Raw genomic sequence first — 72089 nt, 5'->3', positions numbered from 1 at the left:
GTAAAGTTCACTAAAATTCTTCTCAATTCCTTTGACTGAAAAATTAACCGCTTAATGACCACATTGTGCAGTGCAGAGATTTAAAGCTTGTTGAAGACATAGACCAACATGCATTAAAATTACCAGCATGGTTAAATCCCTGGTGGTACCAGGGAGTTCCATGAATAATTGGATACAAGAGGGTCCCCTCTGTCAGCTGGTAGTGGCCACGGATTGACAGATGAGCTATGTACATTGCTTAAAATCAGTGCTGCACCTAGTCCTTTAAATCACCACTGCTGGTGTCACAAAGAGTAATCCTTCCTGATTCATGCTTAGCAACCGTGCGTGATGGCGTCACACGAAACGGACATGACGCCTGACGTCACCACGCCCACTCCCACGAATCAGGAAGCCAATGGAGATTCAGGGATGCTGGCTAGATGCAGGAGGATTCTGCACAGCTGATTTTAATTTACTTCTTATAATAGGGGGCGGCACAGATATGATTGTAAGCATTGCAAGTTGTATATATGTTTGTATGTACCCTATTTTCACTTAAGGACATTAGCATTGATATAGGGCTATTGCCCGAAACGTTTGTTTTACTTCGTCTTTCTGAAATTAAAGGTGTAGCACCAGGGGGTGCACTGCAAATTCAAGTTGCGCAAGACTCCTATCTTCTTTTCCTGTTTAGCTATTACACACTGTTGGAACTACAGTGTGGGGATATTGCTGCACTGTGGAGACTTTTTCTATCCATATTGAAATTTGTGTAGGCAGACAGTTTGCCTCTACCTCATCTATTCATAGTGTCCTCAGCCTTGGTGGTTTTGAGTCTGCTGCCAGGTTGAGGAAGAACTGGTAGGGTCTGAAAATATCCTTGTGAGGTCTACCTGCGTGCCACTCTACGCAGTAGACATCATCATCAGTGGGTTTTGCTGCATGAGAGGTAGATCTACCTCATGCTGCAATCACACAGTTCAGTGCACTCGGTATTACGTGAGCTAGAAAATCCCTCTGCTGGTGTCAGTACTGATGTCAGCAAAGGGAATCCGTCTGAGGTACGATTAGAAGATAGAATATGGGGGTGGAATTTGAGACAGAATTAGGGACAGAATTAGGAGTTGGATTATGGGTAGGAATAAGGGTATGATTTTGGTTTGGATTTGGGGTTGGGTTAGAGATAGGATTATGAGTAGGACTATAAATTAGATTAAGTATTTCATTATGGGTTGGATAAGGGTTTTTGAGGATTACGGGAAAATATATACAAGTGTGGTATCATTATACTAAAGAACTGTAGAAGTATACAAATATGGCATCTCTTCAGATGTGAGACCAAATGCTTGGTCTGTTAATTTACAGAAATAAAACATGTGTGTAAAAAGCACAGCAAACGAAATATAATTAGCAGATTTCACATTTGCGATGAAATGGTTAAATTAAAAGTTTCAAAATAACCCTGAGGGTGTACTTGCTACAAATATTTACAAAGAAATCTCAGCATGCCAAATATTGCATAGTTGTAGCTTTAATACCTGAATTGCTATATTTATTGTACAAGTTCTAAAAATGTATTGAAATTAACTGAGATCCTAGACATATTGGGCATTTTAACTTTTATGACTAAAAAGTGAATTTATTTTGAGCTAATTTTCTTTACTTGCACTTGTTGTGTGGAAATTATTAAATGTAAAACATATATCAGAAAAGCCTTGGTCCTTAAGGGGTAAATTTAGGCAACATAAATGCAGACCAGTCAAGTGATCACAGTGAGCAATCAGTTAAATGCATTGAGAACACAGCAGCTGAGTGATCATGCTCAGACACAGCGCTTCTCTGTGTGTAGCTCTTTTGTGGGAGACCCTCAGGGACTGAACATACCCTAACACAGTCTCCCTACATGCCTACACGCTATTTTGATTGGTGATGGGCTTTGGCAGTTGGGACCAAGCAACTTTCACAGTATAATTGCAAACTGCAGGCATTTCAGCATGACGGATATACACCTGTCATTCTGAAAACAGCCAATAGATGGTGGCAACATACCACTCTCTACTCTTCTACTAATATCAGTACTGCTATTAACAGAGGGAAACCCTTGGAATTAGGACTAGGATACATTAAGGTTTAGGGTGAGGCATTATTATTAGGTTTAAGAATGGGGTTAGAATTAGGATTAGGGTTCAGATTAGAGATCAGATTAGGAATATACAGTTGTGCTCAAAAGTTTGCATACCCTGGCAGAAATTGTAAAATGTTGGCATTGATTTTGAAAATATGACTGATCATGCAAAAATTATTTCTTGTATTGAGAGATAGTGATCATATGAAGCCATTTATTATCACATAGTTGTTTGGCTCCTTTTTAAATCATAATGATAACAGAAATAACCCAAATAGCCCTGATCAAATGTTTGCATACCCTCGAATGTTTGGCCTTGTTTCAGACACACAAGGTGACACACCCAGGTTAACATGGCAATTATAGGTTAATTTCCCACACCTGTGGCTTTTTCAATTGTAATTAGTATCTGTGTATAAATAGTCAATGAGTTTTTTTTTTTTTGTATAATACTTTTTATTGAATTTTCAAGTATATAATACAGTCTATACAACTGAACATTGACAATGCATGTGATACATTCCTTTCAACATTTTAGGATATTATTTCACATATATTTGAAACTTAAACATAGAGAAATTTGTGTACGTAAATTAGTAATGGGTTTCACGGAGGAGAACATCACAGTTCTAAAGTAGCTTACATCGTCGACATACTAATGAAGTTATTCAGTACATTATCTAAATATCGAGCTACTTTAACCCCTTAAGGACACATGACATGTGTGGCATGTCATGATTCCATTTTATTCCAGAAGTTTGGTCCTTAAGGGGTTAATGCTTAGCTGCTTACTGTCAGAATGTCAGACTCTTGCAGCTACTCCATTAATGGGTTAGGTTCAGTTAGCATATGTTATTAATTTTAACCAACTGGTGGGGAAGGGGAAGGGTAGAGGGTTGAGGGGGAGGGGGGGAGGGAAGGGAATTGAAGACCGGACTTTGTTAGGGAATCAACTTTACTCGGGGTTCCCTGAGTGTACATTCTATTGGGCTGGTTTTCTCCAAATATCCCACTTTTCCCATGCTATTTGCCAGAATGGGTTTCCTGTTTTCATCTGCCGTGCGGCTATTTCATATGACTTAGTAGTCTCTACCAAGTCCAGACACTTATCAATGTCCGGGGAGCTTGCTGTAAGCCACAATCTACCTATGGACATGAGAGCAGCAATAATGACATGGTACATGAGATATAGATCTATTTTCTTTAAGCCCTGAGGCAATGCTAATAACAGGTAAGTTTCTGGTGTGAATGGTATATTCTTGCCAGTGAGACCTTCAATGGCTCTCGAAGTATTCTCCCAGAAAGGCTTCAGATTGGGGCATGTCCACCATATGTGGAGCATCGTGCCCAGCTCATTGAGGCACCTCCAGCAGAGTTTTGACTTCCCCCTGTCATATTTGTGTAGTGTAGTCGGTACTACGTACCAGCGATATAACACTTTTCTGCTTGTTTCTACGTGGGATGCGTTCAATGTTAGCTGTTTGTGAGCTAATATAATTCTTGACCAATCTTCGTTTGATATATCCGCCTGTAACTCTTGTTCCCAAGCACGTACAAATTGTAGAGTCTTAGGTGGTGTACTAGTACTAAGCATTTTGTACAGAAGAGACAATAGTTTTTGTGGTTGTTTATTAGTGACACATACGTTCTCTAATAATGATATGGTATCACCTTGGCTGCGTGTCTTATCTACAGTGACATGTTTCTGCACCCACGAGTGTAGTTGTAAATAAGCGTAGTATGCTTTATGGGGCAAGTTAAACGTTTTGGAAAGTGAATCATATGTAAGCAAGTGGCCTCCCGACATTAATTGGGATAGGCATTTAACCCCTTAAAAGACCAAACTTCTGAAATAAAAGGGAATCATGACATGTCACACATGTCATGTGTCCTTAAGGGGTTAATCCCATGGCTTTGCCATAGTCCATGGTCAAATCCCGGTATAAGAATGTGTAATGCTTGGATTTGTAGTGCTGGAGAGAAATAGGCAGCTGGATAGTGTTTTGTAATATATTTGTCCCAGACGGCCAATGTAGCCGTTGTGGTTGGGCTGGCATTCCTATATTTTGGCCTTTTGTCTTTGGGAATCCAGGCCAGTGTGGACATCGCTATGCCGCCCACCTGTGCCATTTCGATCTGGTGCCATGGTGGTGTCGTTACGTGGTGGAAGTTCGCTACGAGCGTACTCGTGAGAGCTGCCGTGTAGTATCTCCTAATCTCTGGTGCCCCCATCTCCCCTTCTTTGAAGGGTTTGTACATAGTAGTTGCAGCCACTCTAGAGCGCTTTCCTCCCCAGATATAGCTATTTAGTAAGCGTTGGGTGTCAATAAAAAAGTTATTTGGTATATGGATTTGAAGCGTCCTGAATAAGTATTGCAGCTTGGGTAAGATCATCATCTTTATTGCTGCTATCCTACCCATCCAGGAGACATATTTGCCCTTCCAGCTGCATAGCTGTTGCTTAATATTATTGAATAATGGTAGGTAGTTCGCTTTATATAACTGCCCTGTCGAGGGTGTGAGATGAATTCCTAAGAACGTCAAGTGGTCTCGTCTCCAGTCAAATGTGTGTCTTTTTTGTAGGCTAGCAATTTGGGTAGCTGAGAGATTAAGTCCCATAGCTTGGGTTTTGCTAACGTTAAGTTTATAATAGGAGCAGTTCCCAAACTTTGTTAGTATATTTTGTAATTGTGGCAGTGACTTATCTGGATGTGATACGGTCAACATTACATCGTCGGCAAACAGGGTGATCTTGTGCATTTTCCCCCTTATGGTTATCCCTTCAATGTCGGTGGAGTCTCTTATATGCTGAGCTAGCGGTTCCAATGCCAGGATATATAACAGTGGGGACCGTGGGCATCCTTGCCTAGATCCATTTGATACCTGAAATGTTTTGGAAGTAAAACCCCCATTAGCTATTTTTGCTGATGGGTTATCATATAGCGCCGATATTAGCCTAATTAAACTCTCTGGGAAAGCGAATTTCTGTAGTACTGCCGTCAGGTATCCCCAGTGTAGCCTGTCAAACGCTTTCTCAGCATCTAATGACAGCGCCACACTAGGTACCCCGGACAACTGGATACTGTGGAGGATGTTGACCAGTTTCCTGGTTCCATCTGAGCCTAATCGGCCCCGTACAAACCCCACTTGGTCGTCTTGGATTAGCTTGGGTAGAAGTGTCCCTAATCTATTGGCGTATATTTTGGCTAATATTTTTAGATCCGTGTTTAGGAGCGATATAGGTCTTAGGTTTTGGCTTTTGTGTGGTGGTTTCCCAGGTTTAGGGAGAGTAGTGATATGCGCCAACAACATTTCTTGCGGTATTTTACCCGTCTGGATGATCGTGTTGTAAAGTTTCTCTAGTATAGGGGTTAGTGCGTGAGAGAAGCTTTTGTAATAGGCGTTAGTAAACCCATCTGGGCCTGGGGATTTCCCTTTCGGGAGTGCATTAATTGTAGTTGCTATTTCATTTTGGGTAATGGGTTCTTCTAATAGAGATCTATCTTTTTGTGTGAGTTGTGGTGTGTGTACACCTTCCAGGAAGGAGTCAATGTCCGAGGCAGTTGGCTGGTGCGTATGTTCATCTTTTTTTAGGTTATATAATGTATCGTAATAATCGGCTAGTAGGTTATTAATATCACAGGGGTTGTATACTCTATTTCCTTGTTGATTAAGTAAAAACGGTATTTTGGAATTTTGTCTTTTTTGCCGCAAGAGAGTTGCTAAAGCCTTCCCCGCCCTATTTCCCTGTGTATATGTTCGGAGCTGAAGTTTGTTGGTAATAGTGGCTGATGTGTGGAGGTGGATTTCATTCAATTGCTTTTTAATTTGGTCTATATTTTGTTGGGTAGCCGTGGACGGGTTCGACGTCTGTGTAAGTGTTTCGTTTCTAAGCTGTCTCACAAGGGAGACATAACTTGCCTTTGCTTGTTTATGTAGGTAGGACGCCTGGCTAATCAGGAGGCCACGGATGAATGCTTTGTGCGTTAACCACGCCGTAGCCGAGGAGACGTCTGGTGTGTCATTTATAGCAAAAAATGCGTTAATCTCCTCTGTGAGTTTAGCTGTGAAATTAGGGTCTTGCAGGAGGGCTTCATTCATACGCCACTGGGATGTTGCACGTGATTGAAATTTATCTAGTAGTGTTAGCGTGATAGGGGCGTGATCAGACCAAACTATATTACCTACGTCACTTTGTAAGGCCGTCGGTAGTAGGTCCCCTGATACGAATATAAAATCAATTCTAGTGTACGTTTTATGTACTGAGGAGTAATAGGTAAACTCCCGATCATTCGGATGGTGTGTTCTCCACACATCATATAAGTTATATTCCATAAGGAGTTTTGCTAAGGCCGTAGCTTGTTTGCATAGTGATTTACATCGTAATGGACCCGCTGTCTGTGTGGAGTCCAGTTTAGGCTGTAGAATGTGGTTTAAATCACCACATAAAATTGTGGAGAATGGGTATGTAGTGGGGATTTTGTGTAAAACTTTCTGGAGGAAATTCCTCTGATCAGTGTTTGGGCCATATATCCCAACCAAAGTATGTAAAGCATTGTTAATACTACAGTGCAGTATTAGGTATCGGCCTTGCGTGTCTTTTTTGAGGATCAAAAGTTCAAATGTGACCGAAGCATGGATAAGGAAGGATACCCCCCTAGATTTTGAGGAATAGGTGGAGTGGTATTGTATTGGGTACTCTTTGCCTGCAAATGCAGGAACCTTATTATGTACAAAATGAGTCTCCTGTATGCACAGTATATCAGTTTTAGTGTGCTTTGCCTCATCTATAAGGAGTCTCCTTTTATGTGGCGTATTCAGACCTCGTGTGTTAATAGACATTATTTTCACCATTTATGAATAAATAGTAAGCTCTGCTGCATAAGGGTCTAATATTAGGATACCTCTACCTCCATGTGGAGGGGAGGTCTGTTGCACCTCGTGTAACGACCTTTTAGGCAGATAATATTGAAGTACTTGGCAAGTAGCACTGCAAGCTTGGGGTGGTAATGAGAGAGATTGGGTGTGAGATTCGGCCCTGTATGGGTTTGTTGCCGGTCTATGGCATCTTGGGGTGGGGTGGATAAACTGGGGGAAGAACTTAGAACTATGTACAGGATGTCTCGCGCGGAGACAGTAAGTGGTGTTACCACTAACGAGGGATGGAAGAAATAGTTTTCTACCATAAACGTGGCTATTGGGCGCCTATGGGTACCTTGATAGGTGCATCCACTGTATGTGGGGTGTACCGTGTGATTTGGCTTATTCACCTCACGGTTTACTGGGTTTTGGGGACTTCCGTCCGAGTTAGGGCCTACCCTTCGCCCCTTTCCAGAGGCCTGTGACTAGTTAACTGCCCCCGGTCACCTGAGGAGACTAATTATTGGTGATATGGGGATGATTCGCCATAGTGTGGGGTTACCTTGTCATGCATTACACCCTCTTAACCTAACACATGAGTGAGCTGCTAGTTTACATAACACAACATAACCGACTATCGCTCCTGTCGCTAGCATCCCCCCTATTCTTCAAACGCCCTACATAACAGATCCCAATACATCTTCGGGGAGCCTGGATTGCAGGTCCCCGTTACCTCGGGGTCACTCGCGACCCAAGTGAGCCCCAACAGTTGGGTTATGTCCTTTAACAGTTGTCTCAGGCTCAGTCTGTTTGGCGGGCCGCTCACTCTGCAGGTTGCATGCTCCCAGCACCCGAGCAAGTGTGGGTTCAGGCCTCTCGCCCTCCGAAGGTTTGTGCTCTTTAAAGGCAGTGTCGGGTCAGAACGAGGGTATTCCTCCACTACAGGCAGAAGGCCAGACCCGGCTCCCCCGCAATTGCCCACTGCTCTGCGTACGCTTCGTCACAGGGACGGCGGGAGAACCTGGTCCAGCCTCCCCCGGCCGCCAAGACCCCCTTGAGGAATCCCGCGCCCGGGATGATCTAAGCTTGTCGCTGGAAGCCAAAGAATATCTAAAAAAGTCACATTGTCTATATGAAGTTGTTTAGTCCTTGTTGGGAGGCAATAAACGTTCGTAGACCAGGCCGTCAACTGGTGTCAGATTAGCGCTTAGGTTTGTCCCAGTCCCGTTTTAGTGTACCTGCTTGACTCGTAGAGTTGGTTGCTGGTTCCATCGGTATATTCCATGCTAGTAGTTGCCTTGTGCCTTCGGTAGGGGTGTTCATCACCGTCGTGCTGCCATCTTTAGTAACAATCAGTTTAGTGGGAAAACCCCAGCGGTATCGGATGCCTCGCGACCGCAATGTGTTAGTGACTTGGGAGAACTCCCTCCGTTTTTTGAGGGTAGCAGCTGACAAGTCTGCATAGATTTTGACATCGGGGTAATCGGTTGGGGGTTTTTCCCGCGGTCTGCTGCTTCTGAGTACATGTTCCTTAATGTGGAAATAGTGTGCCCGGAGTAGTATGTCTCTGGGTGTCGCCTGTGGGAGATGCCGGGGTTTCGGAATACGATGCACTCTGTCTACCAGTAGCATGTCTGCCGGTATTTCTGGAACGTAAGCGTGCAGTAGATTCCTCACGTAGGCCTGCAGTTCGTCGGTGGCAACATCTTCGGGGACTCCCCTTAATCGGAGGTTATTCCGGCGTGACCTATCCTCTAGGTCTGCTATCTTATCCTCCAATTTGGTAATTTCTGTCGCCATGCGTTCCACATTCGTGGCCAAATCATTGTGCGCGGTAGCGAACTCGTCACACTTGTCTTCCATGTGCGACGTCCGCTTGCCGAGTTCTTGTATGTCCTTGCGCATGGAGTCCGCCGTGTGCTGCCATGTGGTGATGAGCTTAGTGGAGAGTATCTCCAGGGCTGCCGTTAGGTCTGCTTTCGTTATTGGTGACTTATCTGGTGACTGTAACGGGTTAGTGACCTGATCGCCATCCTCCATTTCAGGATCCGTGGGGTCCGTCGAGGCCTGTGCCGCCAGAGACACATGAGCGCTTTTCTGGCTAAAAAAATTGAGCTTGTCCGGTTTTGCCGAGCTCCTCTTACTCTTGTGATGCGACATCATTGATTAATTTCAGTGGATGCTGCTTATTTCGTTAGGATTGCATTGGATTAGGCGCCCTGTTGTTGGAGCAAAGGGTTCATGCGACCATCTTGCTCCGTGGTTAGCCACGCCCCCCGTCAATGAGTTTTTTAGCTCTCACGTGGATGCACTGAGCAGGCTTGATACTGAGCCATGGAAAAGGATATAAAAAGATATCTAAAGCCTTGAAAATGCCAGTCATTACTGTTAAATGACTTGTAAAGAAGTGGAAAAGGTGGGGATCTCTTGATACCAATCCAAGATCAGGTAGACCAAGAAAGATTTCAGCCACAACTGCCAGAAGAATTGTTTGGGATACAAAGAAAAATCCACAGGTAACCTCAGGAAAAATACTGGTTGCTCTGGAAAAAGATTGTGTGGTTGATTCAAAGAGCACAATACGACAATACTTGATCAAAAATTAGCTGCATGGTCAAGTTGCCAGAAAGAAGCCTTAACTGCGCCAATATGCCAGACAACATCTTGACACACCTCACAGCTTCTGGCACACTGTTATTTGAAGTGACGAGACCAAAATAGAGCATTATGGTCACAACCATAAGCGCTATACTTGGAGAGGGGTCAGCAAGGCCTATAGTAAAAAGAATACCATACCCACTGTGAAGCATTGTGGTGGCACACTGGTGTTTTTGGGGTGTCTGAGCTCTAAAGGCACAGGGAATCTTATGAAAATTGATGGCAAGATGAATGCAGCATGTTATCAGAAAATACTGGCAGACAATTTGCATTCTTCTGCACAAAGACTGCTCTTCTGCACAAAGACTGCGCATGGGACGCTCTTGGACTTTCCATCATGACAATGACCCTAAGCACAAGGTCAAGTTTACCCTCCAGTGGTTACAGCAGAAAAATGTGAAAGTTTTGGAGTGGCCATCACAGTCTCCTGACCTTAATATCATCGAGCCACTCTGGGGAGACCTCAAACATGCGGTCCATGCAAGACGACCAAAGACTTTGCATGACCTGGAGGCAGTGGCGTGCACACAATCCATGGAGCCCTGGTGCAAAACTGGTCTGTGGACCCTCCCCCTTCATCCCCCCACTCCCTCCCCGACAGACACACACACACACACATAAATACAGACACACATACACACATAGAGACACACACACACACATACACATACAGATGGATACACACACATACAAACAGACAGGCACACACACATACACACACACATGCACACACACATACATACAGACACACAGACACATACATACAGACCGACACACACAGACACACACAGACAGGCACACACACATGCAAACAGACAGGCACACATACATACATACAGACACACAGACAGACACACATACATACAAGGACACATACATACATACAAACATAGGCACACATACATACATACACACACACATACATACAAACTGACAGACACACACAGACACATACATACAGACCGACACACACAGATAGGCACACACACATACAGACACACACACATATACAAAGACACATACATACAGACAGGCACACATACATACATACATACATACAGACAGACACACAGACACATACATACAGACACACACACACACACATACAGACAGACAGGAAGACACACATACATACAGACAAACACACACACAATGTTTAAGTCACCCTCCTGTTTCCTACCTTTTGGGTGCAGGAGGATGACTTTCCCTAGGGTCCAGTGGTGGCTCAGGTTGATGTGAGTCAGAGTTCCCACCTTGACCCCCTCCTCTCTTCCTCCCGCGCGGGCTCTGTGTGTTAGCTGGGAGGAGGGACATGCAGTCACTTCCTCCCAGCTTGTGATCTCATCACAGAGGGCCCGGTCGTGCTGTTAAAACATCCAGCGCTGACCGGGCCCCCTGACAATCCATCGTGGGCCCTAACAGGTTTGACGGGCCTGGTCACAGCTGCGACCCCTGTGACCGCGGTATGTACGCCAGTGCCTGGAGGCATTTTTCCAAGACAAATGGGCAGCTATACCATCTGCAAGAATTAGTGGCCTCATAGACAACAACTACAAAAGACTGCACACTGTCATTTATGCTAAAGGGGGCAATACACAGTATTAGGAACTGAGGGTATGCAGGAGTCATTTTCTTTTTTTTTTCTTTGTTGCCATGTTTTGTTTTATGATTGTGCCATTAGGTTATAACCTACAGTTGAATATGAATCACATAAGAAAGCACAGTATGAGCACAACTGTAATTTGGATTAGAGCCAGCAACTGAATCCCTCTGTTGAAATCAGCAAGGGAATTTCTCTGCGGACATCAACTGAGGGAATCTTTCTAACATTGCTAGGGTTATTATTAAGATTAGGAATATGATTAAAGTTAGGATTATATATATATGGGGTATTGTACTCAGGAGATGTTGCTGAGTACATTTAAGGTAATTTTCTTACAGTGGCATACATGAGATTTAAAAAAAACTGCAAAATAAAAATAATAATAAAAAAAAAAAATCATAAACTTTGGAAAACAAAATGGTAAAAAAAAGGGCACAATATCTAGCTCACAATAAATAATGTGTGACTCAACATGGTGTCCACATTCTCAAATGGTACACTTTTATAGAGTAATTGAAATATGTAATCTCATAAAACTTCCCAAAATCCACCACAGACCCAGTTTCAATTTGCAATTCTTTTAAAAAACGATACTAGGTAGTTTATAAGATCAGCCCTGTATTTTCACAAAAACCCAGGGGTATGTGAAGGGGAACATTCTGTGCTCAGGAGATAAAACTGAGCATCAAGTTTACAAAAATGAACCTCTAAACTGCAATGGGCATGTAAAAAAAGTGAACCAATAACATCATAAACTTTAAACTCAATTGCTAATAGGAACTACTGATAAAGTCTGCTTCGAGTGATCTATTGTTTCTGTGTATTTTGTATGGAGTACCAGAAAACCTAAAGTAATACATTTGGAGCTTTTTTTAAGTTTTAGATGTCTTTACCTGCTCTGTACTTGTGAGTGCATTGACAGATTTATTTATTCCTATAATTGTTTACTTTGGTTTTATACTATGTATGTTTCTTTTTTTTTTCTCTTTTTTTTCTTTGCAATTTTATGGAGACAACTATTAATGTAAGGGCTTAATCACAAAGAGTTGTGTTGGCCATATTAGCACAAAGCACTTTATTGACACAAGGGTGTTTAAATAACTTATTATTGTTTTAAATAAGTCACATATATGTAAGTTACTTAGCACAGTGCACCTTATAGGGTCAATCGATACTTATATCTATCTAAAATTATTGATAGTTTGTTCCATTAGATTGATCTGCTTAATTTATCTGCCAGACTATTGCAAATTTCCAAGTACAGTTTGTACCATTATTGTATTGTCCTTAATGGTTTTTTTTCTGTGCTGTTAATTTTAATATTTTAATATTTTAGCATAATTGCATTATTTTAGTGCAGTCTTCTGCATAAAGAGTAATACATACTTTTCAATATGTTTTTAATAACCTTTCATGGTCTGAGGTTAGACACATATTGCTTTGCAATGTGCTAGTCATATCTCTAGCACTCAAAGCATTAAGCAAACTAAGATTTTATGAAACATTTTGGACAGCCATTTTTAAATTTCAAATGGAGTGAGGGGTTCACAGAGAGCTGAGTCAAAGTACATGGATGGAGCCTACACCATCTTAAAACGGCGCCAGCTGCCACTGCTGCATATATGATGGGAATCCTACATTTTATTTTTGCTGAACAGTCTCATGTGTATAGAGGACTCAGCACAATTAATGTGATGTATGAGGGAAGGAAATCCCTCCTTAACTATTTTTTTCCAAAATTTTCAGAATAACAGATTTATGCTGATTTGGTTGCTTTTAGTACAAAACTGACATTATTCTATAGTTCATAATTTTTCTGTGTTTTCCCATAACCATTAATCATCTTTTTTTCCCCACTAATCACCTCTCTTTTTGATGCCATGGGCAGAATTACCAATCAGGGATCAAAACAAACATACTCGTCAATTTGGCAATTTGTTTGGTTTCTGATTCGGCTACATTTCTGCTCAGAGTTTTGGAATTTGTACGTTTGCCGGATGGGTCCAAATTCAGATGAATTGCAGTTTGTAACAAAATGAATCTCTAAGTCTACAAATCATAGGCATTGCGCTGTGGAGGTGGGGCTGTTGCAACAGAAACTGACTTTTCACTTTGCTTCCTTGAGCTTCTGGCAAAAAAGAGCACCGGTAACTTTTTTGTTTGGCTTTTACTGTATGTATTGGGGCTGATGTGTACTGTGGTCATTGCTGCTGCCCAAGAAAATTGAAAAAACTGTCTGGTCACGAAGGGGTTAATGTATCTGTATTTCTAAATCACACCAATGACAAAATAGCTCAAGCATCATATATGTATTCAGTAAATAAACAAGGCAGACCATGCATGAGATCCTGTAATACACCTCAATGAAAGAGTAACAGAAAAAAGCATAGCCCTCAAAGTGGTGGATTTTTTGTTACATATTAAACTGAATATATTAGATATTTCCTGATTTCAGCTGCAGGTTATTTATATTGTAATGTCTGCAATTTGTTTTATGCTTTTATCCATATAATTTGACTTGATTATGAGCTTTTTTTCACATGTCAAGTACCTAGTAATTGAATCGTTTCTGAAGAAAGGCAAACAAAGTAAATTTTAGCAAAATGCCTCCCAATAAACCTGCTATTTCACTTTATCAATTCATAATTGAGTCATTTCTGAAAATAAAACTTAAAATGTCTTTCTAAGGGAAAAAAGTAAAATGCAGCAATTTTCACTGTTATTGCAGGAGGTATTATGAGAATGGCAACTGCTTATTCGCAAATTGTCCAGCATGTAACATTACCAGTTAGAACGCTCCCACTTAGGAATAGCTCTCCAGCATCAATAGTAGCAGTGGATCCAACATTGCCCAGTGGATCCCAGTTATGAAGTCAAACCTTTCAAAAACTATTTGACTACTTACAATGTGGGGCACAAGGGCACTCATGGAACCATAAGTACTTCAACAAGCTATATTGGAGTATTTAAAATATTATTCTCTTCACTTTGGTATGACATGACATTATATTTACTTATATATGTACTTAATTTCCTCTGGATGGTAAAACTATGGAAATAATGTAAAATAAAGAAATGTCATCTTTTATTGAGCCAGGATATTGACTGCTGATTTCACTGTACACTTAGGTCACTAGAGAAGAAATTGTCAGGATTACTAGTTGATCCAGCACGTAGAATTGTGTCACACAGATGACTAATAGGTAACGTATTACCGGGCCTTAGAATGGCTGGACTTAACGTACCAAAGAGTAGTCAGGATACTTACCAAGGTGAGGGGATACAGAAAGAGACACAACTATAAGGGAAAGCCAGAAGTCAGGGATACCAGAATACAGGGAAGTCAAAATCAAAGCCAAAAACCAGAAGAAACTGGAAATTGGAACACGCTCTCAGACAACCACGACAGGGCACTGACCAGGAAGAGAACTGGGCCTAAATAACCCTCCTCTGGATCTGATAGGCTGTAATCGGCCTTTGACCCCAAAGGCAGTTACCAGGTTTCCATTTGCATAATTGCTGCTCAGCACAAACCCTCCTGTGGATTTGATTGCTGCTCTGCACAACTTTTCCTGTCAGGACAGTAATGTTGCTCGGCACATCTTTTCCTGTCAGAACAGTAAATGTCATTAATCACATTTTTATATCTGGATGAATACGTGACAGAAATACTCTTAGTCTGTGACTTTATGATCTTTAATACAAATTACAAACAAAGGCTTTAGCATGGGAAAACTGGTCATTCTGAAGACATTCACATACTTTCTCTCTTTGTATGGCTTTTACAGAAGCAAGTAAAAATGTCTGCAGCTATTGAAAGACAATAGTGCCTCAGGGTTATTCACTAAATACTGATTGATTTATTTTTAGCAAAATAATATCCAAATTGCACATGTTAGGCAGAAAAAGCCAGCTTGGAAAGATGTCTGCTATAGTCCCAGCTTGACTAGTTTAGCCTAAATGCTGCCTATTAGAGTTAAACTCATTCAGGCCAGTGTTTGGTGAAAAATCCTTCCTTAGTCTTCCTCTGACCCGAATGTCCTACATAACCCCTTGCTTCTTTCCACCTACCTCTTCCAAATTCACGCACTACTCATCACAGTTCCACTGGTGAAGATCCATGCATTCCGATAACAGTATGTCAGTAAATCTATATCATGCATTTCCAGTAGTTTTCTTCCAGTTTGATCTCAGTACTGTATTTTTTGTGTTCAATTTATATAAATTTTGGACAAATAACTTGTCTTCAAACCAGTGGTTTTACATCCTTCCTGCAGGCACATAAGTACAATATTATTGGATGGAAACAGAATCAACCCCCTTCACCCCCAATATATTTTTTGGTTCACTAAACTGTGTAATATAAAGCAAGCTGTGAAGATAACATATTCTTTACTGGCATATACTAGTACAGCTCCGAATGGTACCATGGATATTGCAATATTAATAACTCCATGTTACACAACCTCCCACCTCACATGTTACATAAAGAAAATATATTAGATGGTGTGTGCATATACTTGTTTATAAATGTCTACGACTGCTGCTTTATCATGATGACTGTTGGAGAGAAATCATGCTGAAAGCAGCTGTTTTTCAATCTAATAAAATAGAAAATTGTTTTAGTGGAGAAAGAAAAGGGAAGGTAGGAAATAAAGACATTCAGATACAGATAATATGACAATATTTATGCTGGGATTTGTTTTACAAAGCGTGTTGCAAGAAATATATTTGTTCTCTCTATCTGAACAATATAATTATACCTCTACGTTTTTATCTGGTCTTTATATTGTAATTAAATATGCATTTTCCATTTAAGCTTAAAAGCTTTAGTAAGAATTTAGGAAACAAAATAATTTATTTACAATAAATGGTCCCATTATGTAACAGGTAGAATCATTTCAACTGACAAGCGCACAATAAACATTTAGTAATTTTAGCAGTAGATTAGTTGGAACCATGAGGCGACAGCTAATCCTAACTGTTAAAGACTACATACCTGGTAATTTATTACAGTCATTTAATAGTTTCTGAGTAGTTTTATTATTTTAGTACTCTTCTGATATTATTGAATAAACTTTTTTACAGGTATATCTTATCTAAATATATGTGATGAAACAAATAATGTATCAATATATTGTCTTGATTGAAGATGTTACCTACTCAAAAAACGCAAGACCCGTGCACAATATTTTGGGTGAATCAATTTGTAAAAAAAAAATAAAAAAATGTAGTTTGGGTAGTCAGACAGTCTAAATATCACAGAATAGAAGAGGGGATAACCTGCTAAATGCAAATAAAATAAAACAACATAGCGTATAACTGTGTGGGGACTAATAATAGTGTGCAATCACAATTGGTCACTCACAAATTTTTGGAGTTAAAACAGCCTTGAATGATATCTTTTTCTTCAGTATTGTCAGGTTACCTGTGGTCTCTACCTCCGAAAGAGGTAGAGACTTAGCTGTTCCTCCATCCAGACGGTCTGATGGCTCCCTTCCCCGCGGTCTATCCGGTCATGCTAGGCCGGCCGCGAAGGAGTGACTGCCTTTTACAGCATCTAGGCAGGAAGTAGTCATCAGGACACTCCCCCGGAACAACCTGTCAGTCAATGGCTGCAGGACCAATCAGGACGCCTTGGAGGCGTGGTTACTGCTCTGAACAGGGTATTTAACAGAGCTTCTTTCATTAGCTCATTGCCCTGTCGTGGTTCTAGCTTGTTCTAGTCACTCAGTGCTTGTGTATTCTATTATCCCTTTTGGTTTTGACCCGGCTTGTTTACCTTACTCTGCTTATCTCTGTTACCCTTGATCTGGCTTGTCTTTGACCATTCTATACTGTACTACTTACGTTAGTCCAGCCATTCTAAGGTCCGGTATACGTATCTGGCTACTGTTTGTACTCTGCGTGTTGGATCCCTGTCCCGATCCTGACATTACGACAGGGCCAATGGATCCTGCAAGTACAAACAGTCAGCTGGCTGCTCCTGATCCTAGGTTTGAAGCCATGGATCACAGTATGGATCAGATGGCGCTTGCGCTACAGGCTCTATTAGCTCGTGCCAATAACCCAGCAGAGGAGATACGTAATACCCCTGTTTCTCCTGTCGGTTCAGGTCTAGAGGTAGCCACAGTGGGTGCTTCTTCTCACATTACCCCCCCAGTACGCTATGGTGGGGCTCCTGAGAAGTGTCGTGGTTTTTTAAACCAAATTAGTATCCACTTTGAATTGCAACCTCGCTCTTATCCTACAGATAGGGCAAAAGTAGGATTTATTATCACCCTACTCATTGAGAAAGCTCTGAGATGGGCCAACCCACTATGGGAGAACGATAATCCATTAGTTTATAACTATAACGCATTTGTAGCTGCTTTTAGAAGAACATTTGACCCTCCAGGTAGAAAGGTTAATGCAGCCAGATTACTGTTGCGCCTGAGACAGGAGAACCAAACATTGGTGGATTATGCACTAGAGTTCAGGTCTCTGGCGGCAGAAATCAAGTGGAATGAGCAGGCGTATATGGATGTATTTGTGAATGGCCTATCTGATGTAATCCTTGATGAGGTTGCTACCAGAGAACTCCCTGAGAATTTAGAGGATTTAATTTCGTTCATCTCTCGTATAGATGAACGTCTAAGAGAGAGACAGAACACTCGAGAGAGGAACCAGAGACCTTCTTTTAGGTTAGCTCCCGCTGTTCCAAGTCCGGACTCCACGATATCTTTGCTTACTGAACCTATGCAGATAGGGTATACCCGCCTCTCTGAGGAGGAAAGACAGCACAGGAGAAGAGAGGGTTTGTGTATGTATTGTGGAGCCAAGGGTCATTTACTCTCGAACTGTTCTAACCGCCCGGGAAACGCTCGCACCTAAGTCTCTCTAGAGGACAGGCCTTGGGTGTTTCTATTTTGTCCTCTACTCCTGATTATAAAGATCACAGGCTTCTGCTACCAGTTTCCTTAACTTGGGGGAAGGAAGTAGTAAGGGCTATGGCATTGATAGATTCCGGTGCTGCTGAGAATTTTATCGACCAAGCCTTTGCTAGTAAGAACAATTTCCCATCCCAGCTAAGGGAGACACCTTTGGCCGTTGAGGCCATAGATGGTAGACCACTACTAGACCCTGTTATCTTTCGTGAGACCATACCCATTAATTTAAATGTGGGTATCCTACACGTGGAGAATTTATCTCTTCTGCTCATTTCGTCTCCTTCCGTTCCCATAGTTCTGGGGTACCCATGGTTGAAAAAACATAACCCTATTATCGATTGGGAGTTAGGAGAGATACTCTCGTGGGGCCAGGGCTGCCAGGATCGGTGTTTGTGCAAGGTTTCTCCATTAGCTAATATTAACATACCGGAGAATCCTACTCAGTCCACAGAAAGATAAATACCAGACCTTTACCTAGACTTAAGGGCAGTGTTTGACAAGAAGAATGCCGATTCTTTGCCTCCACACAGGTCATTTGACTGTAAGATTAAGCTTCTACCCGGCACTATGCCTCCGAGGGGCCATGTATATCCTTTGTCTGTTCAGGAAAACTCGGTTCTAGAGGAGTATATTCGGGAGAATTTAGAAAAGGGATTCATCAAGAGGTCTTCTTCTCCGGCCGGGGCTGGGTTCTTTTTCATTAAGAAGAAGGATGGCACGCTGAGACCTTGTATCGATTACCGAGGCTTGAATAAAATAACTGTCAGAAATGCCTATCCTATCCCACTGATTACCGAGTTATTTGATCGTCTTAAGGGCTCCAAAATCTTCACCAAGTTAGATCTCAGAGGGGCTTACAATTTGGTGAGAATCCAGCAAGGTCACGAGTGGATGACGGCATTCAATACCCGATATGGCCATTACGAATACACTGTTATGCCATTTGGACTATGCAATGCTCCTGCAGTATTTCAAGATTTGATTAATGAGGTACTTAGGGAGTTTCAGCATGATTGTGTTATTGTTTACCTGGACGACATACTAATACACTCTAAGGAGATTGAGACTCACCATAGACAGGTCAGAAAGGTATTACACAAGCTGCTGCAACATGGTCTATATTGCAAATTGGAGAAGTGCAGTTTTGATCAGTCTCAGGTAGACTTTCTTGGATACGTGATTTCTGGGGAGGGTTTTCAAATGGATCCTGTAAAACTTCAATCTATTTTAGACTGGCCCTTGCCCAAAGGACTCAAGGCTATCCAAAGGTTTATTGGTTTTTCCAACTACTATAGGCGCTTCATTAAAGGATACTCCTCTATCATTGCGCCTATTACCAATATGACCAAACAAGGGGCTGATACTAAGTTCTGGTCTAAGGAAGCTCTGGGTGCTTTCAAGACTCTCAAGGAACTTTTTGCCTCGGCTCCCATTCTAGTCCATCCTGATACGACTCTGCCTTTCTTGCTCGAGGTCGATGCCTCTGAGACAGCAGTTGGGGCTGTTCTGTCTCAAAGGTTAGGGGTGGATAAACCGTTACACCCTTGTGGTTTCTTCTCTAAGAAATTTTCTGGGCCTGAGAGCAGATATGACATCGGGGAAAGGGAACTGTTAGCAGTCATTAAAGCCTTAAAGGAGTGGAGACATTTGTTGGAGGGGACCCTACACCCTATTACGATTTTGACGGACCACAAAAACTTGTCCTATATTGGGGAGGCTAAGCGCTTATCCTCTAGACAAGCTCGTTGGTCCTTATTCCTGACTCACTTCAATTATGTACTGACTTACAGACCTGGTTCTAAAAACTCTAAAGCCGATGCATTATCTCGCCAATATGAACCTTCTACTGTACCTGAACCAGTTCTTTCTTCTATAGTTCCGAAATGCAATATCATTGCTAATACGAATCTCAGGATTCATTCTCCATTACTGGCCGAGATCATTAAGTTGCAACATCTAGCACCTAAACAGACTCCTGCGGGCCGTCATTTCGTTCCTCCTGCTCTTCAACTGGAACTTTTACAGTGTTTACATAATAGCAAGATGGCGGGACATCCTGGTATTCGCAAAACTTACGCGTTGATCTCTAAGGACTTCTGGTGGCCTGCTTTACGGAGGGACATTGAGGAGTTCATCGCTGCATGTGAAGTTTGTACTAAAACCAAACAACCCCATACGCTTCCATGTGGATTCCTGCAACCCTTGGAGGTTCCAGAAAAACCATGGTCCTGTTTGGCCATGGACTTTATTGTCGATCTACCTATCTCTAAAAGACAGACTGTTATCCTCACCGTGGTTGACAGGTTTACTAAGATGGCACACTTCATTCCCCTGCCTAAACTCCCGTCTTCTCCCGAATTGGCAGAGATATTCGCTAAGGAGATTTTTCGCCTACATGGGATACCCTCTCAAATTGTATCGGACAGAGGCTCCCAATTTGTTTCCCGCTTTTGGAGGTCCTTCTGCTCTCAACTTGGTATTAAATTAAACTTTTCTTCTGCCTATCATCCTCAGTCTAACGGAGCTGCTGAACGTACCAACCAGAAAATTGAACAATATTTACGATGCTTTGTTTCTGAACACCAGGATGATTGGGTCGGTTTGATTCCTTGGGCGGAGTTTGCACACAACAATCTCGTTTGCGATTCTACTCATTCAAGCCCCTTCTTCATGAATTATGGTTTTCATCCGTCTATTCTTCCTTCGGATTCCCCTTCCCAGGGGGTGCCGTCGGTTGATGTTCATGTTGCCAATTTGAGGAAGTTGTGGGATCAAACTCGACAAATCCTTGTGCACAACTCTATGTTGGTCAAGAAACACGCTGATAAACGTAGAAGGGCGGCTCCGGTCTTTGTTCCAGGTGATAGGGTATGGCTGAGCACGAGGAACATCCGTTTAAAAGTGCCCTCCATGAAGTTCGCTCCTCGTTATATTGGACCCTACAGGGTGCTGACCCGTATCAATCCAGTTGCGTATCGTTTAGCTCTTCCTAATACCTTACGCATCCCGAACTCGTTTCACGTTTCATTGCTGAAACCACTCATATGTAACAGGTTTTCCTCCACAATAGCCCCTCCTCGCCCCGTTCAGGTGGAGGGTCAGGAGGAGTATGAGGTTAACTCTATTATTGATTCTCGAATCTCCCGGGGGAGAGTACAATATCTGGTTGATTGGAAGGGATATGGTCCTGAGGAGAGGAGTTGGGTACCTCAGGAGGATGTTCATGCTCCCCGTCTCCGCAGGGCGTATCACTCTCGCTTCCCATCTCGTCCCGGTTCATTCCGCCCGGTGGGCGTATCTGAGAGGGGGGGTACTGTCAGGTTACCTGTGGTCTCTACCTCCGAAAGAGGTAGAGACTTAGCTGTTCCTCCATCCAGACGGTCTGATGGCTCCCTTCCCCGCGGTCTATCCGGTCATGCTAGGCCGGCCGCGAGGGAGTGACTGCCTTTTACAGCATCTAGGCAGGAAGTAGTCATCAGGACACTCCCCCGGAACAACCTGTCAGTCAATGGCTGCAGGACCAATCAGGACGCCTTGGAGGCGTGGTTACTGCTCTGAACAGGGTATTTAACAGAGCTTCTTTCATTAGCTCATTGCCCTGTCGTGGTTCTAGCTTGTTCTAGTCACTCAGTGCTTGTGTATTCTATTATCCCTTTTGGTTTTGACCCGGCTTGTTTACCTTACTCTGCTTATCTCTGTTACCCTTGATTCGGCTTGTCTCTCGCTTACCTGTCTTCTGTTACCCTCGACCTCGATTAGTCTTTGACCATTCTATACTGTACTACTTACGTTAGTCCGGCCATTCTAAGGTCCGGTATACGTATCTGGCTACTGTTTGTACTCTGCGTGTTGGATCCCTGTCCCGATCCTGACAAGTATCCACTGTATTGTCCCTCCTCACATATCCATCAGCGAATTGGTGTATATAGCTCAAAGGAGAAAAATATATACAAAATGTAGTGCACTTCCAGAGTATATTTAAAAGGTATTTTAATAACTTACATTTAAGTATAAAACATAATAAAATAATGACATAATAATGATTTGGCGAGGTTCACAAGAGGAATTGTCATTGTTTATCAATTACATTCATCAAAACGACTATGGTTTGAAATTCACACATGAAATAAACATTACCACCATCAATTTCCTAGATTTAAGCCTCTTTATGGAAAATAATCAGATTCAATCAAAATGTTTTTTTTTTTAAAACGGAGGGCAACAGCTTTATACATAGAAAAAGCTTCCATAAAGATAAATGGTTGGAAACCATACCTAAAAGTCAGTTAATACGGGTCAGAAGAAACTGCACAAAAAACTCAGACTATAGAGAACAAGCTAAGCATCTAATAAATACATTTGTGGCAAAGAAATATGAAACAACACTGCTAGACAAAGAAATCAAAGAAATAGGAAAAAAGAACAGGAGAGATCTGATAGCATTTAACCCTAAAATACCTTCTAAGAATAACTATAATTTTTCTTTTACCACTCAATATAATACACAACACTGGAAAATAAAAAAAATTCTCAATAAACATTGGAACATTTTACGCCAGGATCCTATTTTGGGTAAAGTGTTACCGAAAAAAACACCAGTCATTTTTAGGAGAACAAAAAATTTGAAAAACCTATTAGCACCCAGTTATGCATTAAAAATTCCATGCAAAGGCACCACCTTAAATATTAGTGGTTTCTACCCTTGTAACTCTTGTAAAGCATGTAAAAATCTAAAATTTGTACAAAAGAGAGAATTCATGAGCCTCGCTACAAAAGAGAGATTTAAAATAAAATCCAATATAAATTGCAATACGAGGAATGTGGTATACATGCTACAATGCCCATGTGGGAAACAATACGTGGGGAGAACATGCAGAAAGTTAAAAGAAAGAATACTAGAACATCAAAATAATATTAGAAAAAATTCAACTAAACATATAGTACCATTACATTGTTACACCTGCAACAAATTTGATTGGCGGAGTTTCACTTTCATGGGCATTGAGCATGTGGACCCATATTGGAGAGGAGGGTATTTGGCCAAGAGGCTCTCCCAAAGAGAAACCTTTTGGATTAATAAATTAAAAACACTTCAACCCTTCGGTTTAAATTTGGATATTGATTTGTGGAGCTTTTTTGAAGACTAAATGAATAATTAATTTTAGATTCTGTTTTTACATTTCTTTGGAGTGTTTGGGGATTATTGCACTTTTCCCTCATTAAGGATTTTCCATTTTTATTTCAATTGTATTTATTTATTTTTATATTTTAATTTTTATTTCTATTTTCATTTTTATTTTTAATTGTATTTTTATTTTTATGTCTATTTTTATTTTATTTTAATTTTATTTTTTTTATCTTTATTTTTATTTTTATTTTTATGTCTATTTATTTTATTTTAATTTTATTTTTTATCTTTATTTTTATTTTATTTTATTTTATTTTTATTTTTATTTTTTCTACTTCATATTTATACCATTTTCATTTTTTATTTCTATTTTTAGTATTCTAATTTAATTTTTCAAAAAAGACCAAATTCTCTCTCTCTCTCTATATATATATATATATATATCTATATATATATATATATATATATATATATATATATATATATTTTTTTTTTTTTTCAAGGAGATAGAGGCAAAAGTGCAATATAATGGGTCTCACCATCTTTGCTATCACAGAGTGTCCATTGTATTATAACTATATATGATGTTAAACTAGATTACTATTTATGCACTTTATGTATTTTTTTTCATAAAAATGTTCTATGAACTGTGAAGATGTGAACAATATGTATATGTCTACTATGTAAAAATGCATTTTATATACAATTTGCATTTTTAAAAAAAGCGTAGACAATTTTTTTTTTTGTAAAATTGGGACATTTGGAGGCTATATACATATATATCCACAACCATAGATCAAATAATTAAAATCAGTATAACTATTTTTGATTCTATTTTATTAATGTAGTGCCATCCAGAGAACTATTCTAATAGCATTTCCTCCCCCCTTCCGTTTTATTCATCTACCCATATACACGTTTGGAGCAAGTGTATTAGAGAAAGAGAGAAAGACAAGTGATTGTGATCCACTTCCCGGTTCGTGGAACGCAAGGTGGAACGCATGCGGCGCACGTGATGACGTCATCCGTTTTTTTACCGCCAAAACGGAAATTGAACACCAGCTGAAAGTCTTTCAACAATCAATGGGGGATGTATAAAAGGACTGTGGGAGGGATAGTTTTGATTGCTGCTATTATTATTATTGTATTTTATTTCACCAAGTCCCTGAGGAAGTCCAATTCAAGGACGAAACGCGTAGGACGTTTTCATGGTGACATGCTGTTTGTTTTATACTTAAATGTAAGTTATTAAAATACCTTTTAAATATACTCTGGAAGTGCACTACATTTTGTATATATTTTTCTCCTTTGAGCTATATACACCAATTCGCTGATGGATATGTGAGGAGGGACAATACAGTGGATACTGAAGAAAAAGATATCATTCAAGGCTGTTTTAACTCCAAATATTTGTGAGTGACCAATTGTGATTGCACACTATTATTAGTCCCCACACAGTTATACGCTATGTTGTTTTATTTTATTTGCATTTAGCAGATTATCCCCTATTCTATTTGTACATACCTACTGAAGACAAGAGGAAGTCTTTGGGGATTTACCTGGATACTTCACCTAAAAAGACAGGGAAGTCCTGGTTTGCTTTAAATTGTATATTTTTTCACTGGGGTTTTGTTCACATATACTGCAGTCTAAATATCACCCATGCAAAATATTAGGGAATATTATCCAGACAAACCAATAAGGAGTGAAAATATCAGTGTATTGTAAAACATAAATATTATGTGCCTATTTTGCAGTACAATGGTAGTTGCATCTATCAATCTTGTCTTCTGTTTTTTTGGCTCCACAGATGGAACTCCAAATCATAAAAAAGCAAACATGCTAATCCAATACCAGGAACGTTTGTTTGTGATAAGTGCCTGAGACAGTTCAAAGATACGGAATTCAGACAACCTATGTTCACCCCAAATTCTAATGAATCCCTGGTTGTTTGAAACTGAATGCACAAGTATCAAAAAAAAAAAAACACCACCAAACCCACACAAAACACTAAGCACACACATTACAAGATTAAATTAGACTTTCCTTTGACATCCATTTTAATTAAAACAAAAATATTAAGGTGACTTTAATAAGTACTAAATAACAAGGTGACTACAACAGGTGCTACAATATAGTGCACTTACTTTGAATAAATAGAGTTATGCACTGGGAGGATGAAGCCCTGGAGATGTTAGATCCAAAAAGGCAGGTGAGTATTTCTTCTCAACGAGGATCACCAGATCACCAAAATTCAGATGCAAGCTGCTTTAATACAAATAAAACAAAACAAAAGCCAGCTATGTTGGGGGTTATAACTAATCTGACACTTTATTTAAGACACTCTCACTGTATTTTTTTCACTAGAATATTTCATTCAAGTGTTTTAAGTATACAACGAAAAATTGTTTGTGCACCATTTTCATATTTTATATTTATTTGTATGTGTACAGAAGGGATTACCTGGCCCCCCCATTTGTTATCCGGGGAGGCACCCTAGAGAGCTCTATTTTTCACGAAATCCTGTGAGTGCATTACATTTATGCTATTTGGTTTTTTAAACTGTATCACACTATGTATGTGTTTTGTTTGTTGTAGATTTGCAGCCGTATCCCAAACTTCTTTGTTATCTTATATTTATTTGTATGTGTGTGTGTGTGTGTGTGTGTGTGTGTATATTTCTTTTTGTGGTTAGGATCTCTGATTAAACTGTGGACATCTAGTGGCCATATTGTAATAAAATAATAATTAAAGTAAAAAAAAAAAAACTATATTATTATTATTATTATTATTTATATTATTATTAGTAGTATTTAGAAAATGGAAACACAGTCTCCAGTTATTTATGTTTGTGGAGACAAAGACAATACAGCCAGTAAAGGCTGTACAAAGAAAGTACATTTTAGACACACAAGTACCAAACAAAGAGAAAATCTTGCCCTTGAGCGTAAACACATTCATTAAGTGCTGCTTTCAAAATAAGTTTGACAAAGCACTTCTACACTGCAGTAATATTTCTCTCTACATTAACTTTCAGTCTTTGTTAAAACTAGAAGTTATCTTTTATCCACCATATCATTGTATCCTATTGCACACTTTCTATTGCATGTCAATATTATATTTAAAAAAAAAAATCATAGAAAACACAAAGAAAACACGAACACTCAGTTTGTCCTTTGGTCAGTCATCTCTCAGATCTCAAGCAACCTTTCGCTCATTTGTCCCATTACAGAAATGGCCTATATTATTTGCACATCACAGTGATTATTCCCATCAAACCAATCCAGTACTAAAATGCCAGGTCGTCCCCTCTGGATAAGAGATACAGTAAATCCAGATGAGTGTGATATACTTCTTTGAGCTTCTTATATCTGATAAACTTCTAGAATAATATTGTCTTTGGGAATCATATGCAAACACGCCAAACCAATGTGTAAGAAGACACACATAATGGGCAAATACTCAATTTGATTCCCAAGTCAATGTCAATCATGCCTCCGCTGTCCTAACGTTATATCCACAAATTCTTATTAGTGTGTGTGTGTGTGTGTGTTTCTATATAATAAAGTTTCATAGCAATAAACCTGGCTTTTATAAACATTTCAATTGCAATAGTAAAATATAGAAAATAAAATAAAACATTGTACATTAATTAATTTAACCCCTTAAGGACACATGACATGTGTGACATGTCATGATTCCCTTTTATTCCAGAAGTTTGGTCCTTAAGGGGTTAAATAGCACATGATAGTTTTATTCTAAATTACCATTTTATTCTATTAAATAATAATCTTCAGATAATGAAGCCACCTAAAATGTTCCACAATAGACATGCTCATCTGGCCACACATCCAGCAATGACCTCCACTACTGCTATTTGACATGTTCAGAGGTATCCATTTACCGGTATGCCCCTCCCATCTCATATGCTGTTGTTTTTCTTGTATGTTTTCACCCCCTCCCCCTGTAAGCTCATTTGAGCAGTGTCTTCCCCTCTTGTGTCTGTTATAGTTTGTAGGTAAATTACATGTCATATATCCCCATTCTATAATTATAAAGTTCTGTGGAATGTGTTGGCGCTATATAAATGGCAATAATAATAATGTATGTTTACTGCTTTTCCTTTTAATAAAAAACCCTTTCATGGTGCTGAATTTTATTTTCTCATCTTTCTGCATCTCTATAGTCAAATTTAGCCCATAGCCAACGTCATTCCACTCCTGGTGGCTTTCGTTTTTAATATCATGCTATATGGTCCGGCACTACCATTAGATGAATAAGACATTAACCTAGAGTGCCATTCGCTGGGTGAGAGGCTCCTTGCAGCTATCTACCCTGAAGTGAACTCTGTCCCTTTGTATACTGTTGTCGTGACATGGAGGGGTGCTGCCCTGCAACAGCACTGTCCCTTTAAGTGTGGGAACCTGTCAGGATCGGGACAGGGATCCAACACGCAGAGTACAAACAGTAGCCAGATACGTATACCGGACCTTAGAATGGCCGGACTAACGTAAGTAGTACAGTATAGAATGGTCAAAGACAAGCCGAGGTCGAGGGTAACAGAAGACAGGTAAGCGAGAGACAAGCCAGATCAAGGGTAACAGAGATAAGCAGAGTAAGGTAAACAAGCCAGGTCAAAACCAAAAGGGATAATAGAATACACAAGCACTGAGTGACTAGAACAAGCTAGAACCACGACAGGGCAATGAGCTAATGAAAGAAGCTCTGTTAAATACCCTGTTCAGAGCAGTAACCACGCCTCCAAGGCGTCCTGATTGGTCCTGCAGCCATTGACTGACAGGTTGTTCCGGGGGAGTGTCCTGATGACTACTTCCTGCCTAGATGCTGTAAAAGGCAGTCACTCCCTCGCGGCCGGCCTAGCATGACCGGATAGACCGCGGGGAAGGGAGCCATCAGACCGTCTGGATGGAGGAACAGCTAAGTCTCTACCTCTTTCGGAGGTAGAGACCACAGGTACCCTGACAGAACCAACTTAGCAGAGAAATAATGCTAGGACACGATAAATGGAGTAATAAAGAAAATGTATTAAGGAAAACCAAAAGGAGATATATATATATATATATATATATATATATATATATATATATATATATATATATATATATATATATATATATAATATATACAAAACAAAATATGACAATGCACAAATATATATAAATATATACAATAACCCAATATATACAATAGAGCAGGCGCTTGGTTCAGGTACAAGCTTGGTAGTTGGGGTTTCCTCTTGCAGCAGAGAAATTGTTCTACCAGAGCATGTAACTTGAAGAACTGTAGAGTCTTCTTCAGGCTGTGGGTTTAGAACAAGCCTGGTCTCATTTAGATTCTTCTCTTGGGCTTGATCCATCACAGGTTTGTCACGTTGCACCCAGTCTGAGTCTTTGTCTTCTATTTGAAGATAACTGTCTTTTTTACTTGGCGACAACTCATTTTCCACAGTTGCGGTTGTGAGAGGGGTGCCAATCTTCAAACCCCCAGAGGTAGAAGGGTTAAAATTGGAATCATCAAGCCTCCCCACATCAACGTCATGAGCTGCCTTTGGCACAATAGCCTCGTCTTCCACTGGTTGTTCTGAAGTTTTCACCTTTGGTTCTTCAGCCTTCTCAGCCAGTGTCTTGAAAGAAGTAGGTCGTTTGCCACGTCTCCTACGTGGTGACTTTTTGACAGGAGATTCACCTTCAACGAGATTGGTCCCCAATTTCAATGGTCCAACCTTGTCGTCACTTGCATCACCCGGAGCACATTTTATAGGTGACTCTTCTAGTTCGGATGCATTGTCCTTTGTGGGACAGGCCTTCAGATCAGATCCCGTTACCTGGTTCAGGTCACTGGTGGTCTCCTCAATTGGCACGGTGAGGTAGGAATTCGTATCTCTAGTTGCAGACTCAGGGGAGTCTGTTTCTGCTTCGTGGTTGGGCAGAGTTTGCTTGAGACTTTCTCTGACCAGACATGTACCCTCTTGAACGGTGTTGAGATCGTTCATCTTGGTAGCCGGTAGCTTCACCTTGGGAATAGGCGAGTGGATCTTGCAGAAAAGAGATGGTAATATATGGGTACTATGTGTCTCTGGTACTGAGACAACATTAGGAAACTGCGTACTGGTACTACCTTCCCATTCAGACTGCTCGTCCTCTAAAGCTGCTATGCAACGAGCACCAAGTTCATCAAAGACTTGGTCCATGAGGGGATCGCCAGTGCTGTATAACCCCTCAACATCTTCGTCTTTTGTTTGGGCAGGAAGGCATTCAGCTTTAATTTCCAGAGGGACTTCGGTTTTGCAGTCGGGAGGACCAACAAGCCATTTTCCCAAGTCAGAGTCAGGAGGATTTGTTATGCTATGTACATCAGAAAAGGGAATACCATCATTATTATCAGGCATAAAGACAGTCATTCTTTCTTGTACAAGATCAATAATAAATTGCACTTCAGGTAACAAGGCAACAAGATTATTGTGCATTACTCACTTGTCTCTGCAAATATGATAAAGATTTTTTATGTGATATCTCTTTAAGAGACATACGGATAAGTGTATACACCCTACTTATCACAGGAGGCTCTCTCAACCATATATCGCAATTAGGTAACTGAAAAAGCAATGAATCACATATGTTTTTGTGAAAAGTTTGAAGTTCATAGATAAATCCACATAATACAGATTTCTGGATTTGACAGGAGACATCTATAATAGATAAGCATAAATTAGAGGCCTTTCCAATCTGCCGCTGAATTTTTCCTAACTGATTACAACAAGTCTCAATGAGAGCACACTCTTGCTGTGAATCAGCGTGAATACCAACAAGGTTCTTCATTGTGATCCTAGACATTATACTCTGCCGGTTCCAAGTGTTCAGATCATTCTGTCGTGACATGGAGGGGTGCTGCCCTGCAACAGACCTGTCCCTTTAAGTGTGGGAACCAACTTAGCAGAGAAATAATGCTAGGACACGATAAATGGAGTAATAAAGAAAATGTATTAAGGAAAACCAAAAGGAGAGATAGATATATATATATATATATATATATATATATATATATATATATATATATATATAATATATACACAAAACAAAATATGACAATGCACAAATATATAAATATATACAATAACCCAATATATACAATAGAGCAGGCAGAGTCCACGATAGTCCTAGGCAAAGGTAAAGGCTAGTCAGGGTAGTGCAGCCACCAAGTACTAAATGAACATCAAGGGGCAAAGCCCTAAGCAGGTCACACAGAAATAATGCAGCAAGGTCAGAATCACTGGAGAAGGAGTCTGGGCAGGAACACTGCAACAGGAGGCACAGGACACAGGACCAGGCAGAGACAAGAACACAGGACCATAAGGACATCGGAACACCGGATCAGGAAACACAGGATACTCAGGATACACAGGAAACAAAACACAAGAGCAAGGAGCAAGGAGCCAGAATCACGGGAACCAGGAAACAGCAGGTACAGGGTCAAGGATAGAGGATAATGATCTGACAGGGAGTGAGGGGAGAAACCAGAATATATAGGTGCTAAACAAGGGCCAGGTGTAGGGCCTAACGAAAGGAAATGAGAACAGTGCCAAACAGAAAGAGTGGTGAGTGCGAGTACTGCACGAGGGCATGTCGACTAAGGAGTGTCGTGACAACTGTATCGCCAGTTCTCAAGAATAACTCAATGCTCTTTGCATACAGGGTATACCGGGATCTTACTTGGTATCTCAGTTGCCCTCTGCCTGTGAACAATGGAAACCCACCAAAGGGAGAAGGAAGCAACCTGTGATAGAGGCAAAGGACACCTTCTTTAACAGGATGGTCCCATTTTCATTCAGTCTCGCCATTCAAGTATTGCCAATCTGGAAGAGAGGAGGTTCTGATGATTTTGTATGTGAAAATTGGTATGTGTATGTTAAACTGGTGTTTGTCTATGTGTTCATAAAGTGGGACTATATGTAAATTGGTATGAGGGTGCACAGGACATTGTATGTATATGTCTGTAAAGGTGTACATGTATTGATATATATACTAGGCTGTGTGTGTATTGGGCAGTATGTCTGTTTCTTTCCCTAAATGTCTGTTTCCTAATTTTCTTAACAGTCTTTGTCTTTTTTTCTCTACACGCTTCTGTTCCCTAAATGTTTCTTTTACCTAAATGTCTTTTCATTTATTTATTTATTTATTTTTTAAACCACAAGGTGTAACATCATAAAAGTGTAGCAGATACGTTGCACAAGATAATTGATTACATAAAGAATAACACTAGAGTGGACTATACATTGTGCTCTAATTATTGGGGTTTGATTATTTTTTTATATATACTAGACAGCATTAGGTAAAACAGTGTACATCCTTGGGCACTCAGTACATATGGCAAGTGAGTCTAACTAAACAGTGATGTACTGAGGGGGTGAAATTATGCCGCCAGGCTAAGGACTCAGAGTGTTGTCACCCTGCTTGGGCATTTGGGGGGGGGGGGGGGGGGAGATGTCTGGACAGGTAGTAACCTGTCAGGTTGTAACATAGGAGCTGAGTTGTGTTAGCAAGCGCCAATATAGATGGGCAATATATTTCTGACAAGTGGTGAGTAGACAAACGGGAGCCTATGCTCAGTAGATTGCAGGTTAAGTTTGCATTGTGTGCCTCAGGTAGTATTGGCGTTGGCAGCTGTGTATGAGCCTCATCTGGGTTGTGGTGGAACAAAGGTCTTCGCCCTCTCTGGGTCCCATCTGTGTGGTGGTCCAGTGACATTTTGAGTATCAGTGGGTTGCAGCAGCACTTGAGAGAGTCCCAGAGTAGGTAGTAGGCTCTGTGTCCCCTGCAGGTCTAAGACTTTGTGCTCTTTGTTCCCATGCAGGATGGTTAGGGAGCGGGTAAGTCGCCATCGATACTTTATACCCTGCTTCGTGAGGAGGGATGTAAAAGGCTTGAGGGATCTCTGCCAGGCTACTGTGCCTCCCGATATGTCTGCAAAGAAAGTGAGCAACATCGCTTCGAACTGGTACGGTGTGCGGTCTTGGACTGCCGTCAGTAAGGCTGTTTTATCTCTCCGATGCTGATAGCATATGATAAGGTCCCGAGGGTCTGTACTGGGTGCTCTTGCGGGCTTTGGGACTCTGAAGGTGCTATTAAGCTCTATGGCTTTTGCTTGCCGCGGGTGTAGTAGCGCTGTCAGAAGCCTCCGCACCAAGTGCGGTAATTCAGCTGTTGGGATGTCTTCCTTTATGCCCCGTACCTTGACATTGCTTGCGCAGCGTTTATCTTCCAGGGCTGCAAATCTCCTGTCATACTCCACATTACGGCTCCGCAGTCCCTGGATCTCCTGCTGTAAGGAGGTGATTTGCACATCATGGATGTCGGAGGTGTTCTCCAAGGTGCTCAGCCATCCTGTCAAACCTTGAATGTCTGAGCGGAGATTAGCCACATCAGACTGGATGTTTGACTGGAGTTCTGCTAACAATTTCTTGAGCACCCCGGTGGTAACAGGTGCAGAGTCTGTGCTTATAGGTTTTGGCTTTGGTGTCTGCCCAGCCGGTACATCTGGTGTTTCATCCTCCAGTGAGGAGTCGTCAGAGAGCTCCGAGTATGTTCCCTGGTAGTGGGCCATTTTGGGCCCAGTAGCCCCATGTGCCTGCTTCAGCAGTTTGCCGATATCCAGGCTTTGCCGTGGCCTGTCGGGTTTCTGTTTCTTGGTCTTCCAACCCATGCTGGATTCCTCCCGCTTGGCAAGTATTTGCTGTGGTTTTGCAGTGTATGATTGCCCAAATCTGGCTGATTTTAGCTATATTTCGCCGGAGCTCTGAAGCCATGCGTCTGCTCAGCTCTGTGGTTAAGCACCTGCCCCCCCAAATGTCTTTTCATTGTCTTTTTTCCCTAAATATATTCCCAGTCTCCCAGACATTTTTTCACTAAATGTCTTGACTTGTCTTACTTAAACAAGTAAATAGACACTTAGGAATGACAGGACACACAGACAGGGTTATTCACTCAAGTTAGATTTATTGGGAATTTACAATTATTTCAAAGAAAATTTCAAACTTAAAGTCCAAGTATCCAAACGTAGCATAACTAAGTGGGATAATTTTTCCAGTTCTGTTATTTTAGCCTTAAATTAGAAATTCACTTTGAATTCCCAACAATTCTCACTTAATGGCATAACTTTGTAAGAATAAAGAGAGACAAAACATAGACTGAGCAGAGAAGCCATGAACTACTTCCTGCCAGCCCAAAGTAGACCTACTTTCGGATTTTGCCTTTGCTTGTAATGGTACTATAGTCCATACAAAAGATTTACTACAGTTCGAGAAGGCATTGCAAGCCGCAAACTTGGCTCCTACTAAAGTACAAAAAATACTTATCACCTGCATCAAAGACCTTGACTGCTCTCAAGCTGTACGAGAAGCTTGTACTATGGAGCCTTACTCTAATAAGGAACTCTCTTAAAGTGGGTCCTGTCATGGTTCTTACCATGATATTCAGACGGCCAGACGTGGTCGCACCAGAAGTGCCCAACAGGAGATTTGAACCTGGATCTTTCTTTGTTCTGGGCCTGCTGTTTGCCTCTTAGCCACACTTCAGTTCTTTGTTCTGGGCCTGATGTTTTTCCTTGCCTTGTCTCCAGCACTGGGGGCTGGACTTTTCCTGTGACTGCTCCTTTCTAACTCGGTCCATCTGAAGCTTATTGCTAATTAACCAGGTATAAAACACTGCCACTCTCTGAGGGCAGTATCAGTTCATTGACTCTGGTTCCTGTATTTGTGTATCTTGATGTTCTCCAGACGGCTCCTGACCTTGGCTTATCTCATTGTTTATTCTGACCTCTGGCTTCGGCTTTCCATGACTACTCTTCTGCTTGTCCTTTCCTGTACTGCAACTTGGAGCTATATTCCTGCACAGACTCACAGCCTAAGTGGCTTCCTACCTGGTCACCTTGGTCTGTGTTTATTTGCAAGGGTGAGCTTATAACTCTGCATGTCGGACTCAACATCAGGTAAGATCCTGACACATAACTCCCTTACATTGCAAGGCATTTCTTAGACATTCTGAGAATGATACAATGTCTTTATGTAAAAACTTTTTTTAAAGTAGCACCGCATATGTCAAATAAAAGCATAACATTTATAATCTGTAATTGTGTCTCGGTCAATAATCTGATCGCATTCCAGTCTGCCTGACATCCCTGATTAAATGAGTTCAGGTCATCAGTGGTAATACCGCTGCATGACATAACTTAAAATAATAGCCATAATAAATAGCAATCAGTTAGATTACATGTCTTTCACAATCATTCAATAATGTGATGTCATGAGTGATGCCGTTAAAAATTAAAACAAGATTAATTATAGTTTCCTAGTTCATAATTTTGTCCTTCCACATGTAAGAGAAAGAACTAAAAATAAATCCACAGATGAGCCTATTAGGGGAGTGAATTTGAAATAAAAGGTATGTATATACTGAAAAGTAGACTTGACGGTTTTTTTTTTTGGGGGGGGGGGGGCAAACTGCAATTCCTCTGACGTTGGGGTGATTTTATGATTGGCTGAATTCCCGAGGTCAGAACTGAAATGAACCAACCTAAACACATGCATGCAAGCATGTTTGTTTCAGGTCATGATCCTGAATAGCATCCATTACCTTAAAAAAAAAGATTGATGGGTTAAAAACGATGGTTGATGACTAGTCAATATATCTCGATTTGTATTGACAGACCAAGTGAGTAGTGAGCAATAGATGGAATAAAAGGAGGAAAAGTAAAGAAAATTAAAATCAATATTTATATATTTTATGTTTCATTAATATACATATTTATACACACACACACACACACACACACACACACTGAACACAACACTTTTGTTTTTTACCCCCATTTTTCATGAGCTGAATTCAAAGATCTAAAACATTTTCTATGTACACACAAGGCCTATTTCTCTCAAATATTCACAAATCTGTGTTAGTGAGCACTTCTCCTTTGCTGAACTAATCCATCCACCTCACAGGTGTGGCATATCAAGATGCTGATTAGACAGCATGATTATTGCAAAGGTGTGCCTTAGGCTGGTCACAATAAGAGGCCATTCTAAAATGTGCAACAGTGTTGCGTTTATAATTTTGTTATGTGTGTGTATGTGTGTGTGTGTGTGTATGTGTATGTATGTATGTATGTATATATATATATGTGTGTGTGTGTGTATATATGTATGTATGCATGTATTCTCCTTTTAATGAGCAAGATAAGACAGAAGCAACCTGCAGGAGTATAAATATACAAAAAAACCACATATATTGAAGGCATATACACATAGCTGTGTTAAGTGGCTATCTCTATCATTTTTTATGTAATAGGAATTAAAAATAACATGTATAAGCAGGCTAGACTGACATGAAAATGAACTGAAAAATGTTGAAATAAATGTGTGAGGTTAACAAGACATGGAGGATATAAAAGGATAAGTGTACACTACAGGCTTATATAATAGTGGAAATGCTGCTGGACATACAAGATATGAGTGTAAATGACAGAGTATATAGTAATTAAACATGAATCACTGCTTTGGTGGGCAAGATGGTGTCATCACAAATAGAAGTCTCCCTATGCTGCTGACAGGCCATAAGCTAGAGTCCGGCACCACACCAAGCTTGTCTGTCTCACTTTCAGTCATGCTATGTGGCAGGATTCATTAGATTTCCCTGTGGCTGTCAGAGCTGAGTCTGTGAAGCCACAGGAGCCCGTACCTTCAGCCCCAGGCATTGGAGGAGGCCAGTGCCCTTAGTCCATGGATTCTTCACTTTGAGTGATGAGATCCAAAGCCCGTGGATTCATTGATGTGCAGATGTATGGACGGCTGCAGGGACGTTAACTTTGAGCAGGCCCCCGTTCCAGAAGCGGGACGGGTGGCAGGCACCGCAACATGGGACTTCCGAGCATCTGGACAGTTAGGAGTTCATCTGTTGCCGATGCGTTTGGCAAAGAGCTTCAAACCTATTAAAGAGGTCCTTTCACCTCTGGCTCTCTTCAGGATGTAGTGCTGTTGCGGCAGCTATCTTGGGGAAAAAGAGGCTGTTCAGAGAGGGAGATATGCCGGGTCTCCTCTATCACAAGAGTGCCCAGATGGTCCAAATTAAGAGATTGGAAACTTTTCTAGCTGTGGGACCACACCAGGCCGCATTGAGTCAGAGGCTGCAGAGGTTTGATAACAGGAATGGCATAGCTGAAGAGTCTCCCTAGTCCTGCAGAATGAAAGTGTGTTATAGCCTTTGCATCCCCAAACATCAGCCAAGACTTGGTGAAGGGTAAATCAACTGTTTTTATTCAGGCACACTTACAGGTATTTATACAAGGACCCCCACGAAATTCATTCAAATCAAGGATATTTAACTGAAACACTATAGTCCCAATGGGATTAAATGCCAAACTAGAGCTACTTATAATAATTAAAAATGTTTTTAGGTTTAAAATAAAGGTTACTTACTGTATATTTGTACCTGGATTTTTATACTTGCTATAATTTTTCTAATCTAGTTTATAATTATTTATGTATTAAGTATATAGCAGAATGATTATTATAAAACTGCTTATTGATTGTTTATCAAGGCACAGTTTTATATGTATATCTTTTAAATATTAATTTTGAAGTAATTAAGTTTTAGATGTTTGACTTTATATTGAAACACTTTATTGTAAATTAATTCTGCACATATAATTTTTGGATATTATTAGAACATTTTAGGTTGTACCTATGTTTGTTGTAATTTGATAACATTTGTCTCCTCTTATATAAAGTAATGTAATTATACTGTATATAATTGTTGTGTTTTTAATAACATATTTGTAAAGGATCCTGCACATAGAATTTCTGAGTTTTGAAGGAGGGGAGTATCTCTTTAAATCCCCTATAAATACGTTGTGAGTGCACAAATCTTTTAAAAGCCTGGCTGTACAGGCAAAATGTGTTAATGAGCAGCGCTGTATCTTCCATGAGGCTAATAAGGCATTTGGCTTGGGCAGCATTTTCCAGGGGGCAGCAAAAAACACCACCCCAAATGCCCAGGCACATACCTTGTTAGCCTCGTTTTAAGGGGGCCCAAGAGCTGGTCGACTGGCCACCTTTTGGGGGAGCCCACCGAGGCAGACGGCCAGTTCTGTCCCAGGTGGTCGGGCGAACAAAGCTGGCAGTGAGGGTGCTGAGCTCTTCCTGCTCAGCTCCCTGGGGCATTGCAGAGTAATGCCGGGAGCATTCTGGCTCCCGGCATTACTCTAGGGTGCGCGAGGGAGCTGAGCAGAAAGAGCTCAGCACCCTCACTGCCTGGTTTAGATGCCTGACTGCCTAGGACAGAACTGGCCGCCTGCCTGCCCACACGCCTGCTTTACTACCCAACAGCCCGGCCTCAGTTAGCCCAGGAGCCTCACTGGACCACAGGTGAAAAATATCCACCCAGCTCTCCCAAAGGTAGGGAAATTGGTATGTGTATGTGTTAAATTGGTGTTTGTGTATGTGTTATTAGGGACACTGGGTGGATTTAAATTAAAATAATAAAAAAATAACAGTGTTGGGTGGAAATGAGTGTGTATATAAGTCTGTGACAGTGTGTCTGTGAGTCTGTCAGTGAGTGTGTGTGTGTGTGTCTGTATAGCTTTCGCTGTGAAAGAATGTGTGTCTGTCAGTGTGTTTCTTTGAATGAGTATTTATGTCTGTGTGTGATTGTGTGTCAGATTGTGTCAAGTGAGTGAGTGTGTGCCAGTCAAAATGTGTTAGTCTTAACATTAAGAGGCGTGGTCTTGACAGGCGGGGTGTCCGAGTTCCATCATGCCTAGGGTAGCACAGATCCAAAATACACCACTGTTGATGAGGCATCCTGTTTGATGGTTTTGCACCAGCCACTATTCCAAGTTAAGCAGTAAGTCTAACTGGCATCCTGTGGTTTTCTATGCTCCCACTTCGGCTCCACAAGCTTACATCTTTGGGTACCAGGGCCAGTCCAAGGATTTTTGGCTACACAGGCGAAGATGCATTTTGCTGCCCCCCCCCAACAAAAAAATGCATCTTCACCTTTGAGTCTCGTAGCCCCCTTTTGAATTTCTTACCCTCTTTAGTGCTTCACCCCCTTTAGTGTGTCTCTTACAACCCCTCTTGTTTATATCTTACTTCCCCACCAGCCACATTCTATGTCTATTTCTTCCCCCAGCCCCTTTCTGTCTCTTTCTCCCATACAAACATAGATAAATGGGCAAAAATACATATATGCACAAAGACACAAAAATAAAAACACACAATCATACAGGCATACAGACCGTTATTTAGGCACACAGTGACAAAGATATACAGACACACAATCAAACAAACACATGCATACAGACACAGTCAAACAATCTACACTTACAGGTAAACTGTCATATAAATGCAGACAGACTGTCATACAGAGACATACAGACACAGTCATACAGAGACATACAGACACAGTCATACAGAGACATACAGACACAGACATACAGTCATAGAGAGACATAAAGAGACAAGCAGTCACAAGTACATATTTACATCTCAGGCCAGCATTTATGTATTTGAATGTAAGCATGTTTTTGTATACAGTATGGAATATGTTTATGTGAATGTAGGGGTGTGTTGTGTTGACGTTTGAATGCAGGGGTGTCTTTGTATGTAGTGTTGGCGTTTTACTGCTGAGATGTATGCACATTTACACAAACATTGCCACAAACACTGCGATACACACACACACACACACACACACACACACACACACACACACACACACATATATACATATATATATATATATATATATATATATATATATATACAGGGAGTGCAGAATTATTAGGCAAATGAGTATTTTGACCACATCATCCTCTTTATGCATGTTGTCTTACTCCAAGCTGTATAGGCTTGAAAGCCTACTACCAATTAAGCATATTAGGTGATGTGCATCTCTGTAATGAGAAGGGGTGTGGTCTAATGACATCAACACCCTATATCAGGTGTGCATAATTATTAGGCAACTTCCTTTCCTTTGGCAAAATGGGTCAAAAGAAGGACTTGACAGGCTCAGAAAAGTCAAAAATAGTGAGATATCTTGCAGAGGGATGCAGCACTCTTAAAATTGCAAAGCTTCTGAAGCGTGATCATCGAACAATCAAGCGTTTCATTCAAAATAGTCAACAGGGTCGCAAGAAGCGTGTGGAAAAACCAAGACGCAAAATAACTGCCCATGAACTGAGAAAAGTCAAGCGTGCAGCTGCCAAGATGCCACTTGCCACCAGTTTGGCCATATTTCAGAGCTGCAACATCACTGGAGTGCCCAAAAGCACAAGGTGTGCAATACTCAGAGACATGGCCAAGGTAAGAAAGGCTGAAAGACGACCACCACTGAACAAGACACACAAGCTGAAACGTCAAGACTGGGCCAAGAAATATCTCAAGACTGATTTTTTTCTAAGGTTTCATGGACTGATGAAATGAGTGAGTCTTGATGGGCCAGATGGATGGGCCCGTGGCTGGATTGGTAAAGGGCAGAGAGCTCCAGTCCGACTCAGACGCCAGCAAGGTGGAGGTGGAGTACTGGTTTGGGCTGGTATCATCAAAGATGAGCTTGTGGGTGTCAGGATCGGGACAGGGATCCAACACGCAGAGTACAAACAGTAGCCAGATACGTATACCGGACCTTAGAATGGCCGGACTAACGTAAGTAGTACAGTAGAGAATGGTCAAAGACAAGCCTAGGTCGAGGGTAACAGAAGACAGGTAAGCGAGAGACAAGCCGAATCAAGGGTAACAGAGATAAGCAGAGTAGAGCAAACAAGCCGGGTCAAAACCAAAAGGGATAACTAGAAAACACGAGCACTGAGTGACTAGAACAAGCTAGAACCACGACAGGGCAATGAGCTATCGAAAGAAGCACTGTTAAATGCCCTGTTCAGATAAGTAGACACACCTCCGACGAGTCCTGATTGGTCCTGAACCAATTGAGTGACAGGTCGTTCCGGTTTGACGTCCTGACGTCGACTTCCGGGCGTCATGCTATAAAAGGGAGTCACTCCCTCGCGGCCGGCTTTGCATGACCGGATGGACCGCGAGGAAGAGGGAAAACAGGCCGTCCGGATGGATGAACGACTAAGTCTCTACCTCTCTCGGAGGTAGAGACCTCAGGTACCCTGACAGTACCCCCCCTCTCAGATACGCCCACCGGGCGGAAGGAACCAGGACGAGAAGGGAAGCGAGAGTGAAATGCCCTGCGGAGACGGGGAGCATGAACATCCTCCTGAGGTACCCAACTTCTCTCCTCAGGACCATATCCTCTCCAATCGACCAGATATTGTACTTTCCCCCGGGAGATTCGAGAATCGACTATGGAATTGACCTCATACTCCTCCTGACCCTCCACCTGAACAGAGCGAGTAGGGGCGATCGTGGAGGAGAATCTGTTACATACTAGTGGTTTCAGCAACGAAACATGAAACGAGTTAGGAATGCGTAAGGTAGTAGGCAAAGCTAGACGACACGCAACTGGGTTAATTTGAGTCAACACCCTGTAAGGTCCAATATACCGAGGAGCGAACTTCATGGAAGGCACTTTTAACCGAATGTTTCTAGTATTTAACCATACTCTATCGCCTGGAACAAACACCGGTGCTGCCCTTCTACGTTTGTCAGCGTGTTTTTTAACCAGCATAGAATTGTGCAGAAGAATTTGTCGAGTCTGGTCCCACAACTTCCTTAAATTGGCAACATGAACATCAACCGACGGTACCCCTTGGGAAGAAGCCTCCGAAGGCAGAATGGAAGGATGAAAGCCATAATTCATGAAGAAGGGGCTAGAATGCGTAGAATCACAAACGAGATTGTTGTGTGCAAACTCCGCCCAAGGAATCAGACCGACCCAATCGTCCTGGTGTTCAGAAACGAAACAACGTAAATATTGTTCAACCTTTTGGTTGGTGCGTTCAGCAGCTCCATTGGACTGAGGATGGTAGGCAGAAGAGAAATTCAATTTGATGCCTAGTTGAGAGCAGAAGGATTTCCAAAAACGGGAAACAAATTGGGAACCTCTGTCAGATACAATTTGGGAAGGTATCCCATGTAAACGAAAGATCTCCCTAGCGAATATCTCTGCTAATTCGGGCGAAGATGGGAGTTTAGGTAAGGGAATGAAGTGAGCCATCTTAGTAAATCTGTCCACCACAGTGAGGATAACAGTCTGCTTTTTAGAGATAGGAAAATCAACAATGAAGTCCATAGCTAAACAGGACCATGGCTTTTCAGGAACCTCTAAAGGGTGCAGAAATCCGCATGGGAGCGAATGAGGTTGCTTAGTCTTGGTACAAACCTCACACGCCCCGATGAATTCTTTAATATCTTTCCGTAGATCAGGCCACCAGAAATCTTTAGAGATCAAAGCATACGTCTTGCGAATGCCAGGATGCCCAGCCACCTTGCTGTTGTGGAAACAGCGTAACACTTCTAGTTGGAGAGTGCCGGGAACGAAGTGTCGATCCCCAGGAGTCTGTTTGGGTGCAAGATGCTGTAATTTCATGATCTCAGCAAGCAACGGAGAGTGAATCCTGAGACTCGTGTTAGCGATGATGTTACCCTTAGGAACTATCGAGGAAAGGACTGGCTCAGTTATAGTGAACGGTTCATATTGACGAGACAAAGCATCAGCTTTAGAGTTCTTAGAACCAGGTCTATAAGTAAGTACATAATTAAAGTGAGTGAGGAACAAGGACCAACGAGCTTGCCTGGCGGACAGGCGCTTAGCCTCCCCAATGTAAGACAAGTTCTTATGATCCGTTAAAATAGTAACAGGGTGTAATGTCCCTTCTAGTAAATGTCTCCACTCCTTTAAAGCCTTAATGATCGCTAACAGTTCCCTATCACCGATGTCATATCTGCTTTCAGGACCAGATAATTTCTTAGAGAAGAACCCACAAGGGTGTAACGGTTTGTCCACCCCTAACCTTTGAGACAGAACAGCGCCAACTCCCGTCTCAGAGGCATCGACCTCGAGTAAGAACGGCAGAGTCGTATCAGGATGGACTAGAATGGGAGCAGAAGCAAAAAGTTCTTTGAGAGTCTTGAAAGCAACAAGAGCCTCCGTAGACCAGGTCTTAGTATCAGCCCCTTGTTTGGTCATATTGGTAATAGGCGAAATGATAGAAGAGTATCCCTTAATGAAGCGCCTATAATAGTTGGAAAACCCAATAAACCTCTGAATAGCCTTGAGTCCTTTAGGCAACGGCCAATCTAAAATAGACTGGAGTTTGACAGGATCCATCTTAAAACCTTCCCCAGAAATCACGTAACCAAGAAAGTCTATCTGAGACTGGTCAAAGCTGCATTTCTCCAATTTACAGTATAGACCGTGTTGCAGAAGTTTGTGTAGTACCTTTCTGACTTGTCTATGGTGAGTCTCAATCTCCCTAGAGTGTATCAGTATGTCGTCCAGGTAGACAATAACACAATCATGTTGAAACTCCCTAAGTACCTCATTAATCAAATCCTGAAATACTGCAGGAGCATTGCAAAGTCCAAATGGCATGACTGTGTATTCATAGTGGCCATACCGAGTATTGAACGCCGTCATCCACTCGTGTCCATGCTGGATTCTCACCAAATTATATGCCCCTCTGAGATCTAATTTGGTGAAGATTTTGGAGCCCTTAAGACGATCAAACAACTCGGTAATCAATGGAATAGGGATAGGCATTTCTGATAGTTATTTTATTCAAACCTCGGTAATCAATACAAGGCCTCAGCGTGCCATCCTTCTTTTTAACAAAAAAAAACCCAGCCCCGGCAGGAGAAGAAGACCTCCTAATGAATCCTTTTTCTAAATTCTCACGAATATATTCCTCTAGAACAGAGTTCTCCTGAACAGATAAAGGATATACATTACCCCTCGGGGGCATAGTACCAGGTAGAAGCTTAATTTTACAATCAAATGACCTGTGTGGAGGTAATGAATCGGCATTCTTCTTGTCGAATACTGCCTTTAAGTCTTGGTACAGGGACGGTATCTGTCTCTCTGTGAACTGAGTAGAACTACCTGGTGTGTTAATATTAGCCAATGGAGAAACCTTGCGTAAACACCTCTCCTGGCAGCTCTGACCCCACGAGAGTATCTCCCCTAATTCCCAATCGATAATAGGGTTATGTCTCTTCAACCATGGATACCCCAGAACTATGGGAACAGAAGGGGACGAAATGAGCATAAGAGATAAATTTTCCACGTGTAGGATCCCAACATTTAAGTTAATGGGTATGGTCTCACGAAAGATAACGGGGTCCAGTAATGGTCTACCATCTATGGCCTCAACGGCCAAGGTTGTCTCCCTTAACTGGGATGGGATATTGTGTTTAGTGGCAAAGGCTTGGTCGATAAAATTCTCAGCAGCTCCGGAATCTATCAAAGCCATAGCCTCTATTACTTCCCTCTCCCAAGTTAAGGAAACTGGTAGCAGAAGCCTGTGATCTTTATAATTAGGAGTAGAGGACAAAATAGAAACACCCAAGGACTGTCCTCTAGAGAAACTTAGGTGCGAGCGTTTCCCGGGCTGTTAGGACAGTTCGAGAGTAAATGACCTCTGGCTCCACAATACATACATAACCCCTCCCTTCTCCTGTACTGTCTCTCCTCCTCAGAGAGACGGGTATAGCCTATCTGCATAGGTTCAGGAAGCAATGAGACCGAGGAGTCAGGACTTAGAAATGCGGGAGCTAACTTAAAGGAAGGTCTCCGGTTCCTCTCTCGAGTATTCTGTCTCTCTCTTAAACGTTCATCTATACGAGAAATGAACTAAATTAAATCCTCTAAATTTTCAGGAAGTTCTCTAGTAGCAACCTCGTCAAGAATTACATCTGATAGCCCATTCAAAAATACATCCATATACGCCTGCTCATTCCACTTGACTTCTGACGCCAGAGACCTGAACTCTAGTGCATAATCCACATGTGTTCGGTTCTCCTGTCTCAGGCGTAACAGTAATCTGGCTGCATTAACCTTTCTACCTGGAGGGTCAAAAGTTCTTCTAAAAGCAGTTACAAATGCGTTATAATTGTATACTAACGGGTTATCGTTCTCCCATAGTGGGTTGGCCCATCTCAGAGCCTTCTCAATGAGTAAGGTGATAATAAATCCCACCTTTGCCCTATCCGTAGGATAGGAGCGAGGTTGCAATTCAAAGTGGATACTAATTTGGTTTAAAAAACCACGACACTTCTCAGGGGCACCACCATAACGTACTGGTGGGGTAATGCGAGAAGAAGCACCTACAGTGGCTACCTCTAGGCCTGAACTTACAGGAGAGATAGGGGTAGTACGCAACTCCTCTGGTGGATTATTGGCACGAGATAATAACGCCTGTAGCGCTAGCGCCATCTGATCCATTCTGTGGTCCATGGCTTCAAACCTAGGATCAAGAGAACCAAGCTGACTGTTTGTACTTGCAGGATCCATTGGCCCTGTCGTAATGTCAGGATCGGGACAGGGATCCAACACGCAGAGTACAAACAGTAGCCAGATACGTATACCGGACCTTAGAATGGCCGGACTAACGTAAGTAGTACAGTAGAGAATGGTCAAAGACAAGCCGAGGTCGAGGGTAACAGAAGACAGGTAAGCGAGAGACAAGCCGAATCAAGGGTAACAGAGATAAGCAGAGTAGAGCAAACAAGCCGGGTCAAAACCAAAAGGGATAACTAGAAAACACGAGCACTGAGTGACTAGAACAAGCTAGAACCACGACAGGGCAATAACGAAAGAAGCACTGTTAAATGCCCTGTTCAGATAAGTAGACACACCTCCAACGAGTCCTGATTGGTCCTGAACCAATTGAGTGACAGGTCGTTCCGGTTTGACGTCCTGACGACGACTTCCGGGCGTCATGCTATAAAAGGGAGTCACTCCCTCGCGGCCGGCTTTGCATGACCGGATGGACCGCGAGGAAGAGGGAAAACAGGCCGTCCGGATGGATGAACGACTAAGTCTCTACCTCTCTCGGAGGTAGAGACCTTAGGTACCCTGACAGTGGGGCCTTTTCAGGTTGAGGATGGAGTCAAGCTCAACTCCCAGTCCTACTGCCAGTTTCTGGAAAACACCTTCTTCAAGCAGTGGTACAGGAAGAAGTCTGCATCCTTCAAGAAAAACATGATTTTCATGCAGGACAATGCTCCATCACACACGTCCAAGTACTCCACAGCGTGGCTGGCAAGAAAGGGTATAAAAATCTAATGACATGGCCTCCTTGTTCACCTGATCTGAACCCCATTGAGAACCTGTGGTCCATCATCAAATGTGAGATTTACAAGGAGGGAAAACAGTACACCTCTCTGAACAGTGTCTGGGAGGCTGTGGTTGCTTCTGCACGCAATGTTGATGGTGAACAGATCAAAACACTGACAGAATCCATGGATGGCAGGCTTTTGAGTGTCCTTGCAAAGAAAGGTGGCTATATTGGTCACTGATTTGTTTTTGTTTTGTTTTTGAATGTCAGAAATGTATATTTGTGAATGTTGAGATGTTATATTGGTTTCACTGGTAAAAATAAATAATTGAAATGGGTATATATTTGTTTTTTGTTAAGTTGCCTAATAATTATGCACAGTAATAGTCACCTGCACACACAGATATCCCCCTAAAATAGCTAAAACTAAAAACAAACTAAAAACTACTTCCAAAAATATTCAGCTTTGATATTAATGAGTTTTTTGGGTTCATTGAGAACATGGTTGTTGTTCAATAATAAAATTAATCCTCAAAAATACAACTTGCCTAATAATTCTGCACTCCCTGTATATACATAAACTGGTACACACAGTGACAGACATACACACTGACATACAGATACAAACACATACAGACAGACATACAGATGCACACACTGACAGACATACAGATACACACACAGTCACACACTGACAGACATACAGATACACACACATACACATGCTAATCATATATAATTTTATAGCCACCCTCCTGTTTCCTACCTTTTGGGTGCAGGAGGGTGGCTTCCCTGGAATCCAGTGTGAAGATCTGGCTGAGGTAGTTGGGAGTTATGGGCTGATCTCCTCTCCCAGCCCCTCCTGTCTGCTCTCCCATGCAGCTCCAACCATGTAGATCCGGAGGGGGCGGTATTTCCAGCTCCTGCAAGGAGCCAGCCGGGCTGTGTGCTTCGCAGGGAGCAGGGATATGACGTGTTCATATCCCCGCCCCCTCCACACAGTTCGCGGCATGATGCAGTAAGGAAGGCTGGTCTGTGGGGATGCTGCCACCGCCGCTCGGTCACGCTACAAGAAGTGACCGGCAGGAGAGGAGTGCTGTGTGCTTCTCTCCTGCCGGTCACCCGGACATTTGCGCCCCTGGGCCGGAGCGCCCTAAGGCAGCCGCCTGTGCCGCCTAATGGTAGCGCCGGCCCTGTTGGGTACACACAGGGACCGAGGAGATCAGTAACTGATGCTGAAAGTTTGATTTCATATGCTCATTCCATTAATTATACAAATATGATTCACATCTGAAAAATGTGTTAACTGTGTCTTTTTTGAATTAATATAACAGTGTTACACTATGTAGTCTTTTGTATTGTTTTAAGGTACTGGGACCTATCTGCACCTGTTTACTTTCAAATACAAAGTTGCAGGACTAAAAGTGTATTATAACACTGCTTCTCCATTGAAGGTTGTTGCTAACATAACGGTTTGCTAATTTACTCTATATGTCAGTTTTGTTTGGACACTGAAGTTTTATATCTTCTGCATTAGTCATGCGAACGGGTTCATTAAGAATGAATCTATACTAAATGCTTGCATAATTGGTGGTTACGCATATGCACACATCATACACACATACACAGATATTCAACTACCAGAAAGACAAACACACATATATTAGTGAAGTCAGGGGCAACCAAAATTGGGTCAGCACACAAAACCTCCTTCAGGGTACTAAATGCCTTCTCTACCTCGGGAGTCCACTTGATCATAACTGGGCCTTTTGCCTTAGTTAGCTCTGTCAACGGGTTTGCGATCGTAGCAAAGTTAGGTATGAATCTACGGTAGTAGCCCACTAAGCCCAGAAATGCCCGAACTTGTTTCTTTGTCACAGGACGTGGCCAATCCACAATAGCATCTACCTTACTTTTCTGTGGTTTCAGGAGACCCCTCCCAATAGTGTAGCCCAAATACTTAGCCTCCTCCAAACCTATCGTACATTTGGATGGATTGGCAGTTAGACCTGCATCTCGTATAGACTTTATTACTGCCTGAACTCGGGGAAGGTGTGTTTCCCAATCTGTACTGTGTATAACCACATCTTCAAGGTAGGCAGCCACGTATTCACTATGGGGCCTAAGGATTCTATCCATCATTCTTTGGAAGGTGGCAGGTGCACCATGCAAACCAAAAGGTAAGACTTTATAGTGAAATAAACCATCTGGTGTGGAAAAAGCTGTTTTTTCTTTGGTCCGCTCCGTTAAGGGAACTTGCCAATAACCTTTAGTCAGATCTAATGTAGTCAGATATCTGGACTGTCCTAATCTCTCTATTAGGTCATCAACCCTAGGCATGGGATAAGCATCAAATTTTGATATCTCATTTAATTTTCTGAAATCATTACAGAATCTGATTTCTCCATTTGGCTTGGGTACCAACACTATAGGATTACTCCATTCACTTTGTGATTCCTCGATAACCCCTAGCTCAAGCATCTTTCGGACCTCTGCTTTGATGGCTTCTTTTCTGGCCTCTGGGATTCGGTAGGGTTTTAAGTGAACCCTTTTTCCAGGTTCCGTAATTATGTCATGTTCAATAACATGAGTCTTTCTTGGTACTGGAGCAAACACATCACGATTTCTAAGAACAAACTCTCTGACCTCATTTCTCTGATGTGCTAGAGTGTCAGCAATGTTAACCTCTGGTACTTTGTCTACTTTGGTCAGAGGAACTTTGTCTGTCATGGCCATCAAGGCCTCTCTGTCTGTCCAGGGTTTAAGTAAATTTATATGGTATATTTGTTCGGGCTTTCTTCTACCAGGTTGTCTCACCTTATAATTAACCTCATTGACTCGTTCACTGATCTCGTATGGGCCATGCCAGTTTGCCAGGAATTTACTTTCTACTGTGGGGATTAGTACCATAACCCTGTCTCCAGGTTGAAAGACCCTAAGTCTAGCATTCCTGTTATAACTAGCTTTCTGGGCTTCCTGAGCTCTCTCCATATTTTCCCTGACAATTGGCATTATGGCCTCAATGCGATCCTGCATTTGTGCCACATGTTCAATAACACTCCTATGAGGCGTGTGTTCCTGTTCCCATGTTTCCTTCGCAACATCAAGGAGACCTCGAGGATGTCTGCCATATAATAATTCAAAAGGTGAGAACGCTGTGGAAGCTTGGGGGACTTCTCTGATAGCAAACATTAGATATGGGAGCAAACAATCCCAATTCTTACCATCTTTATCAATCTTTATCAATTACCTTACGGAGCATTGCTTTTAATGTTTTATTAAATCTTTCCACTAACCCATCAGTTTGTGGGTGATACACTGAAGTTTTCAATTGTCTAATCTTCAATAAGTTACATAGCTCTTTCATCACTCGTGACATGAAAGGAGTACCTTGGTCTGTAAGTACTTCTCTAGGTAGTACCTTCCACTACCTGAACATTGTTACGGGCAGCTACCAATGTTTGATCCTCCCATTGGGCAGCCCTAAAATTTCCTGAACTAATACCTAGATGATGGAACTCCACCTCTTCCCTTAGATTTTCTACTTGGGAGGAATCACTTTCATTGTGTTCCCCTTCCTCACCCAAACATACGACAGTGGGTTCATTTTCACTATATTGCTCCAAATCAATTGTAGAAAAAGGGAAACCATTCTCTAACCCCACTGTTTCTGCCTCTACCTCTGTACACTTATCCTGTTTTATTACAGTATCTTCCCAAATTTTCAGAAAGAGGGGAAAATCACGCCCCAATACAGCATCATAAGGCAATGATGGTACCACCCCAACTCTATGTTTTATCACCCCTACCGCGGTAGAAAATTCCACCTTGGCTGTGGGGTACGTGTGGGTGTCACCATGTATGCATATTATATCCAACACGTGAATTTTATCTACTTGCTCACTCTGAAGTAAATATCTCTTTACCAATGAAACCTCACTCCCAGAATCTAAGAGTGCTTGCACACTCCTCCCCTCCATATTTACAGATTTGACATGATTAATACCACCAGTACTTGTTAAAGCAGACATTTGTGTGTATACCAACATTGCACCATGTTTCTCCCCCCTCCCCAAATTACATTCCATAGGTTCATCAGTCTGTGGACAGTTACGTGCAATATGTCCAATCTCCTGACATCTATAAAATTTTATCTCTTTCTCAGTCTGGCCTTGTGGCCGGGTTGGGAACCTGGGTACCCAATTTTCCAGGTAGTCAGTCTGTCTATGGGTCTGTACAGAATCTTTTTTCCCATCGATTTATTTAAACCCACCAGACTTCTTTGAAGGTATCCTGTTACCTTGCAATTTGGCGCTGAGGTAAGGTTCTTTACTCTGAGTTTCATTAGCAAACCGGTATCTCTCTGTCAAGTTCATCATTTCTTCAGGGTCCTTTGGATCCGCTTGACTGACCCATTTCCGTAGCGCTATCGGCTCCTGAGGAAGCGATCCATAACCACCTTTTCAATGATTACTGCAGCAGAGTTGATTTCTGGCTGTAGCCACTTCTGGGCAAGTCTCAAGAGGTCATACAATGGTCACTGATTTGTTTTTGTTTTGTTTTTGAATGTCAGAAATGTATATTTGTGAATGTTGAGATGTTATATTGGTTTCACTGGTAAAAATAAATAATTGAAATGGGTATATATTTGTTTTTTGTTAAGTTGCCTAATAATTATGCACAGTAATAGTCACCTGCACACACAGATATCCCCCTAAAATAGCTAAAACTAAAAACAAACTAAAAACTACTTCCAAAAATATTCAGCTTTGATATTAATGAGTTTTTTGGGTTCATTGAGAACATGGTTGTTGTTCAATAATAAAATTAATCCTCAAAAATACAACTTGCCTAATAATTCTGCACTCCCTGTATATACATAAACTGGTACACACAGTGACAGACATACACACTGACATACAGATACAAACACATACAGACAGACATACAGATGCACACACTGACAGACATACAGATACGCACACAGTCACACACTGACAGACATACAGATACACACACATACACATGCTAATCATATATAATTTTATAGCCACCCTCCTGTTTCCTACCTTTTGGGTGCAGGAGGGTGGCTTCCCTGGAATCCAGTGTGAAGATCTGGCTGAGGTAGTTGGGAGTTATGGGCTGATCTCCTCTCCCAGCCCCTCCTGTCTGCTCTCCCATGCAGCTCCAACCATGTAGATCCGGAGGGGGCGGTATTTCCAGCTCCTGCAAGGAGCCAGCCGGGCTGTGTGCTTCGCAGGGAGCAGGGATATGACGTGTTCATATCCCCGCCCCCTCCACACAGTTCGCGGCATGATGCAGTAAGGAAGGCTGGTCTGTGGGGATGCTGCCACCGCCGCTCGGTCACGCTACAAGAAGTGACCGGCAGGAGAGGAGTGCTGTGTGCTTCTCTCCTGCCGGTCACCCGGACATTTGCGCCCCTGGGCCGGAGCGCCCTAAGGCAGCCGCCTGTGCCGCCTAATGGTAGCGCCGGCCCTGTTGGGTACACACAGGGACCGAGGAGATCAGTAACTGATGCTGAAAGTTTGATTTCATATGCTCATTCCATTAATTATACAAATATGATTCACATCTGAAAAATGTGTTAACTGTGTCTTTTTTGAATTAATATAACAGTGTTACACTATGTAGTCTTTTGTATTGTTTTAAGGTACTGGGACCTATCTGCACCTGTTTACTTTCAAATACAAAGTTGCAGGACTAAAAGTGTATTATAACACTGCTTCTCCATTGAAGGTTGTTGCTAACATAACGGTTTGCTAATTTACTCTATATGTCAGTTTTGTTTGGACACTGAAGTTTTATATCTTCTGCATTAGTCATGCGAACGGGTTCATTAAGAATGAATCTATACTAAATGCTTGCATAATTGGTGGTTACGCATATGCACACATCATACACACATACACAGATATTCAACTACCAGAAAGACAAACACACATATATTAGTGAAGTCAGGGGCAACCAAAATTGGGTCAGCACACAAAACCTCCTTCAGGGTACTAAATGCCTTCTCTACCTCGGGAGTCCACTTGATCATAACTGGGCCTTTTGCCTTAGTTAGCTCTGTCAACGGGTTTGCGATCGTAGCAAAGTTAGGTATGAATCTACGGTAGTAGCCCACTAAGCCCAGAAATGCCCGAACTTGTTTCTTTGTCACAGGACGTGGCCAATCCACAATAGCATCTACCTTACTTTTCTGTGGTTTCAGGAGACCCCTCCCAATAGTGTAGCCCAAATACTTAGCCTCCTCCAAACCTATCGTACATTTGGATGGATTGGCAGTTAGACCTGCATCTCGTATAGACTTTATTACTGCCTGAACTCGGGGAAGGTGTGTTTCCCAATCTGTACTGTGTATAACCACATCTTCAAGGTAGGCAGCCACGTATTCACTATGGGGCCTAAGGATTCTATCCATCATTCTTTGGAAGGTGGCAGGTGCACCATGCAAACCAAAAGGTAAGACTTTATAGTGAAATAAACCATCTGGTGTGGAAAAAGCTGTTTTTTCTTTGGTCCGCTCCGTTAAGGGAACTTGCCAATAACCTTTAGTCAGATCTAATGTAGTCAGATATCTGGACTGTCCTAATCTCTCTATTAGGTCATCAACCCTAGGCATGGGATAAGCATCAAATTTTGATATCTCATTTAATTTTCTGAAATCATTACAGAATCTGATTTCTCCATTTGGCTTGGGTACCAACACTATAGGATTACTCCATTCACTTTGTGATTCCTCGATAACCCCTAGCTCAAGCATCTTTCGGACCTCTGCTTTGATGGCTTCTTTTCTGGCCTCTGGGATTCGGTAGGGTTTTAAGTGAACCCTTTTTCCAGGTTCCGTAATTATGTCATGTTCAATAACATGAGTCTTTCTTGGTACTGGAGCAAACACATCACGATTTCTAAGAACAAACTCTCTGACCTCATTTCTCTGATGTGCTAGAGTGTCAGCAATGTTAACCTCTGGTACTTTGTCTACTTTGGTCAGAGGAACTTTGTCTGTCATGGCCATCAAGGCCTCTCTGTCTGTCCAGGGTTTAAGTAAATTTATATGGTATATTTGTTCGGGCTTTCTTCTACCAGGTTGTCTCACCTTATAATTAACCTCATTGACTCGTTCACTGATCTCGTATGGGCCATGCCAGTTTGCCAGGAATTTACTTTCTACTGTGGGGATTAGTACCATAACCCTGTCTCCAGGTTGAAAGACCCTAAGTCTAGCATTCCTGTTATAACTAGCTTTCTGGGCTTCCTGAGCTCTCTCCATATTTTCCCTGACAATTGGCATTATGGCCTCAATGCGATCCTGCATTTGTGCCACATGTTCAATAACACTCCTATGAGGCGTGTGTTCCTGTTCCCATGTTTCCTTCGCAACATCAAGGAGACCTCGAGGATGTCTGCCATATAATAATTCAAAAGGTGAGAACGCTGTGGAAGCTTGGGGGACTTCTCTGATAGCAAACATTAGATATGGGAGCAAACAATCCCAATTCTTACCATCTTTATCAATCTTTATCAATTACCTTACGGAGCATTGCTTTTAATGTTTTATTAAATCTTTCCACTAACCCATCAGTTTGTGGGTGATACACTGAAGTTTTCAATTGTCTAATCTTCAATAAGTTACATAGCTCTTTCATCACTCGTGACATGAAAGGAGTACCTTGGTCTGTAAGTACTTCTCTAGGTAGTACCTTCCACTACCTGAACATTGTTACGGGCAGCTACCAATGTTTGATCCTCCCATTGGGCAGCCCTAAAATTTCCTGAACTAATACCTAGATGATGGAACTCCACCTCTTCCCTTAGATTTTCTACTTGGGAGGAATCACTTTCATTGTGTTCCCCTTCCTCACCCAAACATACGACAGTGGGTTCATTTTCACTATATTGCTCCAAATCAATTGTAGAAAAAGGGAAACCATTCTCTAACCCCACTGTTTCTGCCTCTACCTCTGTACACTTATCCTGTTTTATTACAGTATCTTCCCAAATTTTCAGAAAGAGGGGAAAATCACGCCCCAATACAGCATCATAAGGCAATGATGGTACCACCCCAACTCTATGTTTTATCACCCCTACCGCGGTAGAAAATTCCACCTTGGCTGTGGGGTACGTGTGGGTGTCACCATGTATGCATATTATATCCAACACGTGAATTTTATCTACTTGCTCACTCTGAAGTAAATATCTCTTTACCAATGAAACCTCACTCCCAGAATCTAAGAGTGCTTGCACACTCCTCCCCTCCATATTTACAGATTTGACATGATTAATACCACCAGTACTTGTTAAAGCAGACATTTGTGTGTATACCAACATTGCACCATGTTTCTCCCCCCTCCCCAAATTACATTCCATAGGTTCATCAGTCTGTGGACAGTTACGTGCAATATGTCCAATCTCCTGACATCTATAAAATTTTATCTCTTTCTCAGTCTGGCCTTGTGGCCGGGTTGGGAACCTGGGTACCCAATTTTCCAGGTAGTCAGTCTGTCTATGGGTCTGTACAGAATCTTTTTTCCCATCGATTTATTTAAACCCACCAGACTTCTTTGAAGGTATCCTGTTACCTTGCAATTTGGCGCTGAGGTAAGGTTCTTTACTCTGAGTTTCATTAGCAAACCGGTATCTCTCTGTCAAGTTCATCATTTCTTCAGGGTCCTTTGGATCCGCTTGACTGACCCATTTCCGTAGCGCTATCGGCTCCTGAGGAAGCGATCCATAACCACCTTTTCAATGATTACTGCAGCAGAGTTGATTTCTGGCTGTAGCCACTTCTGGGCAAGTCTCAAGAGGTCATACAATGGTCACTGATTTGTTTTTGTTTTGTTTTTGAATGTCAGAAATGTATATTTGTGAATGTTGAGATGTTATATTGGTTTCACTGGTAAAAATAAATAATTGAAATGGGTATATATTTGTTTTTTGTTAAGTTGCCTAATAATTATGCACAGTAATAGTCACCTGCACACACAGATATCCCCCTAAAATAGCTAAAACTAAAAACAAACTAAAAACTACTTCCAAAAATATTCAGCTTTGATATTAATGAGTTTTTTGGGTTCATTGAGAACATGGTTGTTGTTCAATAATAAAATTAATCCTCAAAAATACAACTTGCCTAATAATTCTGCACTCCCTGTATATACATAAACTGGTACACACAGTGACAGACATACACACTGACATACAGATACAAACACATACAGACAGACATACAGATGCACACACTGACAGACATACAGATACGCACACAGTCACACACTGACAGACATACAGATACACACACATACACATGCTAATCATATATAATTTTATAGCCACCCTCCTGTTTCCTACCTTTTGGGTGCAGGAGGGTGGCTTCCCTGGAATCCAGTGTGAAGATCTGGCTGAGGTAGTTGGGAGTTATGGGCTGATCTCCTCTCCCAGCCCCTCCTCTCTGCTCTCCCATGCAGCTCCAACCATGTAGATCCGGAGGGGGCGGTATTTCCAGCTCCTGCAAGGAGCCAGCCGGGCTGTGTGCTTCGCAGGGAGCAGGGATATGACGTGTTCATATCCCCGCCCCCTCCACACAGTTCGCGGCATGATGCAGTAAGGAAGGCTGGTCTGTGGGGATGCTGCCACCGCCGCTCGGTCACGCTACAAGAAGTGACCGGCAGGAGAGGAGTGCTGTGTGCTTCTCTCCTGCCGGTCACCCGGACATTTGCGCCCCTGGGCCGGAGCGCCCTAAGGCAGCCGCCTGTGCCGCCTAATGGTAGCGCCGGCCCTGTTGGGTACACACAGGGACCGAGGAGATCAGTAACTGATGCTGAAAGTTTGATTTCATATGCTCATTCCATTAATTATACAAATATGATTCACATCTGAAAAATGTGTTAACTGTGTCTTTTTTGAATTAATATAACAGTGTTACACTATGTAGTCTTTTGTATTGTTTTAAGGTACTGGGACCTATCTGCACCTGTTTACTTTCAAATACAAAGTTGCAGGACTAAAAGTGTATTATAACACTGCTTCTCCATTGAAGGTTGTTGCTAACATAACGGTTTGCTAATTTACTCTATATGTCAGTTTTGTTTGGACACTGAAGTTTTATATCTTCTGCATTAGTCATGCGAACGGGTTCATTAAGAATGAATCTATACTAAATGCTTGCATAATTGGTGGTTACGCATATGCACACATCATACACACATACACAGATATTCAACTACCAGAAAGACAAACACACATATATTAGTGAAGTCAGGGGCAACCAAAATTGGGTCAGCACACAAAACCTCCTTCAGGGTACTAAATGCCTTCTCTACCTCGGGAGTCCACTTGATCATAACTGGGCCTTTTGCCTTAGTTAGCTCTGTCAACGGGTTTGCGATCGTAGCAAAGTTAGGTATGAATCTACGGTAGTAGCCCACTAAGCCCAGAAATGCCCGAACTTGTTTCTTTGTCACAGGACGTGGCCAATCCACAATAGCATCTACCTTACTTTTCTGTGGTTTCAGGAGACCCCTCCCAATAGTGTAGCCCAAATACTTAGCCTCCTCCAAACCTATCGTACATTTGGATGGATTGGCAGTTAGACCTGCATCTCGTATAGACTTTATTACTGCCTGAACTCGGGGAAGGTGTGTTTCCCAATCTGTACTGTGTATAACCACATCTTCAAGGTAGGCAGCCACGTATTCACTATGGGGCCTAAGGATTCTATCCATCATTCTTTGGAAGGTGGCAGGTGCACCATGCAAACCAAAAGGTAAGACTTTATAGTGAAATAAACCATCTGGTGTGGAAAAAGCTGTTTTTTCTTTGGTCCGCTCCGTTAAGGGAACTTGCCAATAACCTTTAGTCAGATCTAATGTAGTCAGATATCTGGACTGTCCTAATCTCTCTATTAGGTCATCAACCCTAGGCATGGGATAAGCATCAAATTTTGATATCTCATTTAATTTTCTGAAATCATTACAGAATCTGATTTCTCCATTTGGCTTGGGTACCAACACTATAGGATTACTCCATTCACTTTGTGATTCCTCGATAACCCCTAGCTCAAGCATCTTTCGGACCTCTGCTTTGATGGCTTCTTTTCTGGCCTCTGGGATTCGGTAGGGTTTTAAGTGAACCCTTTTTCCAGGTTCCGTAATTATGTCATGTTCAATAACATGAGTCTTTCTTGGTACTGGAGCAAACACATCACGATTTCTAAGAACAAACTCTCTGACCTCATTTCTCTGATGTGCTAGAGTGTCAGCAATGTTAACCTCTGGTACTTTGTCTACTTTGGTCAGAGGAACTTTGTCTGTCATGGCCATCAAGGCCTCTCTGTCTGTCCAGGGTTTAAGTAAATTTATATGGTATATTTGTTCGGGCTTTCTTCTACCAGGTTGTCTCACCTTATAATTAACCTCATTGACTCGTTCACTGATCTCGTATGGGCCATGCCAGTTTGCCAGGAATTTACTTTCTACTGTGGGGATTAGTACCATAACCCTGTCTCCAGGTTGAAAGACCCTAAGTCTAGCATTCCTGTTATAACTAGCTTTCTGGGCTTCCTGAGCTCTCTCCATATTTTCCCTGACAATTGGCATTATGGCCTCAATGCGATCCTGCATTTGTGCCACATGTTCAATAACACTCCTATGAGGCGTGTGTTCCTGTTCCCATGTTTCCTTCGCAACATCAAGGAGACCTCGAGGATGTCTGCCATATAATAATTCAAAAGGTGAGAACGCTGTGGAAGCTTGGGGGACTTCTCTGATAGCAAACATTAGATATGGGAGCAAACAATCCCAATTCTTACCATCTTTATCAATCTTTATCAATTACCTTACGGAGCATTGCTTTTAATGTTTTATTAAATCTTTCCACTAACCCATCAGTTTGTGGGTGATACACTGAAGTTTTCAATTGTCTAATCTTCAATAAGTTACATAGCTCTTTCATCACTCGTGACATGAAAGGAGTACCTTGGTCTGTAAGTACTTCTCTAGGTAGTACCTTCCACTACCTGAACATTGTTACGGGCAGCTACCAATGTTTGATCCTCCCATTGGGCAGCCCTAAAATTTCCTGAACTAATACCTAGATGATGGAACTCCACCTCTTCCCTTAGATTTTCTACTTGGGAGGAATCACTTTCATTGTGTTCCCCTTCCTCACCCAAACATACGACAGTGGGTTCATTTTCACTATATTGCTCCAAATCAATTGTAGAAAAAGGGAAACCATTCTCTAACCCCACTGTTTCTGCCTCTACCTCTGTACACTTATCCTGTTTTATTACAGTATCTTCCCAAATTTTCAGAAAGAGGGGAAAATCACGCCCCAATACAGCATCATAAGGCAATGATGGTACCACCCCAACTCTATGTTTTATCACCCCTACCGCGGTAGAAAATTCCACCTTGGCTGTGGGGTACGTGTGGGTGTCACCATGTATGCATATTATATCCAACACGTGAATTTTATCTACTTGCTCACTCTGAAGTAAATATCTCTTTACCAATGAAACCTCACTCCCAGAATCTAAGAGTGCTTGCACACTCCTCCCCTCCATATTTACAGATTTGACATGATTAATACCACCAGTACTTGTTAAAGCAGACATTTGTGTGTATACCAACATTGCACCATGTTTCTCCCCCCTCCCCAAATTACATTCCATAGGTTCATCAGTCTGTGGACAGTTACGTGCAATATGTCCAATCTCCTGACATCTATAAAATTTTATCTCTTTCTCAGTCTGGCCTTGTGGCCGGGTTGGGAACCTGGGTACCCAATTTTCCAGGTAGTCAGTCTGTCTATGGGTCTGTACAGAATCTTTTTTCCCATCGATTTATTTAAACCCACCAGACTTCTTTGAAGGTATCCTGTTACCTTGCAATTTGGCGCTGAGGTAAGGTTCTTTACTCTGAGTTTCATTAGCAAACCGGTATCTCTCTGTCAAGTTCATCATTTCTTCAGGGTCCTTTGGATCCGCTTGACTGACCCATTTCCGTAGCGCTATCGGCTCCTGAGGAAGCGATCCATAACCACCTTTTCAATGATTACTGCAGCAGAGTTGATTTCTGGCTGTAGCCACTTCTGGGCAAGTCTCAAGAGGTCATACAATGGTCACTGATTTGTTTTTGTTTTGTTTTTGAATGTCAGAAATGTATATTTGTGAATGTTGAGATGTTATATTGGTTTCACTGGTAAAAATAAATAATTGAAATGGGTATATATTTGTTTTTTGTTAAGTTGCCTAATAATTATGCACAGTAATAGTCACCTGCACACACAGATATCCCCCTAAAATAGCTAAAACTAAAAACAAACTAAAAACTACTTCCAAAAATATTCAGCTTTGATATTAATGAGTTTTTTGGGTTCATTGAGAACATGGTTGTTGTTCAATAATAAAATTAATCCTCAAAAATACAACTTGCCTAATAATTCTGCACTCCCTGTATATACATAAACTGGTACACACAGTGACAGACATACACACTGACATACAGATACAAACACATACAGACAGACATACAGATGCACACACTGACAGACATACAGATACACACACAGTCACACACTGACAGACATACAGATACACACACATACACATGCTAATCATATATAATTTTATAGCCACCCTCCTGTTTCCTACCTTTTGGGTGCAGGAGGGTGGCTTCCCTGGAATCCAGTGTGAAGATCTGGCTGAGGTAGTTGGGAGTTATGGGCTGATCTCCTCTCCCAGCCCCTCCTCTCTGCTCTCCCATGCAGCTCCAACCATGTAGATCCGGAGGGGGCGGTATTTCCAGCTCCTGCAAGGAGCCAGCCGGGCTGTGTGCTTCGCAGGGAGCAGGGATATGACGTGTTCATATCCCCGCCCCCTCCACACAGTTCGCGGCATGATGCAGTAAGGAAGGCTGGTCTGTGGGGATGCTGCCACCGCCGCTCGGTCACGCTACAAGAAGTGACCGGCAGGAGAGGAGTGCTGTGTGCTTCTCTCCTGCCGGTCACCCGGACATTTGCGCCCCTGGGCCGGAGCGCCCTAAGGCAGCCGCCTGTGCCGCCTAATGGTAGCGCCGGCCCTGTTGGGTACACACAGGGACCGAGGAGATCAGTAACTGATGCTGAAAGTTTGATTTCATATGCTCATTCCATTAATTATACAAATATGATTCACATCTGAAAAATGTGTTAACTGTGTCTTTTTTGAATTAATATAACAGTGTTACACTATGTAGTCTTTTGTATTGTTTTAAGGTACTGGGACCTATCTGCACCTGTTTACTTTCAAATACAAAGTTGCAGGACTAAAAGTGTATTATAACACTGCTTCTCCATTGAAGGTTGTTGCTAACATAACGGTTTGCTAATTTACTCTATATGTCAGTTTTGTTTGGACACTGAAGTTTTATATCTTCTGCATTAGTCATGCGAACGGGTTCATTAAGAATGAATCTATACTAAATGCTTGCATAATTGGTGGTTACGCATATGCACACATCATACACACATACACAGATATTCAACTACCAGAAAGACAAACACACATATATTAGTGAAGTCAGGGGCAACCAAAATTGGGTCAGCACACAAAACCTCCTTCAGGGTACTAAATGCCTTCTCTACCTCGGGAGTCCACTTGATCATAACTGGGCCTTTTGCCTTAGTTAGCTCTGTCAACGGGTTTGCGATCGTAGCAAAGTTAGGTATGAATCTACGGTAGTAGCCCACTAAGCCCAGAAATGCCCGAACTTGTTTCTTTGTCACAGGACGTGGCCAATCCACAATAGCATCTACCTTACTTTTCTGTGGTTTCAGGAGACCCCTCCCAATAGTGTAGCCCAAATACTTAGCCTCCTCCAAACCTATCGTACATTTGGATGGATTGGCAGTTAGACCTGCATTTCGTATAGACTTTATTACTGCCTGAACTCGGGGAAGGTGTGTTTCCCAATCTGTACTGTGTATAACCACATCTTCAAGGTAGGCAGCCACGTATTCACTATGGGGCCTAAGGATTCTATCCATCATTCTTTGGAAGGTGGCAGGTGCACCATGCAAACCAAAAGGTAAGACTTTATAGTGAAATAAACCATCTGGTGTGGAAAAAGCTGTTTTTTCTTTGGTCCGCTCCGTTAAGGGAACTTGCCAATAACCTTTAGTCAGATCTAATGTAGTCAGATATCTGGACTGTCCTAATCTCTCTATTAGGTCATCAACCCTAGGCATGGGATAAGCATCAAATTTTGATATCTCATTTAATTTTCTGAAATCATTACAGAATCTGATTTCTCCATTTGGCTTGGGTACCAACACTATAGGATTACTCCATTCACTTTGTGATTCCTCGATAACCCCTAGCTCAAGCATCTTTCGGACCTCTGCTTTGATGGCTTCTTTTCTGGCCTCTGGGATTCGGTAGGGTTTTAAGTGAACCCTTTTTCCAGGTTCCGTAATTATGTCATGTTCAATAACATGAGTCTTTCTTGGTACTGGAGCAAACACATCACGATTTCTAAGAACAAACTCTCTGACCTCATTTCTCTGATGTGCTAGAGTGTCAGCAATGTTAACCTCTGGTACTTTGTCTACTTTGGTCAGAGGAACTTTGTCTGTCATGGCCATCAAGGCCTCTCTGTCTGTCCAGGGTTTAAGTAAATTTATATGGTATATTTGTTCGGGCTTTCTTCTACCAGGTTGTCTCACCTTATAATTAACCTCATTGACTCGTTCACTGATCTCGTATGGGCCATGCCAGTTTGCCAGGAATTTACTTTCTACTGTGGGGATTAGTACCATAACCCTGTCTCCAGGTTGAAAGACCCTAAGTCTAGCATTCCTGTTATAACTAGCTTTCTGGGCTTCCTGAGCTCTCTCCATATTTTCCCTGACAATTGGCATTATGGCCTCAATGCGATCCTGCATTTGTGCCACATGTTCAATAACACTCCTATGAGGCGTGTGTTCCGTTTCCCATGTTTCCTTCGCAACATCAAGGAGACCTCGAGGATGTCTGCCATATAATAATTCAAAAGGTGAGAACGCTGTGGAAGCTTGGGGGACTTCTCTGATAGCAAACATTAGATATGGGAGCAAACAATCCCAATTCTTACCATCTTTATCAATCTTTATCAATTACCTTACGGAGCATTGCTTTTAATGTTTTATTAAATCTTTCCACTAACCCATCAGTTTGTGGGTGATACACTGAAGTTTTCAATTGTCTAATCTTCAATAAGTTACATAGCTCTTTCATCACTCGTGACATGAAAGGAGTACCTTGGTCTGTAAGTACTTCTCTAGGTAGTACCTTCCACTACCTGAACATTGTTACGGGCAGCTACCAATGTTTGATCCTCCCATTGGGCAGCCCTAAAATTTCCTGAACTAATACCTAGATGATGGAACTCCACCTCTTCCCTTAGATTTTCTACTTGGGAGGAATCACTTTCATTGTGTTCCCCTTCCTCACCCAAACATACGACAGTGGGTTCATTTTCACTATATTGCTCCAAATCAATTGTAGAAAAAGGGAAACCATTCTCTAACCCCACTGTTTCTGCCTCTACCTCTGTACACTTATCCTGTTTTATTACAGTATCTTCCCAAATTTTCAGAAAGAGGGGAAAATCACGCCCCAATACAGCATCATAAGGCAATGATGGTACCACCCCAACTCTATGTTTTATCACCCCTACCGCGGTAGAAAATTCCACCTTGGCTGTGGGGTACGTGTGGGTGTCACCATGTATGCATATTATATCCAACACGTGAATTTTATCTACTTGCTCACTCTGAAGTAAATATCTCTTTACCAATGAAACCTCACTCCCAGAATCTAAGAGTGCTTGCACACTCCTCCCCTCCATATTTACAGATTTGACATGATTAATACCACCAGTACTTGTTAAAGCAGACATTTGTGTGTATACCAACATTGCACCATGTTTCTCCCCCCTCCCCAAATTACATTCCATAGGTTCATCAGTCTGTGGACAGTTACGTGCAATATGTCCAATCTCCTGACATCTATAAAATTTTATCTCTTTCTCAGTCTGGCCTTGTGGCCGGGTTGGGAACCTGGGTACCCAATTTTCCAGGTAGTCAGTCTGTCTATGGGTCTGTACAGAATCTTTTTTCCCATCGATTTATTTAAACCCACCAGACTTCTTTGAAGGTATCCTGTTACCTTGCAATTTGGCGCTGAGGTAAGGTTCTTTACTCTGAGTTTCATTAGCAAACCGGTATCTCTCTGTCAAGTTCATCATTTCTTCAGGGTCCTTTGGATCCGCTTGACTGACCCATTTCCGTAGCGCTATCGGCTCCTGAGGAAGCGATCCATAACCACCTTTTCAATGATTACTGCAGCAGAGTTGATTTCTGGCTGTAGCCACTTCTGGGCAAGTCTCAAGAGGTCATACATTTGTGACCTAGTAGGTTTCTCGGTATCATAAACGCAAGCATTATATCTTTGGGCTTGCACTGCAGGCGTAACTCCAAGCCGTGTTAGTATTTCCGCTTTCAATCGGTCATAGTCTTGTGCTTGGCTGAGAGGCAAATCATCATACGCTTTTTGTGATTCTCCACTGAGGCAAGGGGCTAATAAGCCTGCCCACTGACCTGGAGGCCATCCTTCTTGGGTAGCAATCCTTTCAAAGGTTGTCAGGTAAGCCTCCATGTCATCAACCTCACTCACTTTATGTAAAAAGTCAGTAACTCTAATCCGGCGCCCCCTATCCATAGTAGGGGTAGTTACACTTGACAGCATGGTTTGTTGCAAAGCACTTGTTAGTTTGTCTCTGTCTTTCCGCTGAGTTTCCATAATGCAGTCTATTTGTGTGGCCAATAAGCAGTTTGTCTTCTGTTGGACCACAACAGCCTGTCGCTGTGTCTTCATGAGGCTACTGATCTGCGCCGCTGTTACACGGTTTGTGTCTTGCTGGGTAGTAGTAGCCTGTACCAAGGCTTTTACTAACTCAGTCCTCTAGGGTAACAGGCATAGAACAACAGTCTCTGGTGCAAAAATGGTGTGGTTTATTTAGAGCGTGCACAAAATCCATACAGCAATCAGTTAGTTCAAAAACTGCAGCACAACAGAAAGGAACATCTACAAAATAAATCCGAGCTCAAATTTGACCACTAACAAAACATAAAGAAATGTCCCTTACTAACCAGGGTAATAAACTACACAAATCAAAAATAAGCATTGGTTTCACCAACCTTTAGCACTTTGTTTAGATGCTGCTCTGCACAGACCTGCTCTCTCTCTGCAGGTCAGATTGTATCTGACTCTTTCTGCTCTGAGACCTGCTAATTAAAGCCTCAGCAGTTGCTAATTGGGCAGGTGAATGAGTATAGACTATGGAGGATTCTGGGTCCTAGATACCTTCCTTCTATTACCCTCCCATAGACTCGGTCACATAATATATATATATATATATATATATATATATATATATATATATATATATATCTGTATCATGTTATTATTTATATAGCGCCAACAAATTCCGCAGAGCTTTACAGTGGGTGGACGAACACATGTAGTTGTAATCAAACAAGTTGGACACACAGGAACAGAAGGGTTGAGGGCCCTACTCAATGAGCTTACATGCTAGAGGGAGTGGGGTAAAGTGACACAAAAGGTAAAGATAGTATTAGACTAATGACAGTTGCAAGAGAGGAATCAGTCGGGAGCTATTAACAATTTAATTGATACGCTTTTATGAAGAAGTGGGTTTTTAATGAGTGGAGACTGGGTGAGCATCTAATGGAGGAGGGAAGTGAGTTCCACAGGAACGGTGCAACCCTCGAAGTCTTGAAGGTGAGTATCAGAGGTGGGAGTACGGACAGAAGATAGACGTAAGTATTCAGCAGAGCGTAAGTGCCTAGACGGGACATATTTGTGTATTAGAGAGGATAGATAGGTGGGAGCAGCATTATGAAGAGATTTGAAAGCAAGAACCAGAATTTTAAATTAAGCCCTATATCTTAAAGGAAGCCAATGTAGGGACTGACAGAAGGGTGAGGCGTGGGCGGTGCGGGTGGACAGGATGATAAACCTGGACCACCGTATTCATTATGGACTGTAACGGCGCAAGTTGGGAGCACGTAAGTCCACTGCGAAGCGGATTACAATAGTCAAGGCGAGAAAGGACTGTGGAATGGACCAGCACCTTAGCCGCATCTGGTGTTAAGTATGGTCGGATGCATGCAATGTTTTTTTAGATGGAAGCAGGATTTGGCGATAGACTGAACATGAGGCTTGAAAAAGAGGTCGGAGTGAAAGAGCACCTAGGCACACCAAAATACACTGTCAAGACATGTGTATGTGTCAAGACACATGCTGACAGGCACACACTATCACACATACATAAACTGCTGGTTACACTGTTAGAGATAGAGATAGATATGTGTGTGTGTGTATATATATATATATATATATATATATATATCCATCCCCTGGTTGTGTAGTGGAGACTGTGCATTGTAATTTCTGACAGCAGCCATCAGACAGGCAGCACATGCTGCTTCGCTGCTCCATTATGATGCGTAGTGTAGCTTGCCATAGTAATGGAGCAGGTAAGAGTGTATTAGTGTCTGGTGGCTGCTGTCAGGAGATATCCTCTAATTACCTGATTCTTGGAGGGTGGCTGTTCTCTTAAAAGACACCGCATTTCTCCTGCTCCCGGTGAATACAGAGATTTAGAGCAACTATGCTGTGCCAGCTTCCCCCTCCCAGCATTATGAGCCAGAGCTCAAGTCCCCCACCCCTCTGTACCAGTCTTCTCCACTTCCAGCAATGTCAGACAGAGCTGAGGATCTGAAGACCCCCACCACCACCACCACAGCCTAATCACTAAATTATAAGAAAACTAAGAGGCTGCAGCCCACCCGTCAATGCCCAGTGGCAATTATCTAGCTGAAACCCCCCAAAGGGATAGAGGAAAGGCTGCTCTCCCCCAGACAGCAGCACTCTCAGGTTAGTGTAACATGGGAGGAGAGTGTCTGTTCCTGCCCTCTATTTCCACTCTTCCTCCCATCAGCAACTGCAGAAGCTCCTACAGAGAGCTTAGTGACTTTTGGTGCCGCCTTGCCATAACTTTCAGGACTTACAAAAAGCATAATTTGCAAACAAAATTGGTTTGCAATAAACAAACTTCATTTGTTTGCAATTATGCAAATTGTGTATACATGGTTATGGGTTGTAGGGAATTAATACATACGCTGGCGCAATCGTCTAAACACGAGTGCCAATGTGAAGGGGTTAACAGGTTGCAGCGATCACATTAGCAAAATAAAGGACCATCTGCCTACTGTAAATGACTCCCTGCCTTTCCTTTGACTCCTGAGTCTTTACCAGGCCCTGTTTTGTATTGGATAAAGCAGGAACAATGTGTGCATATTTTTCAAAACATGCATATTTTTTCCTGAAGTATGCCATAACATAGTGTCCTGTATTTTACCACTAACCATTAGCTGGGAGAAGGGGGATCGATAATTCCAGCCAAAAAATGTACACTTTACGTACCCTGAAAAATCCACATACAGGTTTGATGGTGCAATGCAAAACATGGACCATTCCTGATGGAAAATAATTACATAAAGTTAAGTCCATACACCTGTGGGAAGGAGTTAATAAAAAAAAAAATTGAGCTCCCACAAAAAACTCCAACGGGACACAATGCATTTTGCAGCTAGCACATAAGCTTTATCAACATAAACTAAATGAACTGCACACTGTTAATTAAAAGGCTGGGTTGGAGGGACACATACCCTCTTCCAATCTATTTAAATTAATTATATCCCTGCACCATTTGAGTGTCCCTGTTCTGATATAGTAAGAGATCACAGATAATTTCAACACAATCATTATCTGTCATCTTTTAACTTTACATTATTTATTTTTCCTTCATGAATGGTTTATTTACACATGTGGTCTGTGTTTTTATAGCCATGTTTTGTGTTTACCTATTAAACTTATATTTGCATGAATATGCTTCATACATTTTCTTAAGATCTGCTAAGAGTGCAGTTTCTTATTTTTGTTGTTTACATCTTCTTGAAATGGAACAAAGACACCAACACCATAAAAATCTGGGCTCACCTTGTGAACATAATTATATTGTGAACATCATTTTTTTTATTGTAATTTCCATATATAATACATGAATAGAAGGACAAAAATTAAATTAATAAAGACACTCAAACCACAACAAAGTGAGTGAAAGCTGTATAGTAAGTAAGTATCTTGTTTAAATAACTGTTACTTTAACTGGACCAGCACTAAATGCACACACTTACACACACATACACATACACAAACACACACACACATTAAGTAGACATCCCAAGTGCATAGGCGATATGTTCTGAGTGGGTGTTGGGGACCTATCGGGATGTCTATTTAATATAGACATGCAGCGTTTTCACTGATTTCATTATTCTGTCTCTGCTAACTATCTAGCTAGGTTACCAGGGAGAGAGGCTTTTTTATCTTGCTGTCCTACAAACTTTCTAATTAACCTTTGTTAGGACTGTATATTACTCCTTAGATATTGTGCATATTGGTCTCAGACACCCCCACATTTTAGGGGTGGTCCAGCTAAACTTAACAGTTATTTAAACAACATACGTAACTACTATCCAGCTTTCACTCACCCACTTTGTTGTGGTTTGAGTAACTTATTATTTTTTTGTTTTGTTTTGTTTTTTGTTTCCTTCTCTTATTATATATTATAGGGTTAAGCCCTGCAGACACAGCTGGAGTGTCTTTACTGGTGCATAGATCCTAAGTTGTGGTATAGGTATTTGCTTATTTGTTTCATATATAATACATACATCTTTTTCTTCTTTTTAAAATCAAAAACATAAAAATCAAAAAATAATTTTTACATATATTTTAATTCCGCGACTTGGATCTGTAGCACTATTGCATTTAATTTTTATTTGTCTCTTCCAAGTTCTATGCATGACTGATAAGAAGCAAACAAGTGCAAAGTAGCATTTTTTTTCCAAGTGCTAAAGAAGACAGGAAAGTTTAAAAATAGATGCACAATCCGCCTTAAAAAAAGTTGGTAAATTAAAACCATATACACACATACCATTTAATTACTAAATATAAACATATTATTTTTGAATTCTTGATAGTTGACAACAAAAAGCTATCTAATGTCTTAGTCCTAATGTGTACCTCACTATTTGAAAAAACTATATGAAAACAATATTGCTATCATGGTCAATAAAAGTTTAATTATTCAAAATAATGTGAACACAGCAAACAACGCTTTTATACTTTTTTTTCAAATCAAATTTTCCACAAGACCAGCATTGATTAAACTCCTCATGGCAAGTAGATGGAAACCTTCAAAGAGAAAAGGCAAAGATGATCTACACACCTTGCAAGCAATAAATATAATGACAACAATAGCAATGAATGCACAATGCTGTATCAAAATGATAAGTTACACCACCAGTGCATATTGCAGAGACCAAGTAGACATAGATAAAACTGTCTTTAGCAATGATAGTTGCTCTATAACCCACATGGGAAAAAGTACTTTGCATTAAAAATATCCCTTGGTCAGTTAAGTTATATTATTTTAGAATGTCAGCTCATGTGGATAGATGTGGTGAATACAACTATTATGTATACCTTGTTTCTCTTTACGGTATAGTATGATAGGATGATATGATATAGAGTTCTTCAATTTTATAAAACAAAATTAAATCCAATGTAATAACTCTGTGTAAAACCTTGAGCTGATATCTAGGATAAAGTGATGAATAAAAGTAGCATATGCTAATTAGATAACTTACTGTTTGAGGGGATATATATATATATATATATATATATATATATATATATATATTAGTATTCAAAAGATGAAAAAGAACAGCAGATTAAAAGCAGCAAATTAAAACTATATGGATAAATAAAATATAAATTTTAATATTCTGTAAAAATATGCACACCAAATTATAAATTATAGATAGGGTGGCAGTAAATCATACAAGGATTCCCCATCCTTGTGACCATACACAATAAAACAGAATGATAAATAGATAAACCGTAACAAGAAAATAATAACAGTAACCCTTAAGTGCAGTAGTACATAAAAACAACTATATACGTAGATCAAAAGAGCCTTCTTTTTATGTAGTGTTGAATATCTTAAAGAGAAAAAGAAAAAGAAAAAAAATAGTGCAATAGGTTACAACAATGAAGAAGTTTTAACTTTATGTCAATTGTTCACTTACGCTTTTAACCCCTTAAGGACTGAGCCAAATGTACACGTTGTGATCAAATCAAAACGTAAACAAAACCTGTCATTTGCGCTATATGTCTGTCCAACCGTAATTTACCTCTTTCATATTAAATCCACCCACACTTATTATATATTATTTTATTCAGGGGAAACAGGGCTTTCATTTAACATCAAATATTTAGGTACGAAACATAATTTCATATGAATAAAATATAAAAAAAAAGAAAATGGAAGAAAATAAGAATTAAAAAAATTTTTTTTTAGTTCTACGTGACATTTTAACTGTGAATGTCATAATACTGTTTGATTTTACTGCACAAGAATACACATATTTGTATTCAGCGATGTCTCACGTGTAAAACAGTATCCCCTATCTACAGGTTTTTGGTGTTTTGGGAAGTTACAGGGTGAAATATAGCATGTTATATTTTTCATTTTTTTCACATTGAAATTTGCCAGATTGGTTAAGTTGTCTTTGAGACCGTATGGTAGCCCAGGAATGAGAATTACCCCCGTGATGGCATACCATTTGCAATAGTAGACAACCCCAGGTATTGCAAATTAGGTATGTCCAGTCTTTTTTAGTAGCCACTTGGTCACAAACACTAACCAAAGTTACTGCGATCAGACTGAGCAGATTGCTGTCACTGACCTCAGGGGACTGCCTGTGGGGCCAGACATGTCCCCCGACCGCGATCTGCAGCGGGAGAATGCCGCGGCCACATGTGTCAGACGATTTTAAATCGTCTGACACATAGTAAATAGTGATCGCAGTGACAGCCTGTCACTGCGATCAGCGGCTGCAGACCGCGGTCACTGGGCACAGGGGGGCTGCCTGGGTGGAAAGGCATGCCCTCCGACCACGATCTTCAGCGGGCTAATGGTGCCGGCCATGTGGGCAGCAAGAACGGCTAGGACGTTTAGGGCCAGCCCCTTAAGGATGGCATAGAACGCCCGCCGTCCTTAAGGGGTTAATAGCTTCTAAGAGCTCTGCTTTATTCAGTGTAGATGGTACAATCCCCGTATCAGGATATAGTGGTCAGCAGTAGTAATATTCTTCCAATAGTAGAAAAATATCTGGAGTTACAAGTGAGAAAAATCCAATGGTACTAGTATGAAAAATATCTGTCAAGGTACAAGGTAAGTATCCTATTATATAGAGGAGATTATCAACCTGTTCTGGTGATATAAGCCCATATAATTATGTGTGGAAACAGGAAGCCAAATGAATAAAGTAAAATGAAGTAGAATTAAATAAAATAACATATATAGTCCAAACAGAATTAATGGAGTATAACTTTATTGAGAACAATAAAATAAAAATAGTAAACAAGCAAAACAATTAAAATCAATAATCGTCATAATAACATTATCCAAACGAGCTATGTTATCCCCCCTTTACACGTTTCACCTTAGGGTTTCATCTGAAGTGTGGAGTCCTCTTGCATAGTCTTGCATAGTTACTGTTTATATAGGTGTAATAATTAATATGAACTAATTCCTGGTGTTTATTGAAGATCTCCATTGGCTTCCTTCAATTAGTTCCGGTTGCGTATATCACCCAGAAGTGTTGTCATGTGGGTTAGTGTGGGTTAGTGTGGGTCCATTGGTAACACACATTTGTGGCCATTATTGTTGAGGTATCGTAGCACAGATGTCACTCGACACCGTATCGAAACACACATTCATTCATGAAGATATTGGCATTGCTAGGTGAAAACTTGGTACCCATAATAGTGCTGTTCTGTTGCAAATAAAATGAGTCACCAAACCAAAAATTATTTAATCTTATTTAAATTCCATCTAACATACAATCTATCATATGTTTGGTGCATATCGTCTTTACTTTCTGGAATATTTTAACAGCACTAAGGTTGAGGTGTGATATATATATATATATATATATATATATATATATATATATATGTATATGTATATGTATATATATATATGTATATATATATATATATATATATATATATATATGTTGTTCACTTCCTCAGAGGTTGACATGGTGATGCTGGGATAGGACTTATAAACCTTCATATGGTCCAAAATGGTAGATACCCCTGTAATACTTAAAATACTAATTTCCACAATATGAATGAAAAGTCCATGTTCTATCTCCCTTCAACCAACAATTTTATCCAATTAGCTCGTGCTACTTTTATTCATAATTTTATATTGAAACCTAGATATCAGCTCCTGGTTAAACACATAGTTTTTACTATGGTAATTCTATGAACCAGTTGTTTTAGAGCGATATTTAGTAGATAATTCCCATTTTGCCTACCTATTTAGGAGAGCAATTGATTTTTTTTTTCTCTATATCAATTTTATTTACCTTTTTCAATGCCATGCTGCTTTGGAATAAAAAAAAAATAATAATGTAACATTTATTTAGAGAAGCAAATTAATCGGACTAAACATTGTCCTTGATATTTCCAGAGATTAAAGTTCAGATCAAGTATAAGAATATTCAGTTAGAGTTGCTCGCTGCTGCAGAACCTCCCGCCGTGCATATAATCACCAAGAAGACCCTCCAGTGATGCCCTACAAAATTGGAAACAGAAAAGGTTTTGAATGTTGAAATGAACTGGATATTTGTAAACAGCAATAACAGGTATACACCTATCTAAAAACCAAATAGGAAATGTGTAATCAGAATGAATACAAAAGCTATAATGCTTTTCTCTTACTGAAAATTAACTCAAAACTGTTGCATCTTTTATAAAGGCTTTAATCAAACATGGCCAGATTTAGGAGGTTTACAGAGAGTTAATATATGCTTCAATCTGCAGGATAAGGGGAGATTGTAGGTTTCTGTAATAGATATTCACTTAGATAAATAAAGTCAGAGTATTGTATCTATGCCCACATAACCTTGTAAATAAATATAACTGCAGGTAATTCCTCCTAGGATAATTAATAACACTGAAGGAAGGTACATAATACAGAACAAACTATGATGATTCCTTATAAGATATTAAATGTTATAACACTGAATGAAGATACAGCATAGATGTAAGAAAAGGCCTCTCTCCCTGTTAATCTCCCCTGTTAATCTTGCTTGACTAATAAAAATATTCCATGCTTAGATATGCATGGTATAAACATCAGCGTGATCGTGAGTGATCAGAAAGGTTGCCCAACGCTCGTTTCAGTGCACGGCCTGTGCACCTTCGTCAGGGGTGAGGGTTTTTAGATTGGTGTATACCTGTTATTGCTCTTTACAAAAATCCAGTTCATATCAACATTCAAAACC

The sequence above is a fragment of the Pelobates fuscus genome, chromosome 6 (assembly GCF_036172605.1).
Source record: "Pelobates fuscus isolate aPelFus1 chromosome 6, aPelFus1.pri, whole genome shotgun sequence".
In the NCBI taxonomy this organism is placed as follows: Eukaryota; Metazoa; Chordata; class Amphibia; order Anura; family Pelobatidae; genus Pelobates; species Pelobates fuscus.
This window is presented reverse-complemented; position numbering follows the sequence as displayed.